The 72089-nt window shown below is 38.2% G+C and overlaps 1 protein-coding gene and 3 long non-coding RNA genes across 4 annotated transcripts; all 4 read right to left on the minus strand.

Annotated features, from left to right (window-relative positions):
* Positions 1-15132: 15132 nt before the first annotated feature.
* On the minus strand, positions 15133-17754 carry LOC130459807 (uncharacterized). The gene is made up of 5 exons (XR_008919441.1): positions 17280-17754; positions 17130-17195; positions 16930-17039; positions 16342-16405; positions 15133-15359 (listed from the first exon to the last, which is right to left on the minus strand). It is a non-coding gene; the product is annotated as an uncharacterized lncRNA (long non-coding RNA).
* Positions 17755-22398: 4644 nt separating this feature from the next.
* LOC110779395 (uncharacterized) lies at positions 22399-25002 on the minus strand. Its single transcript, XR_008919442.1, has 5 exons — positions 24546-25002; positions 24396-24461; positions 24196-24305; positions 23608-23671; positions 22399-22625 (listed from the first exon to the last, which is right to left on the minus strand). It is a non-coding gene; the product is annotated as an uncharacterized lncRNA (long non-coding RNA).
* Positions 25003-32925: 7923 nt separating this feature from the next.
* LOC130471440 (protein ENHANCED DISEASE RESISTANCE 2-like) lies at positions 32926-38913 on the minus strand. The gene is made up of 9 exons (XM_056841566.1): positions 38741-38913; positions 37305-37400; positions 37053-37117; positions 36897-36968; positions 36589-36744; positions 35210-35442; positions 35094-35133; positions 34747-35000; positions 32926-33129 (listed from the first exon to the last, which is right to left on the minus strand). Exons 1-9 carry the CDS (start codon positions 38911-38913, stop codon positions 33031-33033), a joined length of 1188 nt encoding a protein of 395 aa, XP_056697544.1. The 3' UTR covers positions 32926-33030.
* Positions 38914-38925: 12 nt separating this feature from the next.
* LOC130459159 (uncharacterized) lies at positions 38926-40571 on the minus strand. Its single transcript, XR_008932984.1, has 4 exons — positions 40266-40571; positions 39273-39337; positions 39058-39181; positions 38926-38966 (listed from the first exon to the last, which is right to left on the minus strand). It is a non-coding gene; the product is annotated as an uncharacterized lncRNA (long non-coding RNA).
* Between the last annotated feature and the right edge of the window lie 31518 nt (positions 40572-72089).

Genomic DNA, 72089 nt, shown 5'->3' on the forward strand with positions numbered 1-72089 from the left:
CATGAATAATAACTTGAAAATGAAAGCAATCATGCAATTTAAACAAGTCATTAGCATTTTATTCGAATTATGTGTTCCGGCAGGTGTGAATAAAATGATTCCAAGACCCTAAAACCATTGAAGAATTAAGCACAGTTTGTCGACTCAATTCTAAAACATTTTAGGTAAGCAAAAGCCTTTTGCTAATAGTCTAGAAACTACTCTTGGTTGATAGGTACGTCTAAGAACTTATTAGGTAAACCTATCGATTTTGCCACGACATAAAAGGACTCCTTACTTATATCGTTGAGTTTCACCAAAACTAACATGTACTCACAATTATTTGTGTACCTTGCCCCTTTAGGACCAATAAGTAACACCTCGCTGAGCGAAAACTATTACTAGATTGATGTAAAGGATATCCAAGCAAGTGTATATTTTGGCATGGCACCTTTTAACTCAATTTTAAGTTTGGAACTTAAGGCTCTTACTATGTTGGTTAGATTTTAAGTGAACTAAAATCCTTAATCATGCAACATAATCAAGCCGTAATCTCATGCATTTTAAGACATATTTAAAGCAATAAATAACTTAAAACATGCATAAGATAAATGTGATCTAGTATGGCCCGACTTCATCTTGAAGCTTCAACTTCAAAGTCCGTCTTGAAAATCTCCGTGGGAGGTGAAGGAAATAATGCCCTTGGTCCAAGTATGCATTCTATGTTAAGTCTAATAAATGCGGTTCAGTATTAATTAACAAGTTAATAATTCAGTGAGATCAAGTGAGCTGAATGCCTAGCTAGAGGCCGCTTCAGTTCAAGTGGAATTAATGATATTAATCCACAGCTTACTCTTGACTGAACCCGTAGGGTCACACAAATAGTACGTAAACGGATCAAGTATTTAATGGCATTAAATACTCCATCTATGAATATTCGGAACCGACGGATCTTGGTTTCAGTGGGAGCTAAGATCGTCACAGGCAAGAAATGAATACTCCGGAAACGATGATATTGCCGGAAACGGAAATATGGATCGTATCGGAAATATGAATATTATCCAAGTCGTAGATGTTGCCGGAAACGGAAACATGGTACGTATCGGAAAATATTATTGGAAATGGAAATATTACCAGAATCGGAAATATTGCCGGAAACGGAAATATTGTCAGAATCGGAAATATTACCGGAATCGGAAAATAATTCCGGAAACGGAAATATTAAATATTTGTTCGAAACGGAAATTAATTCCGGAATCGGAAATATTAAATATTGTTCGTATCGGAAATAGATTCCGGAAATGGAAATTTAATCGGAAGCGTATCGTACGAATTAGCATCGGACGAGGCCTGCCGGACGAAGGCCCAGCACGAAGCCAGGCCATCGCCCAGCAAGCACGCACGCCACAGCCCAGCGCGCACAAGGCCGCGCATGCGTGGGCCGCGCTGCGTGGGCTGCTGCTCGCATGCGTGGGCAGCCCTTGTGGCTGCCGTGTGTGTGTGAGTTTGAGCTCATGCGAGATTCCTGAATCTGCAAGAGTCAGTGTATGATTAAATGTCTATTCCTATTGGATAAATTGATTAAGTAGAATTCATGTAGAATTCTAATTCCAATTAATTCGCATCCTACTAGGATTACGATTCCTTTTCCATAACTCTATAAATAAAGGCCTAGGGGTCATAATTTATACACAAGTTTCAAAGTATTCAAAAGTGAGTTTTTGAGAGAAAATTCAAACACCCATCTTGCCCCAAAAGTGCCGAATTTTCTGAGTACCTTAAGGGCGATTCTAGTTGGTCAATCTTAAGGCGGATCCGGACGTGCTGTGGACTTTCTACGGAGGGACGACACTTGGAGTCCTAAAAGACTTGTTCTTGTTCGGTTCGGGCGCAGCTAGGGAAGGCACGCAACAAAGAGTATGCATCTAATTATGCTATATGATTATGTGTAAATAATATGTTTCCTGGGTTAATGGTTGTTTCCGCATGATCTATGTAAATGTCATATGTATCATAACCTAACAGTGGTATCACGAGCCCCTTATTATTTTCATAATCTAAATTGCATAAACATGGTTAAATATTACAAATTTGCAAGAATTAAAAGGGGTGATTAATTTTCGTAATTGTTAATTAATTGCAAATTGCGTTTATTTAATTATACGTACGCAGTTTTTCGGCAGTTTCTTCGTTACTCATCCGAATTGAGTGATTTTTGTGTCAATTCCGCATGTAAAAGGCATTCTAAAATTTTGACAAAAATAGTATTTTTCTGCCGAACCCAGAATTCTCAAATTCGAAGCCTAACTATGACTTTTCGAAGGTTTTAGTTTTTCGGATACAAAATTTCGTAAATTTAAGATGTTAAATTAAATATTTGCGATTCCTGTTGATAAATCTTGAATTTTTGATTGACCTACTGCATATGTTTAACAAGTTTGAATGCCTAGTCTTGTTAATTATGCAATCTAATTTGTAATTATGATTAATTTGTTGAAAATTAGAATAATTTAGAATTAATTTGATTTTCATAATTAATTGTAATTTAATTAGAAACCTATGATTAAAAACCACCATAAAAATTGTAAATTTACGATAAATTTTAAATTTTTATGACCTAGACTTGAATCCATATCAATCGGAAATCAATTGGATAATAAATTTTCGATTTTTTCGCCCTAAAATTATGAAATTAATAATATTTATTAATTTGTCATTAATTTTAAATATAAATTTTAAATTTTTTTTGCGATTCGTTCAAATAACTTGCACGCACGAAGCAATGGACGCTTCGTGTTACCCTTAAGGGGTGTTGTATAATGCGGGCATGCGACGACGAGCAAGGGAGCTCGTCGCCCGTGCGGCACGAATGCAATGAGCAAGGGCGTAGTGCACGAGCGCAAGGCAGCAGCCCTGCCTTGTGTCGTGTGCCACGAGCAATGAACGAATGGGCATGGGCGAAGGGCGAGCCAAGGCAGTCGCGTGTGGGCAGCAAGCGAGCTGCGCCACAACGCGCGCTGCCTCGCACAAGTGCGCGCAGCCTCGCGCGCAGCGAGCGCAAGCTCGCGTGCCACGAGCGCTGCGCACAGCATCACTCGCGCGCACAGAGCGCGACGTCGCCCGCCCAGCGAGCGATGTCGCGCACCAGCGAGCGAGGGCTCGCGCGCGCGCAGCGAGCGATCTCGCGCGCCAGCGAGCGATGGCTCGCGCGCACCAGCGAGCGATCTCGCGCGCCAGCGAGCGATGGCTCACGCGCACCAGCGAGCGATCTCGCGCACCAGCGAGCGCGGTAACGCGCGCGCGCTGCGAGCGATAGCTCGCGTGCGGTGGGCGCTGTGCGGAGGCTTGCGTATGGGACAGCAGCAGCTATGCAACGAGCGCATGGGCTGCGCGCACATGGCCAGCAATGGCTGTGTGCGTACAGCCCATGGGCGTGCAACGCGTAGGGTGTTTGCGTTTCGATTAGATCGTTTTGAATGTTTAATTTGAAAATTTCAGTTCACGTAATTTTAATTAATTTTTAAAATTAATAATTTAAATTAATTTCTTGGATTTTAATTTTGAATATTATAATTATAATAAATGGAATTTATTCTAATTATTTTACTAAAATTAAAATCATAGATTAATTTAAATGTGACTGAAATTAAAATTAAATTTTTGGATTCAATTATAAATTTATATGAGCTTTAAATTTTAATTAAATTTGTATGTTTCCGGTTAGACTAGAAATACAATTTTATGTTTAAAATTAGTAAAGCATATGAATTTATTGGTTTGAGTGGGAGCACTTTTTAGTCATAAACTCTTGATTAGGTCTACAAATCCTTAAGGTTAAAACAACTCGATTAGAATTAATAAGGACTGAATAATTGGTAGATTATTGGTGCCCTTGATTAATTGCTGCAAATGTTTACGTGATGCATAATGTGTTTAACTAACCAGCTATGTGGGCCATTCATGATAATGAATGGGTGAATGGTATTATTTGTATATGTACTGTTTTGCAGGTTATGAAGTGACTAGTATGGCCCAAATAGGATAGAAAATATGGTCTGCGTACCATTAATTTGAATGTAATTGGTCTAAAGTACCAAAGTTGTTTTTCAATTCAAATATGGTCTGCGTACCATCAAATAGTTGTAATTAGTTATAACTTATCCTATTTGAAGAAAATGGTGCCTCCCACGGAGATTTTCAAGACGGACTTTGAAGTCAAAGCTTCAAGATGAAGTCGGGCCATACTAGATCACAAATATCTTATGCATGTTTTAAGTTATTTATTGCTTTAAATATGTCTTAAAATGCATGAGATCAAAAGCTTGATTATGTTGCATGATTAAGGATTTTAGTTCACTTAAAATCTAACCAACATAGTAAGAGCCTTAAGTTCCAAACTTAAAAATTGAGTTAAAAGGTGCCATGCCAAAATATACACTTGCTTGGATATCCTTTACATCAATCTAGTAATAGTTTTCGCTCAGCGAGGTGTTACTTATTGGTCCTAAAGGGGCAAGGTACACAAATAATTGTGAGTACATGTTAGTTTTGGTGAAACTCAACGATATAAGTAAGGAGTCCTTTTATGTCGTGGCAAATTCGATAGGTTTACCTAATAAGTTCTTAGACGTACCTATCAACCAAGAATAGTTTCTAGACTATTAGCAAAAGGCTTTTGCTTACCTAAGATGTTCTAGGATTAAGTCGACAAACTGTGCTTAGTTCTTCAATGATTTTAGGATCTTGGAATCATTTTATTCACACCTGTCGGAACAATAAAATCGAATAAAATGCTAATAACTTGTTTGAATTGCATGGTTGCTTTAATTTCAAGTTATTATTCATGATAAATGTTTAGACTTTGCATGCTTCAATGTATGTTTTAATTATTGTTTATAATTAAATATCTTGCACTGCAATAAATCCTTTTAGAAAGGTAACAGTAAATTTCCTCGATTGGTAGTGAATCCAAGAACGATTCACGGAAATGAGAGAAAGTGAGCAATTTAAAATGTACGTTTCTTATAACGACTTTTATGGTTGTTTTCGAATATCAAATTCGAATGGCAAACCAATTGGTGCTTGTGAATTCAAAATACACTGTAGTTTTGAGATCATAAAGCATTGAGCTTAAACGCTCAGCTTTACCAATGGTTAACAACCTAATATCTTTGTCCATTTAATTCTCGAATGTGTCTAGTCCCTAGACATTCGAATAGATCGATGCTTAGAGAACTTTAGAAGCTTCTGGTAAGATCATCTAGTTGAAACTTAATATTCAACATAAATTAAATGTTAAGAACCTTGTTGGGTGACATTGGACATGTCTAACAAGTATAAAAGTCAACACTAAAGAATTCAATTCTTAAGACTATAAGAAAGGGTACAAGAAATAGGAAACAAGGAACAAATGAAAGGAATTTACGATTCCGTCTCTACCTATAAATTTATGTTTAAAGAGAAGTGACCTAGCAATCAAACTTCCTTGGTATCATATACCGCTTGAGGTTCTTACTTCGGTAATAACTCAAACAATGGAAGCTAGGATACACTAATGACCTACAAGTGGGAAATGAAGCATGGCAATGCTACATTAGTTGTAGGATCATCTAGTTTGTTTTAAGTCCTTTCAAAGGCTGGAACTTAATGGCTATTTTGTTCCATAATCAGCATACCTAAATTTCTGCTTCAAAACACAGAAAGACTCACATTCAGAAGAACAAAAACAATACTTGTTTGTTTGTTTATTTGAATGAAATGGTCAATTACTGGTTGAGTCAATATGCTTGATTAAAACAAACAACTCTTTAAAGAACTTTACTAGGTTCAAATCAAACCCTTGATTTGAGTTCCATTAAATCTTTGGCATTGTTGCTTAGACCATATCAACAAGTTAACATTCATAAGCTCTATTTTGATGGACTTTTGAAAGTTGGTTGATTTCTAGATCAACTTAAGACAAGCTAGTCTTACTTGTTGAAAGTAACAAAGAATATGAACTATTGTTAGAACGCCTAGACGATAGAGTTCAAAGCTAAAGAAAGGTTTTATGACTTTATTATTTCACATGGATTTGAGTGAATATAGGTTTATTTACTCAAATGTGATATAAGTTGAATCTGTTTGGCTAGTTCAAAGATTCAGAAGTATAAAATCCACTCGGCAAGAAATCATAAAGATCTAGGTTAGATCATGTTGATGATTACTTGAGACCAAATATGATCATCAATGATTGTGTGTTGTAATTTCACAATCTAGCTCCATAAGATATGGCATATCTACGTTGGAATGATCGAAGTCAATTAGTACTTGATTCGATCAATGATGAATCATAAAGACTTTTCCTATAATTTCTAAAACAAAATGCTCAACTACCACCAAACTAAACCAAATTCGTCAAAGCTATTTTCAGGATATCTTTTCAATTATATATATCTAAAGAGTTGCTAAACTCAGTGGGAGCTTAGTGTTTGTTATTCAACAAACTAAGGCCCAAGTCTAGATATATGTTTCATTGTGATTTATTCAAATGAGACACAAGGGTATTGTTTCTACCACGAATTTTTGAACATAATGTTTGTTTGCTCGAAATAATGTCCTTTTGGAGATTCGTTTCCAAAATGACAAGTGGGAGAAAATAGACCTCGAAAGTTTTCAAGGCGAACAACAAACATAAAACGGACATTCCGGAGGCTTTTCGAAGTGCTTCAGAAAATCCGAACTTATTCTCTAAGACTTTAGAAGTGGCTTTAAAGAATAGACATCTCTTAGAAGACTTTACAAGTGCTTCAAGGAGAACAGAATATTCAAAGGACTTTAAGTGGCTATTGATATTCTAATGTTTGATGTTCTATACCCAAGTAGGCATAGAGTTCAAGTCACTGGAACTATGAGATTCTTCTATTAGATAGTAAGGAAACATAGAGTTCTGGTCAATGAAACTATGAGATTCTTCTATTCGATAGTGAAGAAACCTACAACTTGCAGTCAAACTATTATCATGTAGATTAATGAGTTTATGACTTGTAAGAAAGCTATGACGAAACCTAGATTCCCTAAAATGGTTAGAGGCCATATATAGACTCAAATGTTTTAAATGGTTAGAGGCCATAAAACATACTCAATGTTTTGATGACAAAATTGAAATTTTGTTGATTTGCAAGAATAGTTTCACACCTATTGGTTGCAAGTTTGTTTTAAGGATAAAAACCATCAAACATGGAATTGTGTTCACACACAAAGCTAGATTAGTTGCTAAAGGTTACAAGCAAATTCATGGCATGGATTGTGTTGAAACCTCATCGTAATGCTTAAGTCTATAATTCAAGCAATGATTGCATATTGGTACATATGGCAATTGGATGACAAAACATATTCCTCAATCAAATGTTGGAATAAACTATGTACATGGTGTTGCAAATTAGCACAATATAATAATAATAATGTTGCTATAAGAATGTAGATAGAATATACTTATCTGGTAGATGCGAATAATCGGATAAACATATAACAAACAATTGCTGTGCCGTGGGATACCACTGTCCTAAAAGACGATTCCGCACTACCTCCTGGTGCAGTAGAACAAAAGCGGTCGCCCTCCAGGATTAACACAACTCCGAAATTTGTGTGCACGCACAAACCCGAATGGAGTCAGAACATATGCCCAAAACCAAGAGCAATTTGGGAGAGAAAGCATGTGTTTGGTTTTTCTGGAATTGTGTATTACGTATATCTTTTTTGGAAGGTACAAAGTTTGATTAAATAATCAAACTTTAGGAAAAGCAAGAGACCAAAAACGGCTAGAATAATAAAGATTGTAACGGCCGCCATTAAGGCTAATTAAACCAACGGTTACGTAATCAATATAGATTCCCGTAACAATGTTTTAACCGAAACAACCCGGTACGAAAAGAATATGTAAGGCCCACAAAACCCACCCCACGCCCGCGCATCACATTCCCAAGAGCCCAAGGCCCATGGCCTGACCCAACCCGGCCAGCCGACACGCGCGCACGTGAGTGTGCTATGTGTCCACCCATACCACTCTCACACTTTCTCAAACAAGAGTTACACCTTCAACCCAATATATAAACAAAGAGGAAATGAGTTATAGTTTCAATGTGGGACAAAAACAACATTCACATTTTTACACTCTTTTCTTTTGTATTTCCTAACAAGAACTTCCAACAATCCCCCACAGGTTCGAAGATGAGAAAAAGAAAGAAAAGAATGAATTGGTTTTGGACAAAACATACCAATTGAATAGGTGCCAATGTCTTTCGACTTGAATTAACACTTAGTGACATTTGAGCTATGATGTCTTTCCTACCAAGTGACTTTCGTATTGAACTTGATAGGGGGTTAGAAACCCGTCACTCAAAGCACACAACTGAATATGTATGATATTCTAACTCCGCGAATAAAGTGACGCCTTATACTGGCCATACGTCCGACCTGGATATGCTCATAGGTGCTCTAGAGAATAGCCCATATCACAATTCTCATAGGAAGCGGCCACACTTCCACACCTACGTAGGTGAATCCCATCAAGTGTGAGCTACATTCACACCACCAAACATATGGTATGGGTTCATTAAGAGCCGTATGCTCAACCTCTTTCCGATTGTAGCAAGCACATTATAACATTTAGGGGATGGACAAAAAATAAAATTTTGTGCTTCCGAATTATAACATAATGTCGTCCTTTGAACTCTGTGAGTAGGAGTTCATTATTTTACAATTCATTCCATGGGCCTCAAGTCCATCCCTTCCAATGTTTCCAGAACTAGTTTTCATTATAGGCCTTTTCGTTTACGGATCCGCTTTCATTCATTCAGACTTTTCCATAGTCTAGTGATATCACTCTATTTGACAAAATTCTTTGACGGCCATATGCCTCAAACAAATATGTCTTTTCTTTCCATTGAAGGCATGGTTGATTGCAATTGAAGGAGTTGTCTTCCCCCCACAGTGGAATATCTGCAAGCACATTCCTCAACCATTTTGCCTCGTAACCTGCCAACTCAATAGCAATAAATTCACATTCTATATTAGTGATAACAGTTACAATTGCTTGTAAGATTTCCAAGATACAGCTCCACCCCCTAGGGTGAATACATAACCATTGTTGGAGAGAACTTTATAATTTACAGATACCAAATAGGCATCACATAATCACTCCAACACTCCTGGAATTTTGGAATAGTGCAAACTCCAATCCATGGTACCCATATAGTACCGAAGCAATCACTTTATCACATCCCAATACTCATTAGTTGGGCTGTTATTGTACCTGCTCAATCCACTCACAGAAAAATCAATGTCAAGCGTAGTGAAGTTCATACGAAACATAACACTACCAAAAATCTTAGCATATTCAGGTTGAGAAACTAGACCACATTTATCTTTAATTCGATGTTTGGATCAAAGAAAGTCTTACTTGATCGATCTTAAATGAGAAAAACGTTTTAAGCAAATTTTCAGCTTGATGAGACAGACTAAGACAAATGCCATTTTGAGTCCTTATAAATTTTACTCCCAAAATCACATTTGTCTTATCCATGTCGATTATCATTTCAAAATGCTGAATAGAAATCCTTTTATCTCATTTATTCGATCCAAGTTAGTGTCAAAACTACCATATCATCCACATAAAGATAAACGATCACACGACCAAGAGAATCATGCCTATGACATAAAAATCATTACCAGACATAGTCTTGTCAAACTTGCCATGTCGATATTTAGAAGCTTGCTTAAGTCCTTTCAACGACTTAACCAATTTTGCAAAGCTTGTTCTCTTGACATTTGAGATCCATTCCTATGGAATCAACTTTATAGTGTAAAGTGCAATATACTTCTTTGCATCTTCTCATAACGCTACACTACCACCTAGTGAGACATAAATTCACTAGTAGTGTTATGATTGTATCAACAAACGTTGTTTACTGCAAAGCAACATTAAGTTAAGAGTAAGTGATCAGCGCATTATACTTATAAACACATTAGCATATTATATTTGATAGTACTTTCTCAAAAAATTATCAATAATAGTATGCTAGAACCATAACCAGTGTATATTTGGTAATTGATAATTTAAAAAACATTCTCCATGCAATGAGAATAAGATTAAAAGCGCTTCTACCAACTCAAATCCATTACCAAGCCATCAAGTGTCATATAATTGACCTCGAACCTTCATCTTGGCTTAAGACATTAAAACCATTAATCTCACCAACATCATTATAACGTGTGAGAACCAACAACATATGATTACCACAATCCATATTGGCACATTCAAAGCTAATTAATAGTTTAGGCTACACACATACAATAAATCCCAAACGTTATAAGCCAAGAAAAAGAGTAGTTTTAATAAAACTTCTCACACCACAATGTACGTAGGTGCTTGAAACGATTCTTTCATAGCTTTACAAACATATACTCACCATAACCAAGTTTGCAACTAACTTATTAGTTAATCTCAAACAATGGCTCACCCCCCACATTGCACAACTATTTACCAAAATTATTATTTTACATAAATGGGGCACAAGTAAAATATATATATGAATAATAATAAATATTCATATATTATAAAATGATTATAGACTTCCTTACTACCGTGCCTGATGGATATACTACCATCACTACACCTGTTTGCCAAGTAGTATACGAGAACTCCCACACTAATATTGCTAGCATCGCAGAAAAGAGTCATGTTAACTTTTGAGTACGTCTAACACACCTGCACAATCTTACTAGCGATCAAATTCGCATCACAACTTACTCATTAGTGTTCAAGTTTTAACCTCAACCCCAACGTTTCCTGCTAGAGTATTAAATAAAATACCTAACATGAGACTATGAGAAGGTACACAAACTAAGATATATAAATAAGTCAAACTTGACAACATTAAAAATAAGAAGGAGCTTTCCCTATATCGTCAAATTTCACAACGAGTAGTTGAGTAACGTTACCCATCTCAACTATATAACTCATCGAGGCACAGGCATATACAACCTATTAAAGCCTCGTGCTTCAAGTGCTACCGCGATTCTTACGATCATTTTCTGTGTAAATACAATATAAGGAGATAACACTTATAATCCAGAATAATATTTAAACACTTAAAACAAATTTTAAACTATCCAAACAAATTCTGAATAATAACCAAAATCGGCCACTGTGGTAACCGCATGTCCGATAGTTCTACGTACTACAAAGGAATCAAAAGGTTAAATGTACCAACCTGATTTCTAAATCAACAAGTAAAGGTTGACTGCGTAAAGATACTCCCAAAATATCGACTGTAACAGCAAGTGTATGCATATATATTAATAGCCCAAACTGCATAACAACACAACGCAAATCGTTGTTTAAATGACCCGATTTTAGGATACCCTTCCCTCGGCCTTCGAGGCAAATAACCTATACTTCGTGTGAAGTATAATACAAAAGAATAATAGTCTTGTCATCATCAAGACAAAAGACAGAAATATATAGTGAGAAATAAGAAATCCGATCAACCACGTGATTAGGTCAAGGCGCTTCATTGAGTCTCTCTTATTACCATTTAATTTTAAGAAATACTCACAACTTATCTAATTGATCCTAAATCTCAATTCCAATCACGATCCCGATCCCTTTGCCACAAAATTACTTTAAATCCATAACATTCAGAGAGATGACCTCCATAATATTTACTAGCCAACTAAAAGTTACTAGTCCCAATACAAATAGAAGAACTTAAGAATTAGGCAAAACAACGAATAATAATGTTCTGTACATAATTGAGACAATTTTAATCACCAAATAAACTCTTGACCACCGCCATAATGCTAGCCATAACGTAAAGTCATCAGGGGGGTCATAAAGACACGTATCTAATTAAGTCTTGATAATAAAAGATTTGAAGAATTCAAATACCAAAACATAAAGTCCAAAACGCCAGGTTATGAATTAGTATAGTGACTAAAAGCAATAAAGGATCACTGAACTATTACAATAGCATAATTTTACAACAACATTAAACTAATTCAAATGATAAAAAAAAACATACATGCATATATCACAAGCTAACATGTAAAGATTAATTTCCCAAAATCGCATAGCCATCATAGTGATTTGATCTTAGTCACCGGATTTCCTTTCAAAACAAACACCATAATAATAAATAGTGCAGTAAAGTTAATATTAAAAGAAATTCAGAAAACTCCCATTGATAATAGGAATCTGATTTTAAGACTAAACAACACCAACAACATTTATCTTCCATCCCGAATTCATATATTTCCAGATCGTTTTATAAGTTCGACCAATTGAAGAAATCACATTTATTTATCTGGAACAACACCATCAAATCACAAGCAACATTAATAATCGTCTTTTAGATTGTTGCAAATTAGCACAATATAATAATAATAATGTTGCTATAAGAATGTAGATAGAATATACTTATCTGGTAGATGCGAATAATCGGATAAACATATAACAAACAATTGCTGTGCCGTGGGATACCACTGTCCTAAAAGACGATTCCGCACTACCTCCTGGTGCAGTAGAACAAAAGCGGTCGCCCTCCAGGATTAACACAACTCCGAAATTTGTGTGCACGCACAAACCCGAATGGAGTCAGAACATATGCCCAAAACCAAGAGCAATTTGGGAGAGAAAGCATGTGTTTGGTTTTTCTGGAATTGTGTATTACGTATATCTTTTTTGGAAGGTACAAAGTTTGATTAAATAATCAAACTTTAGGAAAAGCAAGAGACCAAAAACGGCTAGAATAATAAAGATTGTAACGGCCGCCATTAAGGCTAATTAAACCAACGGTTACGTAATCAATATAGATTCCCGTAACAATGTTTTAACCGAAACAACCCGGTACGAAAAGAATATGTAAGGCCCACAAAACCCACCCCACGCCCGCGCATCACATTCCCAAGAGCCCAAGGCCCATGGCCTGACCCAACCCGGCCAGCCGACACGCGCGCACGTGAGTGTGCTATGTGTCCACCCATACCACTCTCACACTTTCTCAAACAAGAGTTACACCTTCAACCCAATATATAAACAAAGAGGAAATGAGTTATAGTTTCAATGTGGGACAAAAACAACATTCACATTTTTACACTCTTTTCTTTTGTATTTCCTAACAAGAACTTCCAACACATGGTATGTCATAGGATTTGTGGATCCAAATAAATGCTTAAAAAGGAAAGCTAGCTTATGAAATCTAAGTACAGATTTAAGCAAGCAATTGGGAATTAGAAATGTATTTTAGTGAAGCTAATAAGTATTTTAGTTTCATAAAATGTACATGATTCTTATAGATATATAAGAAGTTTAGTGGGAGTACTTAAAACTTAATTGGTCCTATGTGTATCACACACATATCTCTCTATTGTGAAATAGCATTCAAATGGACCATGGCGAAACTTAGTACATACTGGGTATTAAGATCTATTTACAGAAATCTTATGATATTGTTTTGGATTAAGTAATGGCATTTACTAAATCAAACACGAAAGTCTCCATTGGAGATATTCGACCCATGTGAATAAATCTAAGTAAAGGATGTTTGAACTATGTATAAGCATTTACTAAGTTAAACATCAAAGAGTCTAAATGAGATTCTTAACCTATATTATATGTCAAAGAATTTAGCTGGATTCAGTATCTGCTGAAATTGAATAAGCTAAAGTTACATGAATAGAATTCAATTGGGAATTATTCTGCAAAAGAATTTATCATGTATGATATAATATGAGGATCGCCAAAAACGTATCGTATGACTTTAGCCATGACGAACATATACCAATCTCTATTGATCTAAGTGAAGATCAACTAGATTGAGATCAAGAATACTTATGGTACTTGAAAAGGTACATAGGAATAGTTCTTGATTCAAGGAAATAAAGATATGCTAAATATTGATGCTACACGCAGAAACACTGGCAAAGGATCAAGCAAGACCCCTTTGGAGTTAACCATTGATAAGGACGAGCTATAGAGCATCGTGTTTTGAAATGGCAACATGGATTGGAGACCATGAGTTGTTGCGTGGGAAATTAAAATAATAATTTCTATGTTCTAAGATATAGTTGGAGAGTCTTCCACATATCTATGAACTGCTTGGATAGGTAAATCCAAACAAAGCATCACTAGCAACCTATACAGTTGAAGTAAAAGTGATTATTGCCTAAGAAGCAATAAAACAGGGTTGTTTAAAGTTCTTCACTGAACTTGGGTAGATCACCTATCTGCTGGCTTGATGGTTCTTCATTGAAAAATGCGTAGAACCACTCTTGAAGCAAGAAAAACGTCTGCTAACTTGATGGTTCTTCATTGCAAAGTGAGTAAAACCACCATCGAAGTAAGAAAGACTAGATCACATAATAAACAAACTCGAAAAGATCTTATCATCATATCTCGAAGAACATTCGATGAAAAGGATATTAAGATTGGCAAAGCATGATAACTAAACCTATGCAACAAGTGAGAAGCAACACTCACATTGTAGCACTGGAAATCAAGCATAGCTTTGAATTCCATGAATTGTTTTAGAAGATGGGTTTGAGGCCCATGGTTATAAAACATTGGGGTTGAACATTTATCATATATGAAATGTATTTTCATATTCCATTTAATCTTGGTTTAGTATTAAATGATGAGTCCCTTCAAACTTGACGATATATTCAAGATAGACTGTCAGGACCAGTCCTGTGACTAAGAAATGTCTATCAAGTGAACTTGAATGTCAAAGGTTGAAAATGGTCCCTAGTCGGAGTTTTCTATAAAATTGGACGCATAGAAAACGTTAGACGATTAGAATGCAAGATGACTAGTAGTTCTGTTTCTTGAACTATGTGGACATGGCAATGTCATAATCATTTGCATAGATACTTACTTTGGGAAGACTAGTATCGGACAAGACCTATGAAACTTTACTGTAAGAGATGAAAGTCTGTCATAAGTAAATTTCATTAAATTATTAGACACTAAATCCTCAATACCTGAGTGATTTGAGATTATGTAACACCCCGACAATTCTCTCTTTTCTAAAAGAACATTTTAATATAAAACGTAGAGAATTATCAAGGCATTATCGCCCGTGTGAAAACGTTACGGCTTATTCAGAATTTTGCAGCGGAAAACATAAAACTAACTTTTAGGTTCATAAATAATTGATTACATATTAAGTCCAAAACCAATTAACGGAAATAAAGAAATACGAATAGTACGACAACTTTCAAATATAAGTTAACAAATTAAATCACTTAATTAAACAAATAGAACTATAAGCTCTCTAATCCCGATCCCAATGATGCATCATCTTCAAACCTGTAGATGGGCAACTCTTATTGATCCTTAGAGACTGCTCACCAAAGATGGGTCATCACAGGATCAATAGGCATAGCCATGATCAACACACACAAACAAAGCACGTAATCAGCAAAGCTGAGTACTACATACTAAAGCAATAATAATCCTAACATGATACTATTAAACATAATTAAGGGCAGACAAAGCATGATAACCTGACGACCATACTTAACTAGACTAAGCTAGACTGGACTAGACTTTTATAACAATAATATTAATTTAATTGAAATAGGCAATGGACCGAGTTTTCTAGCTAGACGAGGTACGGGCGCGACTCCGTAACCTCAGTGACCTGCGATATCGAGGAACGTTTGACTGAAAATAGGACGCGGTGATCAATCCGGTCCGAATGAAAGGCCATGGGCTACCACCATGAACCCCAACTCCTGTTTGTCCGTCACTTTAGACGTGCACAGTCTAAAGCTATTGCTACTCAGTTTCACTTTACATGATTTACAAATTGACACCCTGTTATGACTCGGCAATCACATAAGGCATGCAACTCACATTTATTTATAACTGTTTTTATCTTGGAATTGAGTAAGTGATCAAAGAGGCATCAAACAAGACTCATTCCAATTAACTCCAATCTTTTCTCTAATACTGATCAACCCCTGTATATGGGTATAAGGTTTCAACTTACTAAATGAGGTCCTCCGCCCTCATAAAGTAGTGAAAAGCTAAAAGGGAACAACAATTAACTGATCTGAATTATATACTAAATAATCTAGTGTTCCCAATCAAACATGTTTGCATCAATCTTCCATACTAACATGTTACAATTCTCATAATGCAATATAAGTTCAATATGTCCGTCCAACAATATTAAACATGCAATTTCAACCTAACCGAGTTCGTCAATAATATCAACATAACTAAGTTCAACAACAATCTCAACACAACCAAGTTCACCAACAAGTTCAACATGGTTTCAACAATTAGCACACATTCCAAGCACACAGGTATGTACGTACCTTGCATAAACAACTAATAGGCCACTTTAACACTTTCAAAAGTCGCCTAAAGAGAATTCTCCACCTAAAACAACCAACAAGGATTCCCAATCAATTTCTAATCATTCACAACTATAATAAAGCATTCTAAATACATCCTAAACATATTTAGAACCTTCCCCAATATCCAAACTTGAATATTTGATTTCCTAACATCATAATTATTAAATTAGTGATTGAAATTCGTTGAAAACTCTTCGCAAACATCATACTTTAAATTTTCAGCAATATGAAATCGTTTAAAGCTTTCCCAAAACCAAATTATCATGCTTAGAACATAAAACTAATAATTTTAATAATTCAAACCATTCTATCATGATTTTAAAACTATTAAAACCTTAAAAATTCATGTTTTAATAATTAAAATCCTTATTTTAATTCAATTATATAAATCTGAAAATTAAATTATTAATTATGCAAAGTATATAATCTGAAATTCCTAACTTAATAATAAAACTATAATTTAATTCAAGAAACATGAATAAACTAATAAAACATATTTAATAAAACATAACTAAAACATAATTTAGTTTAGGGTTGAGAATTAACCAAAAACAAGAAGGGAGTGGCTGGCCGGCGGAGCACAGGCGGCGCGGCAGTGACGGTCGGTTGGACTGACGAAGGTGGTGTTGTGCGGGTGGCGAGGAGACTCGCGGAGGCTGGGCGAAACAGAAAACCGAGTGAGGGGAGCAAGCACGACACATAAGAGAGGAAGGGACGAAAGAGAGAAGGGGGAGGAAGAAGCATACCGGCGGCGAAGGCGGTGGCTCAGCGGTCCGGCTAGGTGCAAAGTGTAGGTGGTGTGAGCGGTGGTGCTGTGAAACCAATAGCACCGTTAAGGAGGGGAAAACGACGAGGGAAGAAAAGAAACTAAAGAGAAAGAAGGAGGGAAGAATTACCGGCGGCGACGGAGAGGGGCGACGAGGGAAGAAGCAGCCGATGGTGGTGGCTCGACGGCGGCAGCACAAGCAATCAAGGGGAAGCAATTAAGCAGTTACGTGAAAAGACTTCAAAGAGGGTTTTGGGTTTTTTTTTTTTTTTTTTTTAGTTTTCACGTGAAGTGAGGAGAAGGGAGGAGTAGGTTTGTTTCACGTGAATTGAACACATGTGTAGGAAATTTTGGGCTTTTACAATTTGGGCTAGAACTAGGATTGAACTTTTACGTTTGAATCCAAAATCGATTAGGCTTGTTTTCCAAATTTCAATGTGTTTTGGTAATTCAAATTCTTTTCAACATAAAATTCTAAAATTATTTTTAATTTCATAAATCGTTAAAATATTTAAAATGTAATTAACTAAAATAAATATGCGTTAATTATATATTTATTATTAAAACTCGTAAATTCTATTAAAATATGAATAACTATACGTTAAAATATATTAATAAAATTATAAATTTAAGGGGGATTACAATCTACCCCTCTTAAAAGAAGTTTCGTCCCGAAACTTGACACGGAAATTCACCCATTTCTCAAAAGTTTTCAACTTATTCCTATTGGAGAAGTACTTGTGCCACTCATGTGCACTCTTTTGCCAACTTAAAGTTACTTGTAATATTCACGAACACATTTTCTTATGCGGAGAATCTATGTACTTTGCATCAGCATGAATAAGTTGCTAAAATAAGCATAAAAATGCATAAAAATACCATAAAAATAGGTAAAAAGCGCGAATTTCTATCGCATTCTACCCCTCTTAAAGAAAACGAGTTACGCCCTCGTAACTCATCTTAGGGAATTACTTGGATATTTCTCCTTCAACGAATTATGTCCTCAATACAATATTCTCACTAAACTCATTCCAACAAGTAAGACTTCTACAATTCTTTCCATACAGTGCCTCAACATGTGACATCGTAATGCTTGCATGGTAACTATTGATGCACGAAAATTCAATCGAACCTAGGTGGCCTTCCCAATTACCCTTAAAGTCAATAACACCGGTTTTCAACATAAATTCCGTTAGTAATCTCAATCTGTCTATCGGTTGCAGGGTGGAAAGAAATATTCATTTTCAATGTTGTCCCAAAGATTCAACTGGACCTTATTGCCAAAATTTCAGACTTTTGTTCTCGGTAAGGATCTTACATGTTGCTCTATAAAGGTAATGTCTCCAAATATTCGTAGATAACACCATAACAGCTAACTCTAGGTCATGGGTTTGGTAATTAGCCTTATAAGGTTTCAATTGACGCGACAAAAGCTAAATCTAAAAAGCTTCCTCACATTTCTCACTTCACTTGAATTTCGATTCCTTTTTCAACAAGTTGGTCAATGGTTTTTCTCTCTTCGAAAAGTCTTTCACAACATCCTATAATGGTCATCTAGGCCTAGAAAACTTTAGATACATACACGTTCTTGGAATAGGTCACTCACTCACCTCTCTAATCTTAGCAGGATCTACAGAGACTCCTTCTGGTCAACTTTTCCTTTTTACCAAACCTCATTATGCCTTTCATGGATATGTATAACTTTTGGGCACAACCCCTAGCTCTTTCACCAATTCATATATTTCTTTTCATCTTTTTAAGATGCCAAATGATTTCTAACGATCCTGGACCACTCGAATCTTCTCTTAAATTTATTCCCTTAAGTAACGTAGTTTTCAATCAATTTAGTCCTTCACTATTCCGCCAGTGTCACTTATACCCACATGACTTCAAGATTTGTATACTTCATCCATATAAACTAGATTCTTTCTAAGCGTCTCCAAAATAACTCTCAAGTGTTTACCATGCTCTTTCTCATTCCTTGCTATACGGTGTTTCAGATATAGGTGTCGTTTCAGGATTTAACTCTATAGTGAACTCAAATGCTCTAGTTGGTGACATACTCGCAATTCCACTCGGAAACACATCAATGAATTCATTCACACTGGGAACATCCTCGATCTTCACTCCAACTTATTTACTCCCAACTAGCACACTACAGAAAAAATAGCTCACGCTCTCTATTCGTCCATTTCCTCACTCGCATTACAGAAATAACTAAAGGTTCTTGGACTTCTCAAAACATCTACATGAGGTCAATTTCCCAACAAGGTTCCTTAAAATTACTCTCTAAATTTCACAGTCTATCTTAGCCTTGGAAAAACTTAGTCAATCCGTCCCTGGAATTACATCTAGGTCCCTAAAATTAAACTTTTGTCCAATCAGAAGGGAAAACGCAATCTTTTGTCTTCAAAGGCAAGTTCTTAAATAATCTTATACACCTTATGGTTACCCCGGTGGGCATAATAACAGGTAAATGAAACATTCAAAATCTACTAATTTCAGACTTTTAATAACAAATGACAAAATGAAAGAATAAGTTGCTACCGAATCAAATAATGTTTAACTAGCACAAAATTAATTAAAAAAGTACCATGAACTACGTCTGCAGAACGTTCAGCTTCATTTCTACTCGTCATGAATAGTTTGCCCGGAGCCTTATCCTGGTTGTTGTTATCATTTGCAGGCTTATTATAGTTCTCTTGATTGTTTTGTGCCCCTCCAGGCTTTGAATTTTGATCTCCAGACTGGTTAAACCTCTCTTGGTTCCCACCTCCATTACTATTTTGTTCCTTTCTGTGCTTAATGAAGCACTCAAACCCTCTATGCCCCCTTTTCTGACAATAGTGGCAATTCACCAATTTTCCTTTACAGTCCTTCCCAGGGTGGTTATTGTTGCATCTCTTGCAGTGATACACTCTCTCGGATTTACTCCTATTGTTGTGCCCCTGACTGTTTCCTCCTCGAAAATTTCCATTTCCATTTTCATTCCTATTCTCATTCATATTCCTCTTGAAATTCCCTTGGTTTTCCTGGACATTAAACTCTTTTCTTTTCTCCCCAACAACATTTTTCGCGTCCCTTATGGACTGCAAACCGTAAATATGAACGGTTCTCTCATACACATTATCTAAAGAGGTAAAGATTTCTCCACCTAATCCCAACTGGAACTCATCGGTCAACCCTTGCTCAAACCTCTGAGCCTTTATCTCTTCTGTGGCTACAACTTCAGGTGCGATCCTCGACATCGCTATAAATTTGCTATAATATTCAGCGATGGTCATACTCCCCATCCCAAGGTTTATGAATTCCTGCGCTTTTCGTTTTGTTATAAAAGGAGGATAAAACTTTTCCCTCAATGCAACAACAAATGAGTCCCAATTAAATCCTTCAACAACACTTAGCTTAGTTCTATTTTCTTTCCACCATAGATCGGCCTCATCTTTTAGGTAAAGGACAGCTTGGCCTACTTTCATATTTTCAGGACAATTTACCGCCCAAAATAGTTTTTCAAACTCCCTAATCCAGCGTTCTAGGAAGGTCGGGTCTGCTTGCCCCTTGAAGTATGGTGGCTTAACTTTCGCAAACCTTTCAAACATGTCCCCTGCAGAATCGGGGCGCTCAGTTCTTTCCTGGGCTAGTTTTTCCGCCAAGAGGCGAATAGCAGCAGCTAGGTCATTATTGTTGGCCATCCTAAAGCGCGACCTGTAAGTAATATATTCTATTTTACGTTCGAAACTTCACTTAACATTATCTTAGCAATGTAATATCACACCAGCATCCAGAATTCACATACATAAACAATCATTTATGAATGATATTCGCATACCGGACATTCAACTAAGAAACAAGGATCAAATTCAATCATCACAAATAATAAGGTAGAAAAAGAAGAAAACATTTCCTTTGCGTGCCCAAAATAAACTCTTGGTCCTTTGGATAATCAATGATCTAACTTTTATTCCTCAAAAGAATGAGTATAACAATCCCTAAATATTAACAACACACTTGTCCTCAAAATAAAATAAAAGTTCTATGATATAAACATAAACTATTGTTGGCAAATTATGGAATTCTCACATTGGAAACGAATACTTTAACTTTTATTGCTAATTCTATAAAGGTTTAATACATCCTTGAAAAGAATAAAGAATAACTCAAACTCTTATTGCTTTAACTTTAAACTGTTGTAGCTTTGCTACTTATTCTCCAAAACATTTAAGAACAAACTAACTATTACAACTTCAAATGTTTAAGGCATCTTGTCTATCTGTTCTTTCCTTGGAAATTTGTGAAGTGAAATCTAGATCCTCAGTATTCGTCGATCTTCTCAAAGGATCCTATGTTGGTGTACTTGGAAAGAAGCGTTTTATTCATGAAACAAACAACTTAAGATCTTACTAACGATTTCCCAACCAAAGCATAATCAGAATTCAATAAAACAATAAGTTTGGTGGAATCAAACAATTTCTATGCACATTTACATGCAACACTTAAACATTTAACACATGCACATAGCAATTAACTTCTTATGTTAGCAATTAACTACTAATGCACATATAATTCTATCCTATATGCCCTTTCCTATATTACCCATCTCTCATAATAAATCATAATAGGTCAAACATTGAAGAATTTAAAGAATAAAACAAGAACGATTAGTAAGAAAAAGTTTATTAAACGAATTAATAATAACGAATAAATAAAATAAAGAATATTTTTTTTTTTAAAACGAATAATTAATAAGAAATTTTTATTAAACGAATAAATAATAAACGAATACATATTTATTAAGCGAATAAATATTAAACGAATAAATATACTTAAGGAATAAGATTTTTATTTTTTATTTTTTTTGAATATATTTAATTTAATTTCGAAAATAAAGAAAAACGTACTTAATTCACATAAACAAAAAGTTTCGAATAAATAAGTTAATTCCGAACTTAAATAAGAAATATTATATACTTTCAAACAAGATAAAAGGAAATCGGCCCCCCAAAAAAAAAGTACCAATTTTTGAACACTATAATACGTAGAAGCTCGATTTTTAAGAAATTTATTTTAAATAACTAGATAGTTAGGCGCCTAAAAAAATTGTTAAGTAAAACCTTAGCTTCTAGATACCACTTTGTAACACCCCGACAATTCTCTCTTTTCTAAAAGAACATTTTAATATAAAACGTAGAGAATTATCAAGGCATTATCGCCCGTGTGAAAACGTTACGGCTTATTCAGAATTTTGCAGCGGAAAACATAAAACTAACTTTTAGGTTCATAAATAATTGATTACATATTAAGTCCAAAACCAATTAACGGAAATAAAGAAATACGAATAGTACGACAACTTTCAAATATAAGTTAACAAATTAAATCACTTAATTAAACAAATAGAACTATAAGCTCTCTAATCCCGATCCCAATGATGCATCATCTTCAAACCTGTAGATGGGCAACTCTTATTGATCCTTAGAGACTGCTCACCAAAGATGGGTCATCACAGGATCAATAGGCATAGCCATGATCAACACACACAAACAAAGCACGTAATCAGCAAAGCTGAGTACTACATACTAAAGCAATAATAATCCTAACATGATACTATTAAACATAATTAAGGGCAGACAAAGCATGATAACCTGACGACCATACTTAACTAGACTAAGCTAGACTGGACTAGACTTTTATAACAATAATATTAATTTAATTGAAATAGGCAATGGACCGAGTTTTCTAGCTAGACGAGGTACGGGCGCGACTCCGTAACCTCAGTGACCTGCGATATCGAGGAACGTTTGACTGAAAATAGGACGCGGTGATCAATCCGGTCCGAATGAAAGGCCATGGGCTACCACCATGAACCCCAACTCCTGTTTGTCCGTCACTTTAGACGTGCACAGTCTAAAGCTATTGCTACTCAGTTTCACTTTACATGATTTACAAATTGACACCCTGTTATGACTCGGCAATCACATAAGGCATGCAACTCACATTTATTTATAACTGTTTTTATCTTGGAATTGAGTAAGTGATCAAAGAGGCATCAAACAAGACTCATTCCAATTAACTCCAATCTTTTCTCTAATACTGATCAACCCCTGTATATGGGTATAAGGTTTCAACTTACTAAATGAGGTCCTCCGCCCTCATAAAGTAGTGAAAAGCTAAAAGGGAACAACAATTAACTGATCTGAATTATATACTAAATAATCTAGTGTTCCCAATCAAACATGTTTGCATCAATCTTCCATACTAACATGTTACAATTCTCATAATGCAATATAAGTTCAATATGTCCGTCCAACAATATTAAACATGCAATTTCAACCTAACCGAGTTCGTCAATAATATCAACATAACTAAGTTCAACAACAATCTCAACACAACCAAGTTCACCAACAAGTTCAACATGGTTTCAACAATTAGCACACATTCCAAGCACACAGGTATGTACGTACCTTGCATAAACAACTAATAGGCCACTTTAACACTTTCAAAAGTCGCCTAAAGAGAATTCTCCACCTAAAACAACCAACAAGGATTCCCAATCAATTTCTAATCATTCACAACTATAATAAAGCATTCTAAATACATCCTAAACATATTTAGAACCTTCCCCAATATCCAAACTTGAATATTTGATTTCCTAACATCATAATTATTAAATTAGTGATTGAAATTCGTTGAAAACTCTTCGCAAACATCATACTTTAAATTTTCAGCAATATGAAATCGTTTAAAGCTTTCCCAAAACCAAATTATCATGCTTAGAACATAAAACTAATAATTTTAATAATTCAAACCATTCTATCATGATTTTAAAACTATTAAAACCTTAAAAATTCATGTTTTAATAATTAAAATCCTTATTTTAATTCAATTATATAAATCTGAAAATTAAATTATTAATTATGCAAAGTATATAATCTGAAATTCCTAACTTAATAATAAAACTATAATTTAATTCAAGAAACATGAATAAACTAATAAAACATATTTAATAAAACATAACTAAAACATAATTTAGTTTAGGGTTGAGAATTAACCAAAAACAAGAAGGGAGTGGCTGGCCGGCGGAGCACAGGCGGCGCGGCAGTGACGGTCGGTTGGACTGACGAAGGTGGTGTTGTGCGGGTGGCGAGGAGACTCGCGGAGGCTGGGCGAAACAGAAAACCGAGTGAGGGGAGCAAGCACGACACATAAGAGAGGAAGGGACGAAAGAGAGAAGGGGGAGGAAGAAGCATACCGGCGGCGAAGGCGGTGGCTCAGCGGTCCGGCTAGGTGCAAAGTGTAGGTGGTGTGAGCGGTGGTGCTGTGAAACCAATAGCACCGTTAAGGAGGGGAAAACGACGAGGGAAGAAAAGAAACTAAAGAGAAAGAAGGAGGGAAGAATTACCGGCGGCGACGGAGAGGGGCGACGAGGGAAGAAGCAGCCGATGGTGGTGGCTCGACGGCGGCAGCACAAGCAATCAAGGGGAAGCAATTAAGCAGTTACGTGAAAAGACTTCAAAGAGGGTTTTGGGTTTTTTTTTTTTTTTTTTTTAGTTTTCACGTGAAGTGAGGAGAAGGGAGGAGTAGGTTTGTTTCACGTGAATTGAACACATGTGTAGGAAATTTTGGGCTTTTACAATTTGGGCTAGAACTAGGATTGAACTTTTACGTTTGAATCCAAAATCGATTAGGCTTGTTTTCCAAATTTCAATGTGTTTTGGTAATTCAAATTCTTTTCAACATAAAATTCTAAAATTATTTTTAATTTCATAAATCGTTAAAATATTTAAAATGTAATTAACTAAAATAAATATGCGTTAATTATATATTTATTATTAAAACTCGTAAATTCTATTAAAATATGAATAACTATACGTTAAAATATATTAATAAAATTATAAATTTAAGGGGGATTACAGATTACTTGTTTGAGAACTGGTTGCTTTGACGTTGACCAACCGTCGCACCGTAAAAGGAGGCTATAAAGGCAACGCTCAGGTAATCACCTATCAAACGAAGTCTAATCTCAAGATCGCAAGATTGGGATTGTCCTCCCATAAATCGGGATGAGATGCTTAAAAGTTGTACAAGGCCACTCGGAGAGCTAGAAACTGTGAAATGCATGGCCGTGCTCGGATGAATCATAGGCTATGATTATCTGTTTATTTGATCAGTTGAACTCTGAAACCGAGGAACACCTCTGGACATAATAAGGATGACAACTCTTACCTTATGTTCAAGAGCAAGCATCGAGCGACAAAGGAATTAGGAAATGCACACTTGTCCCTAAGGACAAGTGGGAGACTGAAGGAAATAATGCCCTTGGTCCAAGTATGCATTCTATGTTAAGTCTAATAAATGCGGTTCAGTATTAATTAACAAGTTAATAATTCAGTGAGATCAAGTGAGCTGAATGCCTAGCTAGAGGCCGCTTCAGTTCAAGTGGAATTAATGATATTAATCCACAGCTTACTCTTGACTGAACCCGTAGGGTCACACAAATAGTACGTAAACGGATCAAGTATTTAATGGCATTAAATACTCCATCTATGAATATTCGGAACCGACGGATCTTGGTTTCAGTGGGAGCTAAGATCGTCACAGGCAAGAAATGAATACTCCGGAAACGATGATATTGCCGGAAACGGAAATATGGATCGTATCGGAAATATGAATATTATCCAAGTCGTAGATGTTGCCGGAAACGGAAACATGGTACGTATCGGAAAATATTATTGGAAATGGAAATATTACCAGAATCGGAAATATTGCCGGAAACGGAAATATTGTCAGAATCGGAAATATTACCGGAATCGGAAAATAATTCCGGAAACGGAAATATTAAATATTTGTTCGAAACGGAAATTAATTCCGGAATCGGAAATATTAAATATTGTTCGTATCGGAAATAGATTCCGGAAATGGAAATTTAATCGGAAGCGTATCGTACGAATTAGCATCGGACGAGGCCTGCCGGACGAAGGCCCAGCACGAAGCCAGGCCATCGCCCAGCAAGCACGCACGCCACAGCCCAGCGCGCACAAGGCCGCGCATGCGTGGGCCGCGCTGCGTGGGCTGCTGCTCGCATGCGTGGGCAGCCCTTGTGGCTGCCGTGTGTGTGTGAGTTTGAGCTCATGCGAGATTCCTGAATCTGCAAGAGTCAGTGTATGATTAAATGTCTATTCCTATTGGATAAATTGATTAAGTAGAATTCATGTAGAATTCTAATTCCAATTAATTCGCATCCTACTAGGATTACGATTCCTTTTCCATAACTCTATAAATAAAGGCCTAGGGGTCATAATTTATACACAAGTTTCAAAGTATTCAAAAGTGAGTTTTTGAGAGAAAATTCAAACACCCATCTTGCCCCAAAAGTGCCGAATTTTCTGAGTACCTTAAGGGCGATTCTAGTTGGTCAATCTTAAGGCGGATCCGGACGTGCTGTGGACTTTCTACGGAGGGACGACACTTGGAGTCCTAAAAGACTTGTTCTTGTTCGGTTCGGGCGCAGCTAGGGAAGGCACGCAACAAAGAGTATGCATCTAATTATGCTATATGATTATGTGTAAATAATATGTTTCCTGGGTTAATGGTTGTTTCCGCATGATCTATGTAAATGTCATATGTATCATAACCTAACAGGAGGCACCATTTTCTTCAAATAGAATAAGCTATAATTAAAACTAATTACAACTATTTGATGGTACGCAGACCATATTTGAATTGAAAAACAACTTTGGTACTTTAGACCAATTACATTCAAATTAATGGTACGCAGACCATATTTTCTATCCTATTTGGGCCATACTAGTCACTTCATAACTCGCAAAACAGTACATATACCATATATACCATTCACCCATTCATTATCATGAATGGCCCACATAGCTGGTTAGTAAAACACATTATGCATCACATAAACATTTGCAGCAATTAATCAAGGGCACCAATAATCTACAAATTATTCAGTCCTTATTAATTCTAATCAAGTTGTTTTAACCTTAAGGATTTGTAGACCTAATCAAGAGTTTATGACTAAAAAGGGCTCCCACTTAAACCAATAAATTCATATGCTTTACTAATTTTAAACTTAAAAATGTATTTCTAGTCTAACCGGAAACATACAAATTTAATTAAAATTTAAAGCTCATATAAATTTATAATTGAATCCAAAAAGTTTAATTTAATTTCAGTCGTATTTAAATTAATTCATGATTTTAATTTTAGTAAAATAATTTAGAATAAATAAAATTTATTATAATTACAATATTCAAAATTAAAATCCAAGAAAATAATTTAAATTATTAATTTTAAAATTAATTAAAATTACGTAAACTGAAAATTTCAAATTAAAATTTCAAAACGATCTAATCGCAACGCAACAATCCGACGCAACGCACGCCCATGGGCCACACGCACACAGCCATAGCTGGCCATGTGCGCGCAGCCCATGGGCTGTGTCGCATCGCTGCTGCTCACCATCGCAAGGCATCACGCCAGCTGGTGCTCGCTGCGCGCGCCAGCGCTCGACGCAACAAGCATGCTGCCGCAGCCCATCGCTGGGCGCAGCGCTCGTCGCACGTCGCAACAAGCACGCTGCACGCCATCGCTGGGCGCAGCGCTCGTCGCAAGTCGCAACAAGCACGCTGCACGCCATCGCTGGGCGCAGCGCTCGTCGCACGCACACTAGCGCTCGCTGCGCGCGAGGCTCCGCATGCTTGCGCGAGGCAGTGCGCGCTGTGGCGCAGCTCGCTTGTTGCCCACACGCGACTGCTCGTGCCTTGCTCTCGCCCTCGCCCATTCGTCCATCGCACACAGCCCACGACACAAGGCAGGCTGCTGCCTTGTGCTCGTGCACCATGGCCTTGCTCATTGCATTCGTACCGCATGGGCGACGAGCTCCCTTGCTCGTCGTCACATGCCCGCACTATACAACACCCCTTAAGGGTAACACGTAGCGTCCATTGCTTTGTGCGTGCAAGTTATATGAACGAATCGCATAAAAATTTAAAATTTATATTTAAAATTAATGACAACTTAATAAATTAATATTAATTTCATAATTTTAGGGCGAAAAATCGAAAATTTATTATTCAATTGATTTCCGATTATCATGGATTCAAATCTAGGTCATAAAAATTAAAAATTTAACATAAATTAACAATTTTTATGGTGGATTTTAATCATGGATACCTAATTAAATTATTAATTAATTATGAAAAACAAATCAATTCTAAATTATTCGAATTTCAACAAATTAATCATAATTACAAATTAGGTTGTATAATTAACAAGTCTAGGCATTCAAAGTTGTTAAACATATACTGTAGGTCAATCAAAAACTCAAGATTAATAAAAAAGAATCGCATGTTATATGAGCGAATCGCATAAAATTTTAAAATTTATATTCAAAATTAATGACAAATTAATAAATAATATTAATTTCATAATTTTAGGGCGAAAAATCAAAAATTTATTATTTAATGGATTCAAGTCTAGGTCATAAAAATTTAAAATTTAACATAAATTTACAATTTTTATGGTGGTTTTTAATCATAGGTGTCTAATTAAATTATAACTAATTATGAAAATCAAATTAATTCTAAATTATTCCAATTTTCAACAAATTAATCATAATTACAAATTAGATTGCATAATTAACAAGGCTAGGCATTCAAACTTGTTAAACATATACAATAGGTCAATCAAAAATTCAAGATTTATCAACAAGAATCGCAAATATTTAATTTAACATCTTAAATTTACGAAATTTTGCATTCGAAAAACTAAAACCTCCGAAAAGTCATAGTTAGGCTTCGAATTTGAGAATTCTGAGTTCGGCCGAAAAATAATCTTTTTGTCAAAATTTTAGAATGCCTTTTACATGCGGAATTGACACAAAAATCACTCGATTTGGATGAGTAACGAAGAAACTGCCGAAAAATTGCGTACGTATAATTAAATAAACGCAATTTGCAATTAATTAACAATTACGAAAATTAATCACCCCTTTTAATTCTTGAAAATTTGTAATATTTAACCATGTTCATGCAATTTAGATTATGAAAATAATAAGAGGCTCTGATACCACTGTTAGGTTATGATACATATGACAATTCATAAATCATGCGGAAAAAACATAAAGCCAGGAAAGCATATTATTTACACATAATCATTTAGCATAGTTTAGATGCATACACTTTGTTGCGTGCCTTCCCTAGCTGCGCCCGAACCGAACAAGAACAAGTCTTTAGGACTCCAAGTGTCGTCCCTCCGTAGATAGTCCACAGCACGTCCGGATCCGCCTTAAGCTTGACCAACTAGGATCGCCCTTAAGGTACTTAGAATTTTCGGCTAATATAGGCAATTGTATGACTGAAGTTTTGCTCTCAAAAATCACTTTGAATACTTGAATACTCTATACAAAATAATGACCCTAGGCCTTTATTTATAGAGGTATGGAAAGGGAATTGTAATCCTATTAGGATACGAATTAATTAAACTAGAATCCTAATAGAATTCTTATTTAATTAATTCATCCTTTTAGGTTTAGGAATTTAATCATATGTCGAAACCTGATAGCTTTAGGATTCGTATAGCACACAAACACACACACGCACGCACAGCAGCCCACGAGGGGCGCCATGCGCGCGCGCGCAGCCCGCTAGCTCGCAGCCCATTGCCACGAGGCCCACACGCTGCCGCAGCCTTGGCGCGCGCTGGGCCTGCCTTGCGGTGGGCCTGGCGCAGCCTTGGCTGGTGCGTTGTGGCGCGCTGGCTTGCTGGGCGATGGCCCGGCTTCGTGCTGGGCCTTTGTCTGGCAGGCCTCGTCCGATGCTAATTCGTACGATACGCTTCCGATTAATTTCCCGATTCCGGAATTCATTTCCGATACAAACAATATTTAATATTTCCGATTCCGGAATTAATTTCCGTTTCGAACAAATATTTAATATTTCCGTTTCCGGAATTATTTTCCGATTCCGATAATATTTCCGATTCTGACAATATTTCCGTTTCCGGCAATATTTCCGATTCCGGCAATATTTCCATTTCCGATAATATTTTCCGATACGTACCATGTTTCCGTTTCCGGCAACATCTACGACTTGGATAATATTTATATTTCCGATACGATCCATATTTCCGTTTCCGGCAATATCATCGTTTCCGGAGCATTCATTTCTTGCCTGTGACGATCTCAGCTCCCACTGAAACCAAGATCCGCCGATTCCGAATATTCATAGATGGAGTATTTAATGCCATTAAATACTTGATCCGTTTACGTACTATTTGTGTGACCCTACGGGTTCAGTCAAGAGTAAGCTGTGGATTAATATCATTAATTCCACTTGAACTGAAGCGGCCTCTAGCTAGGCATTCAGCTCACTTGATCTCACTGAATTATTAACTTGTTAATTAATACTGAACCGCATTTATTAGACTTAACATAGAATGCATACTTGGACCAAGGGCATTATTTCCTTCATCGCGTGCTTGTGCCCTCGTTGCTCGCCCACACTCTCGCCCACTCTCTTGCTTGCAGCCCGCCCAACCAGCACGCCTTGCTGCTGGTGCTGTGCTGTTGTTGTGTTGCTGGTGCGCTGTTTCCCGCCCAGCCACACACGCCCCTCTTGCTCTCGTCTCTCTTGCGCGCCCAGCTCTCACCCCCTCGTCCCTCTTGCTGCGCGCTAGCCTCGCCCTCATCCCGCGCGCAGTGCCCCTGCTCGTCGCCCCTCTGCCGCGCGCGCACACACTATTGAGTGTGTGTGTGTTCTTGTTCGTTATTCGATTCTTTCGCCCAATCCCAATTAATTCATGGTTGTTCCGTGCTATAGGCCGGATTGGTATAATCCTATTTTCCTTAATCTATTTTATTTCAATTTCGTATTTCAAATTACATTATTATTATTGTTTTGAATAAATAAAATGTTGGGAATCGGTTATGAACACCGTATTGTGAGGATTTATATGTTTTGATTCATGAGGCGTATTTTAATTATTAAAGTATGAATTTTCAGATTTGTTTATATAATAAAGAATTGATTTTTATAATGATAAATTGGTTTTATTGAGAAATTCAAGTTAGGGTTTTAACCTAGACCTAATGGGTCAATTGATTAGCATAATTAGGTGATTAATTTAATCATGATAATCAATTATATTTTCAGATTTATAAAAAGGTCTAAAGTGTTGATTTTTATTGATTTTAAGGGTGGAAAAAGTATGTTTTCATACTAGGGATTAGTTTTGCAAATTGAGACGATTATTTTATTAAAGAACGATTGAATTCTAATTATTAACAAGGTTTTATATTTTATAAAGTTACTGGAAATTTAATGAACATGGAAATAATTAAAGTTTCATTATTTTGATGATAGGAGGTGATTTCTAAGTGAGTGATCGTTTTGCAAAGTGGCCCCTACGCTTAGGTATTCAAGGTACGTACAAGTCTAGGGCGACCACATTATTTGTCAAGGGACATTACATGATTGTTATTGATGTGAATTATATCATGTGAACTTGGTGGATTCATATTTGTTTCGGTGAACGATCATGTGAATTATTATTATTGGAATTATAGATTTATTAGTTGAACAAGCATGTTGGAACTATTATGAGTATGGATTTCATTGTCAATCATGTTGTTCAATATTTATGCATGTATGGTTTGTTTCACATGCAAGGGATGAATTATTTATTGTTATGCTATGGTACGGGATGTCTAGCATACTTTTGAGCCAATTATTCGTACCTCGTTGTACTATTTATTTTACCACATGTGAAGGGTTAGCTCACATAAGCCACCGCACATGTATGGTTCAGTTGGGAATATTTTATATGAAATGAATTAGGATTTGTCGTGCAAGGGCACAACCCTCATGTTAATAGGCATGATGTGGAATCTCACCTTTGGTGAGAAGGAACTTGGTAGTAATTTCAATACATCTTGATTTATTGATCACAAGTCCTAAAGGATAAAATGAGATTGTTTTGGTTGTCGTTTATTAATTGTATGTATGTAAGTATGTGAGTTCGAGTCTCGAGTTCACCATTAATAAAATATTAATAAACGTAAAGTGCAACCAGAACAAGCTTCAAAACTCTTGGAACGTATATACCTTGAGTATGAACAATGGGGGGAGATTTGCCGGAAAACTCGTTCTCCTACTAATGATACAAGACGTTGTTTCATTTAATTTATGCGCTGGAATTCCGTCGGTATGGCCCGACCACTAGTAGAAAAAACCCTTATTGCAGCGGGCTTTTAGACCCCTGTTGCAGCGTACATCGTATGCTGCAACTGGGGGGCCTGCAACAAGTCTGAACTTGTTGCAGCGTACAATGTTCGCTGCAAAAAGTGATTTGTTGCAGCGGGCTTTTAGATGTACGCTGCAACAAGTGCCAAAAAATTGGCAAAATTTTGGACTTGTTGCAGCGTACATATATATGTACGCTGCAAAAGACTCAACTTTTTGCAGCGTACATTTATTTGTACGCTGCAACAAGTCTGAATTACTCAATTTTTTGCAGCGTACATTTATTTGTACGCTGCAACAAGTCTGAATTTTTGCGAAATTTTTTTCCCTTGTTGCAGCGTACAACATATATGTATGCTGCAAAAAAGCACTTTTGGCGGGAAAATTCTAATTTTGTTTAGGGATACCTAGAGTGCCTTGCACCAAATATAGAAACATGTCAAAACAATAATAGAATAACGCAACCTGTATAACAAATATAAAAACAACAACTGGAGTTTTGTATACTATATATCCCAAAACCAAAGTGCACATATTACATTTAAATATATGTTCCAATTTCAACATAAACATACATTTTAATATAAAATTTATTCTATAACAACTAAACCAACTCGATCAAGCGCGCTAAAGCCAATAATAAATACTTGTTGGTAAAAAACTTAGCCCATTGCTCACGAACCACATCAAATTCCTCGCATAAGGCGCAATCCTCGGAGTGTAGACCTTTACAAAAACAGAAATTTAAATTAAACATTAGATTAAATACAAATTAAATATCACATTTTAACATTCAAGAAACTAATGACAATGTCCTAATAGTCTAAAATGAGTCCTTAGGTTCTTTAGTTCAAAGTTGGGAGCGAAAATGTCATTTTAGCCTAAATATGACCTATAACGACCCAATGAGCCTATAGGTGCATAAATAGATTGGAACGAGTCTTAGATCGTTAAAATTATGCATATTAAACATGTAATAAGTTTTAAATGAGTCCTTAGGTTCTTTATTTTAAAGTTGGGAGCGAAAATGCCTTATTTTAGCCTAGATATGACCTATAACGATCAAACAAGCATTAAATGGGTATAAGTAGATTAGAATAAGTACTAGAAACTCAAAACTAAGCTTATTAATCATATAATAATTTAAAAATGAGTCCTTAGGTTCTTAAGTTCAAAGTTGGGAGCGAAAATGTCATTTTAGCCTAAATATGACCTAAAACGACACAATGAGCCTTAAATATGCATAAATGGATTGGAACGAGTCTTATAAAGTTAAAATTATGCATATTAAACATGTATTAAGTTTAAAATGCGTGCTTAGGTTCTTTATTTTAAAGTTAGGAGCGAAAATGCCTCATTTTAGCCTAAATATGACCTATAACTATCAAACAAGCATTAAATGTGCATAAACAGACTAGAATAAGTCTTAGAAACTTAAACTAAGCATATTTATCATATAATAAGTTTAAAATGAGTCATTAGGTTCTTAAGTTCAAAGTTGGGAGCGAAAATGTCATTTTAGCCTAAATATGACCTATAACGACACAATGAGCCTTAAATGTGCATAAATGGATTGGAATAAGTCCTAGAAAGTTAAAACTAGAATATAAAACATTTAGTAGGTTTAAAATGAGTCCTTAGGTTCTTTAGTTCATAGTTGGGAGCGAAAATGTCATTTTAGCCTAAATATGACCTACAACGACCTAATGAGCCTTAAAGGTGCATAAATAGATTGGAACGAGTCTTATAAAGTTAAAATTATGCATATTAAACATGTATTAAGTTTAAAATGAGTGCTTAGGTTCTTTATTTTAAAGTTAGGAGCGAAAATGCCTCATTTTAGCCTAAATATGACCTATAACTATCAAACAAGCATTAAATGGGTATAAGTAGATTAGAATAAGTCTTAGAAACTTAAAACTAAGCATATTTATCATATAATAAGTTTAAAATGAGTCATTAGGTTCTTAAGTTCAAAGTTGGGAGCGAAAATGTCATTTTAGCCTAAATATGACCTATAACGACACAATGAGCCTTAAATGTGCATAAATGGATTGGAATGAGTCCTAGAAAGTTAAAAATAAGCATATAAAACATTTAGTAAGTTTAAAATGAGTCCTTAGGTTCTGATCATGGCATATACTTGAAAAGGCAAACATTTAATCACTAATCTAAAGATGAAGATTGAATAGTACATCTAATAAGGAATCAATAGATCACAGACCCCTAAACCTCTAATTCACCTCAATAAGCTCTTTTTTCTCCATACCTCTTTTAACAAAACACCCCTTACTTCTGTATCAAGAAAGGGAAATGAGAAAAGGCAGATTTTAAAAGTCTCACCTGTGCTGCACAGCCTGGACGTCTAGCAACATGGTCCATCCGACTTGAATTCTTGAACCAATCAACAGCAACAAGATCCATTAAAGGTTTCCCTGCTGGAACCTTTGACTTGTCACGACAGAATTTTTTGCTGCGAACCTTGAAGTTATTTCCATCAGATATTCTCCAGCAATTGCGAGCATTTTCATTGTCGTCTCGTCGCAAAGTTCCCGAGAACATAGTTGAATCAATCTGATCGGTTGGTTCTTCAACAGCTTCAAACACAAAGGGAGCTGTTAAATTTATGCTTGAATAAAAATATTGCAGTTACAAAATAAATGAGGGAAAGTGGATAAAGCAATGCCTACCGGTTATCTTGACTTCATTCTCAGGCGGAGAGCGGTAACCCTACAAGATTTCCAACCACAGTTAAAGAGCATTCAGACACCCAAGAAAAACGTTTACCTAGCAATCTAGTACAAACCTCTTGCTCTGCCTCGGGTATTTGATAATCCTCATCTTCATCAGAGTCTTCATCCATCATGACAGAGTTTCTATTCGGAACAATATTCCGATCAGGAGAACAAGGATGAATGGATGGATCCTGAAACTTTTGGTTCTTTCGTGAAGGCATAGATGCTGAGGTCATGTTGACCATAACTGGAATTCTGGGGGTAGCAATCCTTTCATCAGTTTGAGAAAAGTATTCACGCAACCCTGTCAGAGTAGTAGGGAGATTAAACAACTAATAACATAAACACATTTTAGGGAAAAGAGGCAGAAGTCCCTTGGCGCGCAACAAAAGAACTAATACTCTTCAATGAACAGATGGTTGGTCATCATTCTTACATTTCCAAGTAAATGATTTTGCACAACGTTTTATTTTAAATTGACAAAGCCACCTCGATGCAAACTTCCTACCAATTCCAATATGCAACCTGGCTAGCAACATAATGTATTTATCTTTCTTAATTATACCCAACTATCTGGTTCTATATCTTTCAGCAACAATTTTTCAGAGAAGCGTAAAAAACATAAGAGTAGAAATGTCAGCATCTAGTACATAACAACTAGATTACTGTTCGGCCCAATTCTGCATGCAATCCTAGCTTCTACTGCCAAATACCAACCCATTTTATTTTATACAAGTTATGCTACACAAAACTAATGAATTATCCGTAGAAAAAATCAGTAAGGCCAGCACAAGATATAGGTGGAAAGAATGTCCAGAGCCGGTTCAAGAACTTATAGATAATAAAGCAACTACAAACATAAAAGGCAGGACAGCAGGAGCAGTATCAGAGTGCAAGAAGTCAACTGCAGAGGGCTACCAAATATTGGGGTCGTAATTTATAATAAAATAAATTAATTATTGTGAATTAGTGTAGCAATTTAGAGTTTCTGCAAAATAGGCGTATGTGGGGTGGCTTTTGAAAGTTCAATATGGGCCTCTTTTATCCATACAAACTAACCTTCATTCAATTCCCCTTGCCCCCTTTTTTCAACTTCGTCATTCTCAAATATTTGAAGCGTTTCTTTCATTTCCAAGATATGTCTCCTGCCTTCATAACTCTATGCTTTATTGAACTCCAATTTTCTAAATAATTCCCAAAATCCCTTAAATTGCAACCCACTGGCAATTACGGAATACATATCCAATTCAATTCACGTCACGACCATTACTGATAAATCGAAGAAAGAAATTCTAAGAGATTTTATATTTTTTTGGGATTGGAAATGTTTTCCTATATTTAAGTTAAGTTGCAAAAGAGCTTAATAATAGTTGAGCCAGACCTGATAAAAGGATTAGCAACAAAAGAAAAAGAAAAATTAAGAAATTGAAATTTCCAAACAGGAGCTCACCAGCAACACTGTTCAACACTTGAAGGAGGCAGTGCTGCTGAAATGATGAGACATAGCCCACACCCCATCCTTTCAGATCAACTTGCATAAGGTGCTGCACTTGTGATCTGGGCCTCCCATTTCGTGATTTTAGAGGAGAAATGTTGAACCCACCGCCTGAAATATTGTAAAACAATGTTAACCTATCAATAAATTGGAAAACAAACTGAACAATAGTTGTATTTAAAATCAGAGGGAACTCAATTACGAAATGTATCAAAACCAAGAGTAAGCAGAAAACCAATTAATAAAAGAAATCTATAAATTACTTTCAAGATGGGCTCGCACAAATCCTGGCTGAGGACCACAGTTCTCATGCACCCTCGAGCGGAACAACACAACTGCATCATAACAAAATACAATGAGGGGACAAAAGAGGAGTGTGAAGGTGAAGCTGAAGGAGAATCTGAAGGTAATAAACTAACCATAACTTCCATCATCATTACGTCGCCAATAACGTACATAGCAGAGGTCACGAGGCCATACAAACCTGAAAAATCACAGATTGCTAAATTAATCTAAAGATCCTTTTACTTCATAAATGTCATACGAATGCGGAAAAACTACAAAATATATCCCATCTCCTTTCTCCATTAAAAACAATAAGTTAATCTTTAGCAGAATATTAATCATTATGCTACATCGAAATGCAGAAAAATTACAGGAGAAAAACTTACATAGAAAACCAGTCAAGCTGAAGTCTGTGATATATAATAGCAGTATGTCCATCCACCTCCTCAACTAAACTACCATACTGGAAAGAGCAATCCCATCTGGATAACCACGTAAAGGTAAAACCACGTCAGACTATAAGAAACCAGTGCAAAAATCATCAACAGTGGATGTGTCAACTCAAGCACAAATATCCAGAAACTTCCAATTAGAGTAGCCGAAAGCACATGGAGCTCCAACCCACGAGAAAACAAATAATTGATAAGATCTAAGTATCTAACCATGCCCTGACTCTTAACTGTTATTGGCCAGACACCCATCCTCAGCAAAGCAGCAATAGCATGAAAATGAAATCGAAGCTGAGGTATGGGTGAATAAAGGAAATAGGAGGGACAATTATCTGATCAAAATCAGAAACTTAAAAATATTACGAAAAGGAACAAATTCTGCTACAATGAAAGGCAGTAAATTACAGACTTTTCACAGTATTGAGTATATTGGACAACACATATTCTGAAGAAGAATAAACAATAAACTATCACGAACTAAGTCCTTACTGTAAGCACTTAACATGTAAGAGGAGTTGAGGTTTAAGCTACGCCAGGGCGGAGTATGCAGAAAAAGAACTGCAGGTATAAGATTCAGGGATCTTTCCTTACATGTCCCCAACTAGATGCTATTTTGTGTTATGAACAATTATGTTAAGACAGACCTGCAAGTTTACAGAGGCCATATAACGACATGTGATCATATGGTGACAGACAAGCTGCTATTAAACAAGCACGAGACAACGAGAAAAAACAATTAGCAGACACAAGATGAAAAACTGTTTAATGATACCAGGATTTGAGTACAAATGCAAAAACTTCAAACAACAGCCAATATTACCAATGAAGAGGCTTTTAGTGCAAAAAAATTTAAAACGTGACATGTTTGTGTGGTATCTCATAGGGAAGATGCTGTGTGCCTGTGTTGCTATTTATTTCCTCCCAGTGATTCTATGAGATTTTACAAAAATCTTCATTTGAAATTCAAATGTTAAGCATCCAAGAACATGTCGCAATAGATGTATATATCTGATGGTGTAAGATTGAATTAATACTTCATCATAAGTGAAAATGCCACATTACGCCAATGCAACTAAAGAAGTCCCCACCCTAAGTAGAGTGGAAGGAGCTCAGATGACACAACCGCTACAGTGAAAGATGCAAATTATAGTCATGAAATTGAAAAGCAGGAAATCCGAATCAAGCCATACATGCACAATGTTATTTTAATTTTTCCTATCTTTTCTCCAGGGTGGGCTATTGGGGCCAATAGGAATTGCATCACATGAGCGAGAGCTTGGGAGAATGAATTCCGTGGCAGATTTTCCCATGGCGTGAATATCAAAGCACTTTATCGTTATAATGAAAATTCATGGCTGAGATTCGTTACTTACTCAAATCTTGTCCCATCCATACTCATTATAAGTTCAAATATATCTTCACAAGTAGCATCAACAACTCCTACAGCCCTCATTGCTCTGCTGCAACTCCTCGGCTGTATAAAAGAAATTTTGCATGATATACAAATAACAGAGAAAGTTGAACCATCATACTTCGAAAACAACATGAAATTACATACAAGGTAATAAACTTCAGAAAGCTCTTCAAAAATACGAAGCCCTGCAATTGCAGAAATAAGATATTATCAATATCAGGTACCAGCCACGTTATAAGAGGAAGTAGTTGATTTCTTCAATATTACAACAATTACCATTTTGACATTGAAGAAGACGCCAATGCTTCCGAGAAAAGACTTGAGTATTAGCACTTTGGGATAGATCCGAGTCAATTTCACGGGTCCAGTCCAATATAGTCCAATATAGCCTTTGGAGGTCCTGGAAGATAATAGAGTAAAATAGTAAATGGTACAGACCAAGATAAGCACAAGTTCCTTTATAGTTACTATGAGGTGAAAAGAGCACTAACCATTCCCAATTGTCGTTCTCCTCAATAAATTAGAACCATTCTCCTCATCTTCCTGGGCACTATGCCTGCAAGGGTTCAAGGAACATAGTGTTCAGAAATACACAGTTGCACTGACCAGAGTGTTCAGAAATGTGGATATACCATCTCAAAAACGCAGAGTTTTACATTCTTCTGCCCAGATTAAAAAAAGAAAAACCAATTGACCCCCCCTCCCCCCAACTCTTCCTCGACAAAGAAAAGAAGGGATGGTATGAGTAAATGAGTTAGTCAGAAACTGTCATTAAAATAACCACATTTGTAACTTCTGGCAGTTGTTAAAAGGGTAATTGAGGCGTCACATTATAAAGTATTTAAATTTTCTGCGCAATTGTGTCTCATAAAGAATACAGCTTTAAGGCAGAAGGAAACATCTCCTACTCAGGTGAATTTTCTTATATATCTTTCCATAGTCAAATTTTTACAGGCAACAGCCATAGAAACAGACATGTTGCTAACTTATATGTGTATTATGGGCCACAAATAAGGGGATATAACAAGATAACACTGTCAAAGACAAGGATAGCAAGATACCACTTATACGTGTATTATGGGCCATAAATAAGGGATATAACAGGATGGATATCTTGATACTTCATTATAAAATGGATAATGTAAAATTTAAAGAAAGGCCAAATCTAACACCTGGACACGTACCCATGTCCAGCACCAGAAATCCGAGACTGAACAGCATAGGGCTACACTAGAAATCAGATATTCTTGAACACAGTGTTGCAATCAAGATTTTGTATGAAGTAATGAATGATTAAAAACCCATAAACATCATTTGAACAAACCCTAAGAAACCCATAAATCATCGAACTCAAAACTATGTGATTTTGTCAATCATAAACCTAAAATTGAACCCTAATCTGAAAACGAAAATCAAAAACTAAAATTGAACCCTAATCTGAAAACGAAAATAAAAAACGAAAATAGAAATTGAACACACCATACCGAAACCACCGGAACCACGACGCCGAGCAACCACCGGAACCACGACGCGACGGGGAGATGCTGAACCCCCGGCCGACCAAGAATATATCTTTCAGTGACAGGCCGCGCGAGAATTGAACGGGATGGGGGAGATGAGGCGAGAACACCACACACCGGCGAAGACAGCGACGCAGGGCTGAGCAACGCTTGGGTTCGACGGCGACGCAGGGCTGAGTTCGACGGCGACGCAGGGCTGAGTTCGACGGCTTCTTGGATATTTGTTTAAGGGAAAAAGCTTGGAGCTAGAAGAGAAGGAACAACGTACGTTTGAGCGCGGTTTGTTGCAACCTAGGAAAGTAAAAAAATTTGAAACGCGGACTTGTTGCAGCGGGCAATAACATGTACGCTGCAATAAAGTCGGGTTGTTGCTGCGGGCTTTTATTTTGTACGCTGCAACAAACACATTTGCTGCGAACAACTAAAATGTACGCTGCGATAACCCTTTAAAGGGTTTGACCCGCGTTGACCGACTGGTTGTTGAAGCGTATTTATACATGTACGCTGCAACAAGGGGGCTGCAACAGGGGTTTTTTCTACTAGTGGACACTCGGTAGGGTCCGATATTTATTATTTATTATGGTGTTTGGTGGGCTCCCAACACCCTTCCTTTATGGAATATTCTTTTGGCCCGTTCGCAGCTTATTCTAATTAAATTGTGAGTCAAGAGTCGAGTCAAGAGTCGAGTCTTGTATTCATGGTTTACTTTTTGATTATTAAATGGTTTTTGCATGTTGATTTGTACTTAGCGAGTGATGTATGTTTATAGTTTTATTTTACTCTAGCCTTGTAAGTACTCAACTTTTGCTGACTACGTGCTTTGTGTCTTTTGGTCATGGCCTTTGCCTTAATGACCCTATGATGATCCATCATTTGCACTTGCATTGTTGGGGAGTAGATAAATTTAGCAGGTTGGTAGATCAAAGTACGATCGAAATCATGTAGCTTGGGATGATTGAGAGAGTTGCGTTCTTTCGTGCTTTAAAACTATTTGAAATTATACTTTATGCATGTTTTGGGTTTGTTGAATTTTTAATACTTTGGTTTTTGGGCCGTTATGGTTCCAACTTGTAGGAGACCTCAATAATTATTATTTTTGTTGGTTTGAAAGTTAGTTGACATTAATTTCTGCTGCATAATTCTGGTACTAGCCTTAACCGTTATCACAGTGGCGGTAATACTTTAGTAATTCCTTTATTTTAAGTTGGAAAATGGTTTTATAAAAGCAAGGAATTATTAGGGTGTTACACTGGTTCTTAAAAATTAGGAAATTAGTAAAGTAACATTTTTGGTCTCAAAAATAGAGAAATACGAAGAAGAAGGAGGAGGAGCTGGGCATGTTTGCGTGAGGAGCAAGAGACACAAGGGTGGCTACTTTTGGTGGTTCTCAAGTGGTTTATGTTTCTGGGCGGCGGCACTTGGTGGTGACATGGTGGCTCGCACGGTCGCACTGCAAAGGAGAGAGAAAGAGGGAGTGCGAGTGAGTACGAGTTTCGATTTGGACAATGAAATGCTACATTTAAAGCTTGATGTTGAAGGTTAGTGGTCGTACATGGTGGTAGTGAGTGAGAGGAGGTTAGTAGGGTGGTGATAGTAGGCGACAGAGGAGGTAGCGCCGTGGTGGTGGTGGTGGTGGTGCGTACAAGCAGAGAGGAATATGGGGTTTAAAGGGATAATTTTACTTGGTTTAAATTGCTGGAAAATGATGCTTGGTTGAATGAGGAGTATGATCAGCTTCAATGGGTATTTATAGGGAGTTGAAGGTGCCAAAATAACGTAAGCAATGTGTTAATGGTATTACAAAACCCTCTAATTTTAATACCGTGGGATTTTTGTCCGAGAAAGAATGAAACCAGAGATTTTACAATTGATGAGTAAGATAGAATGAGAAGAATGAGTGAAATTTGGAAAGTAATATTTCTTGGTTTAACACGTATGGAAGAGTATAGAGGAAGAAGAACGTAGTTTGTCTTGTTGGAGTCATAAGGGAAAAACTGTAATTTATGTCAATAAGGAAAATTTCTGATTTTTGGGTTATAAAGGAAGCTTATATTTCGGACTTAGTTAATCGTATATTAGCCAAATGATTTCGAAAATAGTTTCTAGAATCATAAATCAAACATTAAATTCATAAAGGATAAATAGTAAAATATCAGTATACTAATAATACGTTTCAAAAATTAAAAGCTGACGTTTTTACGCTAATAATAATAATAATTAGTATTAATAAATAATGTTTTGAAAGCGTGGGGTGTTACACAGAAGAAGAACGGCAAGTGCTTACGAGTTGGAATAGAACTTACCCCCCCAACTCCTAGTTCTTTCAGTAGTCAGAGGATGAATGTTATCGTGGACGGCCTCAGGAATGCCTCCAAAAGGGTCTTGAGGAATAGAACCCTGTGCAGCGTCCACAAAAGAGACGCCCCAGAAGGAAGCTCGCCTTATTCTTCCGTCTTAGGCCGCTTAGAAGACACCTATGCATCAGAGGGCGCCTCTACTTTCAGACCTCGTCGGGTGCGAAATCGCGGCTTACCAGTCATCCCCGCCTTGCGTTTATCAGACTGCAAGATAGTGGTTGGAGCCTTCTCCACCACCTTGTGACAAAATCAACATCGTTAGTACAACTCCGCAAAAGATAGTATAGAAGTGGCAAAGATGCCTACCTTTTGGGTACCCGTCTGTAGGGTCGTCGTGCTCCCCCCTTGCTCCGCCTCCTTCTGGTTCTCAATGGCCTTGAGAGTGCTTTCACTAAGCACCTCGGCCAACCACTCGGGCATATTCACTATGCCCTTGGAGGAATCGTCCAATTTCTCCATGGCTACATCTGAAACAGAAACAACACTGGTTAGAAACTAGACACTATGAAACTTTATTAACGAGCCAACTTAGATCATCACCTCTCTACATATACGGACACAGGCCCACAACCAAGAGGAAGGTAGTATCTTCAAATTGATCAGGGTGGGGCAACCAGCTCTTCGGCACCCATGCACTCTTTGTGCCTACGGCTCACTGCTTGGCTTTAAAGAAGGAGGAGATCTCCTCCCACTCATGTGCAGATACCGGAGGGAAGGATTCGTTATTCCCAGAGAAGCGAGGTTACTGAGGAAATAATGCCCTTGGTCCAAGTTTGCATTTAATTCATTTAATGCTAAGTCTAATAAATGCGGTTCAGTATTAATTAAGCAAGTTAATCATTCAGTGAGATCAAGTGATCTGAATGCCTAGCTAGAGGCCGCTTCAGTTCAAGTGGAATTAATGTTATTAATGCCACAACTTACTCTTGACTGGACCCGTAGGGTCACACAAATAGTATATTAACATATCAAGTTTTTAGGTGAATATTATATTAAGTAAATACTGTAATTATGGATATTCGAAACTTGCGGATGTTGGTTTCAGTGGGAGCAAAACAAACTGTCAAAAGGCAAATAAAGAATATTTGCCGGAAATGAAGTTATTACCGGAAACGGAAATATGGTTCATACCGGAAATATAAATATTACGAATTCGAAGATATTACCGGAAACGAAATATGGTCCGTATCGAAAATATTATCGTAAGTAGAAATATTGCCGGAATCAGAAATATTACCGGAATCAGAAATATTGTCGAAATTGTAAATATTATCTGAATCGGAAATATTATCGGAAACATAAATATTCTTCGAACCGGAAATATTTTCCGGAATCAGAAAAACGAATCGGAAGAACAAAACGAGCGATAGACCATCGCACGAAGCAATGGCTCATCGCTCGATCGGCCGTAGCACAACACCTAGTACCATGGGCCAGTGAGCCAGCGCACAAGGTTGGCGTGCATAGGCCAACGTTGCTGCGCCTAGCACACGGGTCAACGCTGTTGCGCCTATTGTTTGGCCAGCAATGTTGTGCCTATGCGAGCAAGGCCATAGCAGGCCGGTTTTGCTTGCTATGCAAGAAGCCGGCCAACCCTAATGTTTTAGGGTTTGGGTATTTGCTATATTCCCAAAACTTGCCTAATTCGTTCTAGGGTTTTGGCTCCTAGGGGTTTTCCTATTTGCTATAAATACATGGCCTATGGTCATGAGTTAAAACACACAATTCAATACACTTTGCCTATCACCTAAAAGTGAGATCCCGAAATCATAATCCTTAATTTATATCCTAGTTGGTACGATCTAAGGCGGATCCGAACATACTGTGGACTTTCTACAGAGGGACGACGTTTGGCGTTCTAACTTGTTCTTGTTCGGTTCGGGAGCAGCAAGGGAAGACACGCATCACAAAATGTGTTCACTAAATTATGCTAAATGATTATGTGCATTTAATTTGGATTCTAGCATTTATGGTTTATTCCGCATGACATTAGATTGTTCATAACCTAACAGTGGTATCACGAGCCTCTAATTAATTTCATAATCATTTACAATCAATATGGATTAATTTTATACATTTGCAAAGAATTAAAGGAGTGAATTAAATTGGAATATTTAATTGAAAATTTATGCGATTGTTAATTAATATGTTCGTAGAATTTTTGGCAGTTTTGTCAATAATGATCGGAATCTTATGTTTTTATAGTGAATCCCGCACGTAAACGGTGTTTTAAAACTTTGACAAAAATATTCCAAAATCCAATGGGTTGAAATTCCCCTAAAATATTGACGGGTTGAAATTCCCTTGAAATAATACAAAATCCATTCCCTTTCGATCGGGTTGAAACTCCCTTAAAATAATACAATATCCAATCTCCTAAAAATATTTCCAATGGGTTGAAAATCCCTTGAAATAATACAAATCCAATTTCCAAATTCTCAATGGGTTGAAATTCCCCTAAAATAGTCCTAGTTCAATTAGGTCGAAATCTTCTTTGTTCGATATTCCAAGTTCTAGTACAAGGAGGAAACCTCCACAAAAGAATGAAGCTCCTCTCAAATATTTCCAACGGGTTGCAAGTCCCGAGTAAAAATACAAAATCCAAAATTCCGAATCTTCGGAGTGGCACTTAGAGTCAAGTCTAGGTCTCATTCATTGCATGCATATCATATCATGTGTTGGGAAGTCCATATTTTAAAGTCATGTCGTGTGTCCTAACTAGGAGTCCAAAGATCCCGTGGGTTCGCCGAAGAGGAGAAAGGTTGAAGAGAAATCTGTCAGCCCTAGCCTCTCTCATAGCCGGCATCGAACGAGCAGCCAGTTCACCTTCTACAAATCAAACTCCTAGTCCCTTTCAAGAATCAGTTCTAATGGCCACTGTCGATCAAATCACTCAGCTTATGGCTGCCGTAGCCAACCTCAATACCAACCTGGAGAATGTGAGCAACCGCTTGGGTGTTGTGGAGCAGGCCGCACCCACGGATGACCTGTCCAAGAAGATCGAAAGCCTGGTTAACAAGGTTACCAATCAAGAGAACTATTTCGATACCTCAATGGAGGAAAACCTCAAGGGAAATGCAAACCTTCCAGACAAATTCTCTGCCAATGACATTCCAAAATTCAAGTCGACCTACAATCCCAAGTATCATCTCAAGAACTTCAGAGCTACAATGGCCATTAAGGGGGTCGAACTCGAGCTGTACCCCATGGTATTCCCTATGTCCCTAGAACCAGTCTTCCAGAAGTGGTATTACTCACTCAAAGAGCATCAAACCAGTACATGGGAAGCGGTTGCTCGAGCATTCATGGAGCAGTATCAGCCCAATATTCAACCTCAAACTACTCTGCGAGAATTGAAGGTTCTCAGGCAAGGACCCCAAGAAGGTTTCACTAACTACCTCAACCGGTGGAGAGAAATGGCGTCCCAAGTGGTGACTCGACCCTCCGAGAGAGAATTGGCCAAGATCTTTATTGCCGTACTTCTTCCAAAATACAACACTCACATGAAGTACCTAGGCTTGGAAAGCTTCAAGAGAACATATGACATTGGGGTCGATATAGAGTATGACCTGATGAAAGCACCAATAGCCTCGGTTCCACAAGCTGAAAAGTGGAAGGGTAAGAAATCTGAAGCAACACACAAGGTCCACGAGGTCAACGCCCTAGAAGCTCCTCAAGGTCCAAAGCCAAACAATTTCAAGAATAGCACCAATCAACGCAACTTTCAAGGCAGGCCACAAAGGGTCTTTACTAACCTCGAAATGTCTTACATTGAAGCATTTGATCGACTGGTCGAAAAGCAAGTCATCACCCGAATCGGTCCTACACCCGATCCTCCAACCGACAAGAGATCCAAGAGCTGGGATCCTGCAGCAGATTACAAATACCATCAGGGGAAAGGCCATGACATTGAAGACTGCTTCAAGCTTAAACATTTGATCCAGAACATGGTCGATAACAAGACCTTGCCCCTACCTTCAGGAGCCAAGCAAACTCCCTCGGTGCAAGCCATCTCCTATGATTGTGAAAACGAAGGAGAGGATTTTCCATGCAACCTAATCTCTACAAAATACAAGCTAGGTTACGAGCTAATGGTTCCAAGTTTCTACCATCTCATTCCAAATGTTCAAAACTGGGTGATCCCCGAACCTAGGGTAACCACCGACATTCAAGAAAACATTTGTCCCTTGCCACCCTGAAGGCTTTGGGATTCTCCGATTATGATCTCATGCTAACTACCCAGCAGAACGTCAAGCTTCAGGGAGTTACATACAAAATCCTAGGGGTCCTCGATTTGGTCTTTTCCTTTGAGACCTACTATAACTGTGTTGAATTTCTAGTCATCGACGCGGCTGCCGACTTCGATCTACTATTTGGAGAGCCTTGGTTCGAGGAGCTATTGGACGACCGTGCCTGTCTCACCCTCAAAGGTTCAAGCTTCCATGACACTTCTATCAAGCAAAAGCCGGCTCTGCGCCAGGAGAGAAATGAATGCATCCAAGGATACTACCACAGGTGGAAAATCTCTGCTCGTACAATCAAGCCTGAGATGCCAGAGGGCAAGATGGTGAGAATGTTCCTCTTAGGGCTCAATACCTCATGCAAAGGCTGCTTTGCTGCATTTCCCTACATCACGTGGAACCAAGTCTGGGATCAAGTCTTGTAGATCTGTGGATGTAGCCCCACCTATGATGATGATGCCGATGTCGTGGACGTTTGGGAATACCCCGAGAACTATCTTTACGATTAGTGTCTTTGTTCAAGTCCAGAGTTTGTCTTTCAATATTCGAGTCTAGTAACGAGTCTAAGGCTAGAGTCTTGCATCAATCAAGAGCCTCTAAAGGCCGAACTTCAAGTCAAAACTGTCGATGTAATGATTGCCGATTTCAATAACACTTCAATTTCCTCTTACTCTTCAAGTCCAAATTCAAAACACACTTCTAATCCAAACAACTTTGCTTCACAAGAAACTGACCTTGAATACTAAAAGCTATTGAAATCATGAAAACATGACGCCCATAATTGAGGAAACAGAAAAAGTTAACCTTTCTAACAACAATGATTCAAAACTAGTTCAGATTGGCTTGACTCTATCTCAAGCAGAGCGAGATGATCTTATCAAGCTACTTTCTGAGTACATAGACGTCTTCGCATGGTCCTATCATTATATGCCAGGGGTTGATCCAAGCATCGGTCAACATACAATTCCCCTCATCCCAGGTTCAAAACCCATCAAGCAGAAACTCCGTCGCATGAAACCGAACGTTTCCCTCAAAATTCAAGAAGAAGTCTCTAAGAAGCTAGAGGTCGGGTTTATTCGAGAAGCCAAGTATCCAGAATGGATTGCATATGTCGTCCCAGTTCCAAAGAAAGACGACAAAGTACGAATGTGTGTGGACTACAGAGATCTTAAAAGGGCCAGCCCTAAAGACGGTTTTCCATTGATGCACATCGACATCTTGGTCGACAACACCGCAAATCATGCCTTACTCTCTTTTATGGACGGGTATGCAGGCTACAATCAGATTCCCATGGCAGAGGAGGATATGGAAAAAATAACCTTCATCACTCAGTGGGGTACATATTGCTATACAGTTATGTCGTTCTGACTGAAGAACGCAGGGGCTACGTATCAAAGAATAGCCACAGCCATCATGAGCGATATGATTCACAGGGAAATTGAGGTATATGTTGACGACATGATTGTCAAGTCCAAAGAGCGACATGAGCATACCTCAGTACATCGAAAGTTCTTCAATAGGCTCAGGCAATACAATATGAGGCTCTATCCTCAAAAATGTCCGTTCGGGGTAACGTCAGGCAAGTTGCTCGGATATGTCATCAGCTCTCGGGGAATCGAGGCTGATCCTTCGAAAATCAAGGCCATCCTAGACATGAAGCCGGCGGCAATGAGAAAGAAATTCGAGGTTTCCTGGGCAGACTATAATACATCAGTAGGTTCATTTCAAAGCTCACTATGATCTGTGAACGGGTATTTCGAAAGCTCCGAAAGAGCGAGCCCAAGGTGTGGGATGAAGACTGTCAGCATGTGTTTGACACTATCACCTTTCCAACCCGCCAGTGCTAAAGCCAGCCATGCCAAAGTAACTACGACACTACGTGCTCTCCCATACAGTGTATGTAATCAGCAAAGCGGATCCTCTCAAGTATCTATTTGAAAAAACAGATCTCAACGGACGGTTGTCCAGATGGTTGGTCATGCTAGCAGAATTCGACCTCAAATACATTCCTCAAAAATCCATCAAGGGTTCAACAGTCTCAGACTTCCTAGCCGACTGTCCCATCGAGGCAGAAGAGGAGGATTACGACTTGCCCGACGAGCAAATCCTAATGACAAGTGATGACAGTTGGTCGATGCATTTTGACGGTGCTTCAAATCAGAACGGATGTGGTGTTGGAGTAATTCTAGTAGCCCCGGACGGCACACACATTCCTATATCAGAATAATTGCAATTCAACGTCAGAAATAATGCGGCAGAATATGAAGCATGCATTATGGGCCTGGAAGCCGCCTTAGCATTGGGTGTCCAGAAGCTTCAAGTGTACGGGGATTCCTCCCTAATCATCAATCAAATTTCCGACAAATGGAAAGTAAGGAACGAAAGCTTGGCCCCATACCAGTCCTATCTTGAGAAGCTGTCTGAGCAAGTAGAAGAGCTTCGCTATACATACCTCCCGAGAGAGGAGAATCAATTTGTCGACGCACTAGTAAAGCTGGCCTCAATGATCAACATTCCAAATGGCATGGCTGAAATGCCACTTACAATTGAAACGCGTCAAGAAGCAGCATATATCCATGCTATTGACGACATCGAGCCAGACAGAGACGAGCCCTGGTTTAAAGACATTCAAAGGTATCTACAACATTCTGAGTATCCCCCACACTTTTCAAGTAAGAGCCAAAGGGCTTTACGACTACAATCAGCCAATTTCGTCATAAAAGGCGGTGTTCTATATAAGAGGTCCCCTAACGGCCCCAATCTTCGATGTGTTGATAAGCACGAAGCTCAAAGAGTCGTGGACACCGTACATGCCGGAGTCTGTGGCACCCACATGAATGGGAAGATGTTGGCCCTCAAGATCATCAGGGCTCGATATTACTGGACTACCCTCGAACGGGATTGCTACTTCTTTGTCAAGAAATGTCCTACCTGCCAGAAGTGTGCAAATCTAAAGCACATACCCCCATCATTGCTATATTCTCAGTCATCACCATGGCCATTCTCAGCTTGGGGTATCCACGTCATTGGCAAAATCACTCCAACAGGCACCGGGGGTCATGAGTTCATGCTGGTCGCCATCGACTATTTCACTAAGTGGGTCGAGGCCAGATCGTTCAAAGTGTTGGGTTCCAAGCAAGTGGCCCAATTCATACAAGAAAACATCATATGCAGATACGCAGTTCCTCACGAGTTCATTAGTGACCAGGTAACCCATTTTCAAGGAGAGTGTGATGATCTATTCACCGATTACAAAATCCAACATCGTCGTTCTTCGCCTTATCGCCCGCAAACTAATGGGGCAGTCGAAGCAGCCAACAAGAATGTCAAAACCATCATCATGAAAATGACAACCAATTACAAAGATTGGCCCCAGAAGCTGCACTTCGCATTGTGGGGGTATCGAATTTCAATCCGTACTTCAACTGGTGCAACTCCATTTTCATTGGTCTATGGGATGGAAGCAGTAAAACCTATCGAGCTGGAGATACCTTCTCTAAGAATAGTCCTCGAAAGCAAAATCCCAAAAGATGCATTGGTACAAGCAAGGTATGATGAGCTAATCATGCTTGATGAGCGTCGGCTTCAAGCCGCTCACCTCGTACAAGTCTATCAGCGCTGAGTGGCCAGACATTTCAACAAGAGGGTCAGAACCCGAAACATCAAGGAAGGCGAGCTTGTCCTGAAAGCCCTTCGCAAGAGCGTCATTGACCCAAGGGGAAAATTCAAACCCAACTGGGCAAGACCATACATTGTCAAGAAAATCCTCTCCGGGGGAGAAGTCGAATTAACAGATGTCGATGGAACAGAATTCCGATCTCTGACAAACCTCGATCAACTCAAGAAGTTCTATGTCTAAGTTCTATGTTCAAATTTTAAAATCCAATTCAAAAAGTTCTGTAAGTTAGAACTACGTTCGGCCTGATTCCTTAACGGGACACGTAGGCAACCTCATTCCGAGGCTCGGCCACTTTAATACAAAAAAATTCAAAATTTCCTCAATTAAGGGCATCCTAAAAATCAAATCAAAATTCAATTGTTGTTGTCCTTATTCTAAATGTGCCAATTCAAAGCAAAGCATGTTCAAGCGGAATTTAACACAATAACTATTTATTTGGCTCTAAGGCCTTCAAAGCTAATTAAAAAACAAGGTTAGAATCAAGTGAAGAAAAGTTCAAAGCCTTTTCACTTCCACTAAACACACTTCCTAAACACATTTCCTAAACACATTCTTAAACACAATTCCTTCTAGTACAACTTCAAACACATTTAGCCTACAAAGATCTAGGGTCGGGCGACTATGCTCTTGAGTCTTAGCACCTTGAGTACTATCCCCTGGCTCCTCCCGCAATCATTCATCAATCTTCCTCTTGCCCAAGCGGCGAGAGAAGGAACTTGCCAATCTTCCAAGACGAGAGGATGACGAACCTCATTTGGACTCAGAACGGTCAAGAACCGGACGGGCCACACTCCCGTCACCTTCTTCGTAATCAGTTGATGCAAGGCGTCTAGCTCTAGAACCTCGGACTCTAGCTGGTCCGGAGAGAGAAATGTCCCTCTGGCTTGGGCCTTTCATCCATACAATGTACCCCACAGACAGAGTATCAGGCTCAGGCGGGTATTGAACACTAAAGAATGATTTGGCGACCCAATACCACCTCTAAACTTCAAATCGATTTGTGAAGGAAATATGTCCTTCACCCAAGGTGCATTAAGTCTAATACCAAGGTTCAGATTAATTGCGAACAATTAATTCAGTGAGATCAAGTGATCGGAACAGCTAGCTGGAGCAATGCTTCCGATCAGTGAGTTCTAATGGATATTGAACTCACAACTTACTCTTGACTGAACCTACAAGGTCACACCAATGACACGTAACAGATCACCGGATTAAATGAATCGGAAATTCATTTAATAGCTTTTCGGGATTTAAGTTGGAAACGTATTATATGATACGACCTTGCATCGGAATCGTATATCGTATCGCGAATATTCGTAAGCTAGGCGAAACGAATAAATCGTATCGTACGACGGTGATTCTTCGTATACGAAACGATAAATAATATATCGGAAATATATTAAACGCGGATACGAGGAGCGACCCACGAGCCGAGTGCACGAAGCACTCAAGGCCCATGGGCGCGCGCGCTAAGCAAGCAAGCAAGGCGACACAACAGCGGTGGCCCATGGCCGAGCAGCTGTGTGCGCGCGCTGGCCAAGACCACGACACAGCAGCAGCAGCGCGGCCCACGGCCCAGCTCGCTGTGCGTGTCCGTGTGATGCTGCGCGGGCTTGCTAGCCGGCCTTGCCTTATGGCTTGGTCGGTTAGTAAGGTTATGTAATTATGTAAATAACCTTATGACCTAATTTCCAACTACTGCAATCACAATTCAGATTACACACAACCCTAGGAGAAAACAGAGAACCCTAATTCTCTTTGTGCCTCCATAGTGTGTTCATCCCAAAAAGCAAATCTCTTGATCAATTGTCTAAGCTACGATAATCAAAACGGATCTGATCGTGTCGGTGAACCAAGTAGAGGAACGACAAGTGGAGTTCTTTGTTCGTGTTCGTTGACGGATTATTGTGGAAAAACACGCTTTGAATGTAAGTTTACTTAATCTGTGCTTTATATATGTTTCCTGGCTTTGGGGATTGTTCCGCACATGTTATTATGTTTAACTGTATTCCCCTACAGTGGTATCATGATCCTTATGTATCCAAAGCATGAATTAGCATAATTATTATTGTTTTTGCATTGTCGAAATTTTTGGAATTTTTGTTGATTTTTCGGAATTTTTTCGAATTATGGGATTAATTGCGAAATTGGCAGTTCCGAAATAAAAAATATTCGCTTTTTCGATTTTTAAAACCATAATATGATGGAAAACGATTTTCTAAGATCAACTCATGAGAATAGAATTGCGAAAACAAGCCCCGAAGCATCATTTTTTGGGCGTTTTTGTTAATTTTTAATTAAAAATTAAATGTGTCGGACAGTAATTCAATTAAAAGGTCGACCTAAACTACTCGGAATTGCTTGAAATTTTGCCATAATTTTGCTGCGTACATGCTTGATCTATGGTAAAAATTTCAGGTTTTTCCAATAAGTATAAACCCTAATTTTGCCTTTCCCCAATTCGTAAAATTTACAACCCTAATTGAATTTTAATTAATTTTGGATTAATAATTCGATTAATTGGGGAAGGGGGTATAATTTCATGGGTCAGTGGCTAATTTTAAAAATTATTGGATTAAAATTTTGAATGGTTTCGTTAATTTTAATCGCACTTAAACCAAATTATTAATAATCTAAAATTTGATTGTTTATGAACGATATAAAGTTTCGGATTTTATTAATTAAAAGTTCAAACTTTAAATGTTGATTCGTTCTTTCTTAAAAGTTTGAATATTGTTAGCTCTTGATTTAATAATTGTACGAAATGGGATTGTCGTTAAAGTTTATTGAATCGTTAAAAATCGTTGTTTTTCGAAAATAAAAATCGTAACTTTTTTGAAAAATAAAATTAATGCAAGTTCGTGAAATTAAATTTAATTTTAATTAAGTTGGTCCGTATCACGAACCAAAGGCATGAACACATGTGTGTGGTGGGCGTGTGGCTCGACGAGCCATGCGAGCTACCGTACGCAATCGAGTCGCAGCAACGCGGGCAGCAGCATGCACGCTGCGTGCCGCGCGCTGGGCGAGAGGTCAAGGGCGTGTGTTGCGCGCATTGCAGGGCGCAAGCCCTTGTGATGGTGCAACGATGCGCTACGACGAGTCGAGCAAGGCACGTAGGGCAGCAGCGATGCTGCGGGTATGCGTGCGCTGGCATGCGATGGGTGCGGGCTATGCTCGCATGCCTCGTAGGCCATGCGACGGCTGCGATGGCTGCGGGCTATGCTCGCATGCCTCGTAGGCCATGCGACGGCTGCGATGGCTGCGGGCTATGCTCGTGTGCATCGTAGGCCACACAATGCTAATGGGCTGGGCGCAAGCCTAGCCCAAGTAAGCACATGACAATTTTTTTTTGTTGGGCTTGAATTATTTGCATTAATTTTGGCTAACGGGATATTTAATTTAATATTTTATTTGCTTGGGCCGGGCCGCGAGTTTTAATTTAATATTTCATAATTAAATTATCCGGAATAATTATTGGTTTGAGTGGGAGCCACTAAATGAAATTAAAATGAAATAATTATTTTAATTATTTCGTAGGTCGCATTATTTTAATTAATTTCAATTTTAATTAGAATAAAGTATAAGGATTAATAATTGGGAAATTGATTAATCTTTTAGGACGCGTTTATGTGAACGTGAATTTTAATTAATTAACGTAAATACTTGCATATTAACATGGGTCATTCGTTTTAGCATACGAATGGGTGAATGCGTAGAATATATATTTTATGCAATGCAGGTACTCCAAGTGACTAGTATGGCCAAATTTAGGATAGTTAAATACGGTCTGCGCACCGTTCTATCTTTGAATGTAAAGTTGTAAATATGGTCTGCGTACCATGGAAATTTTGATGTAATTTATTATTTTCAAGTATTTCTAAGTTTAGAACTTTAAGTTAGCATTTGAACGAAGATTCAAGACGATGCCAAGCTAACAAGGAGGTGATGAAGATTGGATGCTTCAAGACAAGAAGTTTTGGGCCATACTAGATCACCAACTTTTTATGCAATTTAATATATATATATATTATGCGTGAATGTATGAATGTATGTATGCTTTGCATGTACAGGTTGTTTCCTATGAATCGATTAGTTTTAAGTTCACTAAATAACCGAACCAACATAGAAACAACTAGGTCCAAGTAATATTGAGTTTTAAAAATTGCCTTCCAAATCAACACTTACAAAAATCTAGGGGATCTAAGATAGTAGGTTTACGCTAAAGTGAGGTGCTATTTTAGTTGTCTTAGATGGTAAGGCGTCCTAAAGGAGCACGTTGATTGTGGTTATAACTCAAACAACAATGGCATTAAGTTGCGGCAATGGGATAAATTATGGCATTAATTTATTAACCAAGAGTAATTTGGAGATTACTAGCAATAGATTTTGCTTACCTAAAATCTTAAAATACTTAAGACATGCTAAAGCTGCTTAAGGATTTAGGACTTTTGGGGTCTTGGAATCGTTTCATTCATTTCGGACCATGTTTTTGCTTTTTTTTGCATGAATGAAATGTTTTCATAGCTTTAATGATTGCATGTTTGCTTTTATTTCAAAGTTATTGAATTGTATGAATGGTTATTTATTGCAAATTCCTTTCGATTGTAGTAATCAAAAATGGCCGCAAACAATAACACTTTCAACCTGCGTTCAATTCTCGACAAAGAGAAGTTGAATGGCAACAATTTCCTCGACTGGCAAAGGAACTTACAAATAGTTCTTATGCATGAGGAAAAAGAATATGTCCTTGAGGAAGAGTTACCGGAAGAGGCTGGGCCGGAGGTAACTCAAGCTGCCCTTAATCGTTGAATTCAGGCCAACAGGGATGTCAAATGTGTGATGCTTGCATCCATGAGTCCTGAACTTCAGAAAACGTTCATTAACTCGGATTCTTACCAAATCATCTCGGAGTTGAAGAACATGTTTCAGGACCAAGCCAGAATCGAAAGATTCGAGACTCAGAGGTTGATCCTTGAGACTAAGCTCAAGAAAGGAGAACCAGTGAGCCCACATGTTCTTAAAATGATTGGACTCTTTGAGAACATGAGAGCTCTAGATTCTGACGTCTCAAATGAAATGGCTATTGACATCATTCTCCATTCGCTTCATAATGGCTATGATCAGTTCAAGTTGAATTGCAACATGAACAGCATGGAGAAATCTCTTACTGAGCTTCACGGTATGCTGAAAACAGCTGAAAAGACGCTCAAGCAAGAGAATAAGCATGATATGCTTATGGTGCGTAAGGGCAAGAACTTCAAGAAATCAGGCAAGAACAAGGGCAAGAAGGGTAAGGGAAAGGCTTCTCCCTCATCCAAGTCCAATGGCGCCGGTTCTGGTAAATAGAAAAGGGCGACTCGTTCTCCTGCCGACTCTGAATGCTTCTACTGCAAGAAGAAGGGGCATTGGAAGAGGGATTGCTTGAAGAAGAAGGAAGATGAGAAGAACGGGAACGTTGCTTCTACTTCAGGTATGTATGTTATACATTGTAATCTAGCTAATTCTACTTCTTGGGTATTAGATACTAGTTGTGGCTCACACTTATGTTCCAATCCACAGGGACTAAGGAGAAGTAGAAAGCTTGATAAAGGCGAGATGGATCTACACGTGGGAAATGGAGCACGGATTGCTGCATTAGCCGTAGGATCTTATTTTATTTCTTTGCCTAGTGGGTTTGTTTTGGAACTAGAAAAATGTTACTATGTTCCTAGTATCACCAGAAACATCATTTCCGTTTCAAGTTTGGATTCTAAAGGTTTTAGTTTTCAATTTAAAGACAATAGTTGTTCTTTTGCTTTGAATGGAATGTTTTATGGTTCAGCACAACAAGAAAACGGTCTTTACGTGCTAGATACGAGCAAACACATTTATAACATAAATACCAAAAAGGCTAAAACTGGTGATTCGAATCTCACATTTCTTTGGCATTGTCGATTAGGCCATATAAACATAAAGCGCATGGAATTGCTTCAACGGAAAGGAATTCTAGAATCATTCGACTTAGAGAAGATTGATCAATGCGAATCTTGTTTACTTGGCAAAATGACAAAGCAACCTTTCTCAAAGGTGGGAGAAAGAGCAAGCGAACTACTAGGGCTAATACATATGGACGTATGTGGGCCTATGAGTACGAAAGCTAGAGGTGAGTTCAGCTATTTCATAACGTTTACGGACGACTTCAGTAGATATGGCTATATTTACTTAATGAAGCACAAGTCTGAATCGTTTGAGAAATTCCGAGAATTTCAAAATGAAGTAGAGAATCAACATGGCAAGAAAATCAAAGCTCTAAGATCGGATCGAGGAGGTGAATATCTTAGCCACGAGTTTGATGACCATCTAAAAGAATGCGGTATTCTTTCTGAATTGACTGCTCCGGGGACACCTCAATTGAATGGAGTGTCGGAACGGAGAAACAGGACCTTACTCGATATGGTCAGGTCAATGATGGGTCAGGCCGAACTTCCTTTACAGTTCTGGGGACATGCGTTGTAAACTGCAGCACTCACACTGAATCGTGCTCCGTCAAAAGCTGTTGAAAAGACTCCATACGAATTATGGACTGGGAAACTTCCAAAGTTGTCTTTTCTGAAGATTTGGGGTTGCGAAGCATATGTCAAGCGATTAATTTCGGAAAAGCTACAACCTAAATCTGACAAATGTTTCTTCGCTGGGTATCCAAAAGAAACTATGGGGTATTTGACAGGCTAAAGTCGTATCACCTAATCAAAAATAACCTAAGGTCCACTAGCTAGGTAGCAAGGGAAGTCAGGATCGAATCCACAGGGAAACAGGCGTTCTTTCTACTATTAATTAATTAATCTAGACTATTGTGAACAAAAGTTGGTTGATGGTTTGTATGCTAAGACTACGAACGATAATTAAACAAGAATGAATCAATATATTAAGGAATCTAGGGTATAGGTTCGCCAACAAATAATAATCCAGGACATTGAACAATCACGATAATCAACAAAGTAATTAATTAGACTAGCATGCTCTCTCAAGTCGATACTAATCATAGACTTAGAATTAACGGGCTCTCGCTACGTATTAACTCTAATTCCACCTATTGACATAAGCCTAAACATCAAATTGCATCTCTCGAATCTTAATTTGATATTGCATAACTACCACAATTAAACTTGCGCAAATCTAATTGTATAGTGAAATAAACCAATCAATAGGAATCAATTACAATGCCAACAATCATAATCATTCAATCATCCTTTCATATTATTCGTGGATCCCCAACCCTAGAAATTAAACTACTCAAGCATGTTGACAATAAACAAAGCAATAATCATAATTGAAAGCATTATTAAAGCAAGACAATGAATTGAAATAAGAAATAATACCTATTTGAAGAACAAAGGGAAGTGAAAGCTTGAATTTTTATTGAGAATTAAACTAAGTGTTTTTGCATAAACTAGAGAGAAAACTAGGCTAAGGAAAATAATACTAAGGTTCAATACTAGAAAATAAAGTGTCCTCTAAAAATAATTAAAGCTTGTTTATATAGTTTACCAAAATAAAGCCTAAAAAACGGAAAGTAAATGCACGAAAAACTGCTGGAGGTTGGCGTCGCCCGATCGGGCGATCCATTCGATAGTCGGCCCGATCGGGCCAAAATCCGCCCGATCGGGCGGTTTGTGAACTCTCCACATAGGCTCCAGGATGACCGCTCGATCCGGATTGGGCGAGCTACGCCCGATCGGGCGCGCGTTGATGAATCCAAATTGCCTAAATTTCGCCCGATGGTTGCATTTCGCCCTCAGCTTCCAGGGCGATTTGCAATCTTCAATGTAGCTTGCCCATATCACTGAGTCTAACTCTCGGGGCTCAACCATAAGCATCCAAGGCTCCCGAAAGTCGACGATGGAGGTCCCGAACTTCCTCGGGCTCATATAGTGGCCTAGATCAACATGAAACGGGTCTAAAAAGACCAATTTCTCATAATCAAACCTGAAACTCAAGGCACACTCAATAACACACATTAGTACTAGAAACGGCTCCTAAGAGCACGTTTGACACATAAAAGTACTAAGGGACAGGGGTAAAAATACTATATAAAACATGCATATCAAACTTCCCCAAGCTAGATCCTTGCTTGTCCCTAAGCAAGGAAATCATTGATGAACACAAAACCAACTTCACCCCCAACATAATTCAAAATGAAAGACATAATTCGAGGCAAAATCCAACAAGCATGCATCAATGTCAACCAATCAAATTATTCAATCGCCAATCCACCTTAACAATCGTCACGCAAAGCGAACCACAAGTGTACAATGGAATTCAAGACTAGTGCTCACACACTCATCACTCATTTATGTGGCGGATAAAAAATGTACCCGTTCGCTCCCCTCCCAACATATATGTGTACAATGCCCTCCCAAACTCACAACACTCGTGTGTCTAGAAAAACATGCACTCAACCTAGTAGTCGACTCGGAATGTGTCATGTCATAACTTGCATTGATAAACAACTACTTTCACATCAATACAACTCTATGCACAAAGGTCGGAAGGTCTTTCAAGCTTGTAATGATAGGCTTAGGTAAGGGTGTGGTAAATTTGGGTAAAATGTGAGCTTAAAGCCTTGGCTTTGGGGAGCATAAATCCTAGCAAATCCATGATCAATCACAAATAATGACCACTACTCTCCCACTCAACACATGAATAAAACAACAAACAAACCACACTATACTTTCTTGCCTTGATTTCACAATTATAACCAATCACTCATGAAGATAAGAAATCGTAATACCGGAGTGACAAAAGCTTGAACTATTTTGAGAATAATGATAATTTTCCTCTTTTTTTTTCTTGCTCAATCTCTTTTTTTCTTTTTTTTTCTTTTGGAACCTTCACATTTTTTTTATTCTCCTCATCTCATTAATTTTTCAGCTCATTTTTTTTTCCAACAACAATCATGATAAGAAGAACTTCCCTTTTCAATACTCAATGTGCTCAAAATGTACCACACTACAACTCCCTCACCTCACTAATATTAGCTCCCCCAAGCTAGGCTTGGGACTAGTAACCAATGGGGAATTTAGGGGCTTGTAATGTGGTTAGTCACCGAATAAAGGGCACAAGCACAACATGGGTACACTAGAGGAAAAACCCTTATAAGTTGCTCATCAAAAGTTGCCCTTATACAACAAGAGCAACTTATAATGGTTACATTAAAAAACATAAAATTAAAAGCTGCCCTTATTTAACAAGAGCATCTTTTAATTGATAAAAAGTAAAACAAAAAAAATAAAAAGTAAATGTTTTGTACTCCCCTTCTCTTCTCGCTGCTCCCCTTTTCTTCTCGTTGCTTTGCTGCTTGCCCACACTCAAAATTCTCCCCCCGAACTCTATATCTGCAGAGCCGTTTATGGCGACGACTGTATCATCCTCAACAGATTTTCTCCAGACCTTCATCTCCACATCAAACCTCGTACCGCCGACGTCGATTCTCAATAGGTCTATTTTCATCTATTTTTGTATTTTAATTCTTTAATATCGTGGATTTAATTTCTCAATTCGCCAATTTATTAGCTAATTCTACACCTTTTGGACGGCTTTTGCTGATGGGGCTGGCGGTGGTGGTGGTTTGTTCAAGGATTTTGGACGGATTTTGCTGATGGGGCTGGCGGTGGTGGTGGTTTTCATTGCGGCTTTCTGCCCAGTGTATCACGATCAGGTTAATTTCTCTTTGCCCTTCCATGTTCAATTAATTTGCTCTGGTTTTTTTAATTTGAATTTAGGGTTTAGTTATGTTTGTTAGTTTGTGAATTCAAGTATTTTTTTTCAATTTTTATGAGTTTCGCTGTGAATTTGATGATAAATTAAGTGATTGATTTGAATTTGATGATAAATTAAGTGTTGAATTGAATTTGATGTAATGTGACCTTTTTTTTATTGATGTTGAATTGCTAGATTTGTTACTACTTAATAGTTAGTAACTAGAATTTGAAATCATGGACTACCTGAAATGTAAAATTAGTTGGACAGCTATTGTGGCAATTAAGGACAACCAAAATGCATACACATTTGTATACACAACAGAAGGAACATAGGCTAATCTGACATTTTATATCAACCTTGTTTAGGGAATTCTAGTTTCGTATGAAACTATTCTTTTAATGCTCGTTGGAAATTGGACTTATAAGGTTATCAAGTTCCTTTCACCTGTATAAATACCTTAAGAAAGCATAAGCCAGCCAGTTAATTTGATGTTAATTCAATTAAAAAGTATGCGTTCCATATTGTATTCTTTGTGGTTTTTTCTCTTTCAAGGTGGCATTCAGTCGCAGGGATTGTCTTATCAGGCATTGAGTCTGTTTCTCAAATGTCCCGAGACTGTACTATTGTTGTTGTTTGGTGCGCAGGAACCCTTGTGGCCACTCTTTGTTCTTTTCCTTCTTCTATTACTTTCACATTATAGTGTATAGATTTGATAAGTACATTCTCCATGTCTTTTGCAAATTTGAATTTGTTGGGTTGTTTCTTGGCCCTATGGTTGGCTCCATCTTTGCTCTTCTGTTGTACACTAATTGTACAATTGGTCTGTCTTCTTTAGTGTCGTCGTCCTAATCCGGTTTCGGTTCTCTAGCTACTGGTGGATTTTTATTCTTTTTATTTAGTTACTGTGCGCAAGGTATCTAAGGCGTATGTTCGGGATGCTTATGTTTTGGAGTTCGGCAATCAAAGATAATTTATTTTCTGATTGATTTTCTTTTCTTCCAATTGATCTATGTGTTTTTCGGATATGTGGTTTAGTGGTTATATTTCTGTGAGCATGACAAATTGATATTTGTTTTTATAGGATATGTTGTTTTATCTTTCTGAACATGACAAATTCAGAGATTTCGGGAACGAACAAGCACTCGTGTGGCATGAGACTAACACCCCTTATGCAATATGGAAACCCGAGAGTACCAGGGCCATATCCTTAAAATATCAGCCTTCTGAGGTGATTTTTTAAAATAGTATATGGTTATTCTGTGCTATCATTAGCACCATTTTAATAATTTAGAACTTTTGTGAATGCTTTTCATGCTTTGAGCTGTAAATAGCTTCTGTTACTGAATACTGGTATTTGACCGTTGCTCGGTATTGATTTTTACCTCCAGGATTTAAAGCATAATGGGACTCTTTATGCACATTCTTTGCTTGATCTGGATATTCAGAAAATCCAGAGTACCAACCTTTGGCTGCCTTTGGTAGAACCAAGCGTAAGCGCTTCCACTTCAATCTTATTGTGGATTTATTCCTTTGGTTTTTAAACATGGATGTCTTTTTTTCCCCGGTTTGATTTCATGTTTACGGAGTAGTCCGTAGTTATTTGGATAATGTATTTTCTGATAAATGTTTATGAACGTTTAATTTGTACAGGGAAAGTCATCTGTTTCCCTCAAGGACTCTAGCTTGTTTGGACTATCTCTGTCGGACTGTGTCAAGGCTGACTTCAGCTCATCTGCTTTGAGGTGCAAGGTATGTTATTGTATGTTTAGTTTTCTTTTGTCATGTTTTTGTTGATTTTAATTTCTATTTCTAGGTTTGTTTTTTATGGGTTTTAATTTTGCTGGGGTTTCTTCAAATGTTGTGTGTTTGTTTTTCTTTTCTTCCTTTAAACTCTAATTGAGAAAAGATCTGTTGGAATTGATGTCCAACAAATTATTGAGTAATGATAATCTGGTGTAAAAACGTCAGTTGGGTTCATCAAGATGTGATGAACTACTCCTTGAGGTGTCGTAGATCTGTTTCTGGTTTCTCAATCGCTTAGTTTTAATCATTAATACTATTTTAGGACTGGTGAATTGGGGTTTGTTAGCCATTTTTGTGGTTTAAATAAGGGGTGGTATGTTTGGAGCTTTAAATAAGGGGTGGTATGCTTGGAGCTTTAAATAAGGGGTGGTATGGTTGTTGAAGTCAGCCTGGCAGCAGATCAGCTGCTGAACAGATCAGTTTCTGATCTGTTCAGCTGCAGATCAGCAGCAGCAGATCAGCAAATGAACAGATCAGAAACTGATGTGTTCAGTAGCTGATCTGCTGCTGCTGATCTGCAGCTGAACAGACCAGTTTCTGATCTGTTCAACAGCAGATCAGCAGCAGCAGATCAGCAGCAGCAGATCAGCTGCTGAACACATCAAAAACTGATATGTTCAGCTGCTGATCAGCAGCAGCAGATCAGCAGTTGAACAGATCAGAAACTGATGTGTTCAGCAGCTGATCTGCTGCTGCTGATCTGCAGCTGAACAGATCAGTTTCTGATCTATTCAACAGAAGATCAGCAGCAGCAGATCAGCTGCTGAACACATCAAAAACTGATATGTTCAGCTGCTGATAATTACAGTTATTACACTTCAACCGTTCATCATTTAGGACTATTTCTATGCTTGTGTAATTTTGAACCAACCATGTTACTACTAGATACAGACAAAGGGAATACATTATTACCTATGGAGATCAAAATATGAATGTGTGAAACCCTTTTCTTGTATTTTGCTTTCATGTCTGTTTGCTTTAAATCAGTATTTAGCTTGGTAGATGTATATGATTTCCAGTTTCCCTGATGAAGCTTTTGAGGCATTAGGAAAAGGCTATGTTGCCTCAATAGGATGCAAACTTTCTAGGATGTTACCTCTTGAATAATACATTTGTCAGTTCAAGTAGAGATTATTAATCTTAGTAACCTCTAACTAATCATATGAATTATGAAAAAGATTTAGAAAGTGTCCTTAGGTTCATTTGTTAGTTGTTGGGATCGAAAATGCCATTTTTAACCAAAAATGACCTATATCAACCCAAATGACCCATAGACGTTCATAAATATCATTAAATGAGTCTTATAATAATATAACTAATCATATGAATAATGAAAAACGTTTAGAATATCGAAATAGGTTCGTTTGTTGGTAGTTGAGATCGAAAATGTCATTTTTGGCCAAAAATTACATATATCGACCTAAATGAACCATAGACGTGCATAAAGAACTTGAAATGAGTCTTATAATCATATAACTAATCATATGAATCATGAAAAACGTTTAGAATATGGAAATAGGTTCGTTTGTTGGTATTTGGGATCGAAAATGCCATTTTTGGCCATAAATGACCTATATCGTCCCAAATGAGCCTTATGTGTGCATAAAGAACTTGAAATGAGTCTTATAAACATATAACTAATCATATGAATCTTGAAAAAGATTTAGAAAGTGTCCTTAGGTTCATTTGTTAGTTGTTAGGATCGAAAATGCCATTTTTAACCAAAAATGACCTATATCGACCCAAATGACCCATAGACGTTCATAAATATCATGAAATGAGTCTTATCATAATATAAATAATCATATGAATAATGAAAAACGTTTAGAATATCGAAATAGGTTCGTTTGTTGGTAGTTGGGATCGAAAATGTCATTTTTGGCCAAAAATTACATATATCGACCCAAATGAACCATAGACGTGCATAACGAAGTTGAAATGAGTCTTATAATCATATAACTAATCATATGAATCATGAAAAACGTTTAGAATATGGAAATAGGTTCGTTTGTTGGTATTTGGGATCGAAAATGCCATTTTTGGCCATAAATGACCTATATCGTCCCAAATGAGCCTTATGTGTGCATAAAGAACTTGAAATGAGTCTTATAATAATATAATTAATCATAAGAATCATGAAAAACATTTAGAATATGGATATAGGTTTGTTTGTTGGTAATTAGGATCGAAAATGCCATTTTTTACCATAAATGACCTATATCGACCCAAATGAACCATAGACGTGCATAACGAACTTGAAATGAGTCTTATAATCATATAACTAATCATATGTATCATGAAAAACTTTTAGAATATGGAAATAGGTTCGTTTGTTGGTAGTTGGGTTCAAAATGTCATTTTTGTCCAATATAATTGTTTTCGCAACCAATCTAATTTTTGTTTTCGCATATGAAACTTAATTTAATTTATTGGTTTGCATGTACGGTGTTCTTTTAAAGGTTTTCAAAATTCCAAGGGAGGAGCCCTTTACCAAAAAGGAGTTGGATGAGGTTCGAGACAAGTGGGCTATTTACTTCAACGATTGTGAACTACCCTCAGTGTAATAAATAGAGCAGATTTGTAGTTATTCGTGACTCTTACATTATTTTGTTATTTATCGATTTAATTAATTACATTTGAATTAATTCGGTAATAATATTGGAAATTTGAAATTTATATCATTTTTGAGAATGTCAAGCTGGTGTTTGATGAAACAGAAATTATATTGCAGAATATTAGGAATTATATTGCAGATTTTTTTATTTATTTTTTTTTTTAAAAAAAAACTCAAAAGTTGCCCTTGTTTGCAACAAGAGCAACTTATGTGCAGCTTATAAGGTGCCCTTGTTTGCAACAAGGGCACCATATGTGCAGCTTATAAGGTGCCCTTGTTGCAGCAAGGGCACCTTATAAGTTTCACATAAGGTGCCCTTGTTGCGACAAGGGCACCTTATAAGTTTCACATAAGGTGCCCTTGTTGCAAACAAGGGCACCTTATAAGATTATAAGTTGCCCTTATTAAGGGCAACTTTTGATAATTTTACATAAGTGACCCCCCCATTGGTGGCACTTACGAAGGGCACCTTATAAGCCACTTTTAAGAGCAACTTATAAGGTTTTTTCCTCTAGTGGTAGAAAAAGAGGGAACAAATGTATCTAATTTCTTCTGAAGGCTACCTAAATAGAAAAATTCCTTCGTCCTCCACAATGTGCATGTATATGAGTCATAAAACACTACTAATAGTTGCAAACCAATACTCAAAATCAATGACACACCAGGAAGCTATCACACATCCTAACCAAGTCACCTAGTCAAGCACCAAGTCCACAAGTAGTTAGTCGGAGTTAACTCATGTTTTGGCATCAAAGCAATCAAATATCAAATCATGGCTAACACATCTACATTGCCCATCATCAAATACCAAGAATCAAAACAATTTCCGCTCAAGGGGCACAGGGAAGCATGATATTGTATTCATCGGAACGTATTTTTGTATTTTTTTTTTCAAAGCAATAAACTAATCTAGAAAGCATTAAACACACCAAAGGAACACACCAAAATAAAGAAATGCGAAAAGAAAAGAAAAACATACCTACAATGTACAAGTAATGTGAAACCCCCCCAAACCAAATCAGACAATGTCCTCATTGGCTCAAGGGTATCGAACCAACTCGATCTCATCTCCATCATTGACAGCCATGGCCGCCATCATCATCATCATCACCATCATCTCTGCCACCTAGCCCGCTAGGACCTTCTCCCCACCCTCCGTACTGGGCAGGTGTGAAGGTGCCCATAGAGCCCGGAGCTCCATATCCCTCCGCAGGATAGGTATACCAGGTAGGGTGCTCATAATCTGGGGCAATATAGCCCTGCCTGGCATACTGATCATAGAATGGGAACATGGTCCTCTGGTGATCAGCTGCGAACTCCTGGAAACCGAGCTCAAGTCTGCTCAACCGCTCATGAATGGACCCCTGCTCTTCATCTACTACCGGGCCACCCTGGGGCCTCCCCGCGTCTCGACGCCCCCTCCTAAAGTAGGTGCGAGGCTCTGGCTGGTACTGGTGGGGCTCTGGCTGTGGGTCAGGCTGAGGCTGGGGGTCAGGCTGAGGCTCTTGCCCAAATCCAACAAATAAGTAATGAGCCTGACCGGGTCTGAAACTAGTGCGGCCCTGAGGGTCAGGCAAGGTGAAAAGCCTGTTTCCCTCGAACATCCAATACATGGCTCCCGGCCTAAACAACCCATGCTTCCCCTGTAGCCGACGGAGTCCAGCAAAGTAAGCCAAATCAAGCAAGTTGCTACCCAGAACTGGACTCTGGTTAGCCTCAGTAAAGTTGGCCGTGGCCATGGCTATGTGGGTGATCAACCCACCAATGGTAATTTTGGTAGTATGTGTGGAAGTGGCTATGGAATAGAATTGAGAGGCCATATGATGTGCAAGGTTCATTTTATAGCCATCCTCCCCTTCTAAAACGTAGCCACCTAGAATCTCTAGCTCCGTACTCCTAATATTTTGGGTCTCATCCCTACCAAAGATCGTAAATCCTAGAAACCTGTAAAAGACAATGGGTACCGGGTGTTGTATCTTGGAAGCATGCAAATGTTGCATACTCCCGGGATTAGCATTACCCGTAAGCTTTCCCCACATGGTGCAGTTATTATGGGTTTCCTTAGGTTTCCTACTATAGGTGGTAGACAATCCAAAAATCCTACCAAAATCAGCTAAACTCATGGTGTAAGTTCGGTTCATCACACAAAATTGAATCGACGACACGGTTCGATAACCATCTCTACACACATTGAAACTACTCAAAAATTCCAGAGTCAACCGTCTAAATGTGAGATGGAGCATACTATACATGTTAATCATACAAAAATAATGAGGTTGTAGTTTGGTAGAACTTTTTTCTTCCTTTTCTATTTCTTTAATCATACCAACACCAACAAAGACACGCTTGACATCACGCTCAATACCCATTTCATGTAAGGATTTTTGGCATATAAAGCGAGTAGGGATTACCTCCCTCAATTTGAGGTGGATGAATCGTGCTCGTTGCTCCTCCGTAACAAAGATGACATCCGGAAAATCCGTGTCGGGCTCGAACTGCGGCGGCGGATGTGGTGGTGTCGGTTCCCGAGCTCGGCTCGTTGAAGCTTCATGCTGATTTCTTGGTACCCTTATGAATTTCCTTTGTGGTCGGTTTGCCATTGATGAAAATCTGATTTTGTGGTTTTTGAGCTTTTTCGGTGAAATTGGGGATTTTGTGGGGATTGGAGAAAACTCAAATCGGTTAGGTGTAGGTTGTAGAGGATGGTGTGAGGATGATTTTGGTGAAAAGATTGGTGAATTTGGTGGAGATTTGAGGGAGATATGGTGGTTGGAAGTTTTTGGAGGTTGGGGTTTAATGGAGGAAGTGAGAGAAAGTTAGGTTGAAGATGAAGAGGAAGTGAAGAAAGAAAAGAGAATCCGTGTATTTGTCGCTGAAATCGGGTTTCGCCCGATCGGGCAACATTTCGCCCGATCGGGCGGATTTTGAACAATTCCTTCTCATCCGTGCGCGCCCGATCGGGCGCACCTCGCCTGATCCGGATCGGGCGATTTGCGAATGCTTGTTTTCTTGACTTTTTTCCTGCCCAGAATCTTCCTTGACTTTTCCACGAAATTTTCATCAACCGCCCGATCGGGCAAAATAATTTTGCCCGATCGGGCATACCACTCGCCTTCTGCGCCCGATCGGGCAGACAATCGCCCGACTCGGGCATTCCACTCGCCAGACCGCCCGATCGGGCATGCTGCGCCCGATCGGGCAAAGATAAGCTGCATTAATTTCCTCCGTGCGCGCCCGATCGGGCGCACCTCGCCCGATTCGGATCGGGCGGCTTGCAGCATGCTCGGCCTTGTGTGTAATTTCACTTTCTCGAACTTGGGGCTTTAGGCCTGCACATTATTAAACACCCAAACAACGTAATGCCCTCTTCTCGCCTCACTAACACCAAAAACAATACTTAAACACACTTAGGAATGGGAAATACTAACTAAACACACAAAAATAGAATCAAAAGTCAAACTTATACTACTAAAGCGATAAAATACGGGTTGCCTCCCGCAAAGCGCTAGTTTATTTCTAGGTCCCGCTCGACCTTGTTACCTCAGATATGCTGTCTATGAGGCGGAGGGGTTGAGGTGATGGACCTCAACCACTCCTACAGTAGCCCCATCATGGTACAACTTCAGACGTTGCCCGTTGACCTTGAATCGTTCACCATTCTCATTCTCTACTTCAACAGACCCAAACTTGCTTACCATAGTCACGGTGAACGGCCCAGACCACCTAGACTTAAGTTTTCCAGGATATAACTTAAGCCTAGAGTTAAAAAGTAGAACCTTGTCGCCCACCGCGAACTCTCTATGCAAAATGTGATTGTCGTGCCACTTCTTGGTCTTTTCCTTGTAAATCCGGGCACTATCATAGGCTTGTAGTCGGAATTCATCGAGCTCACCCAATTGAAGTAACCGCTTCTCACCGGCTAGCTTTGCATCCATGTTGAGCTGTTTGATTGCCCAATAAGCCTTGTACTCCATTTCTATTGGTAAGTGACATGCCTTGCCATACACCAACCGATACGGGGAGGTACCTATAGGTGTCTTAAAGGCGGTTCTGTATGCCCATAGAGTATCATCTAGCTTATCGCTCCAATCCTTCCTAGACTTCGCCACCACTTTCTCAAGGATAGATTTGATCTCTCGGTTGGAGACCTCAACTTGACCACTCGTCTGAGGGTGGTAGGCTAGCCCAGTGCGGTGATAAACCCCATACTTGCGCAGGAGCGCATCCAGATGCCTCTCATGGAAGTGTGACCCTCTATCACTGATCAAAGCGCGCGGAACCCCAAATCTAGGAAAAATGATCTTCTTGAACAGGGAGATGACTGTCTTAGCATCGTTAGTAGGTGAGGCAACGGCTTCCACCCACTTTGACACATAATCTACAGCAACAAGGATATACAAGTTACCCTTGGACGATGGGAATGGTCCCATGTAATCAATTCCCCACACATCGAAAATCTCAACCTCAAGGATCCCGTTCTGTGGCATCTCATACCTCCTCGAAATAGTGCCGGCCCTTGAACATAGTAGGCCAGTAAAAACCACATTGTGACAACTTAGAGTTTGTTTTAGACGGTCCATGGTGACCATCATAAGGTGAAGAATGAAATCTACTAATAACACCTTGAACTTCCCATTCTGGAATACAACGCTTGTACAACCCTTCAGCAGTCTCACGAAACAAATAAGGGTCGTCCCAAAAGTAAAACCGGACATCATGTAGGAATTTCTTCTTCTGTTGATGTGTAAGATCGGCCGGAAGAATTCTCCCCACAATGTAGTTAGCAAAATCTGCGAACCATGGTGACTGACTGGCAAGTGCAAGTAAATGATCATCCGGAAATGAATCATCAATCGGTGTAGATCCCTTACCATCGTCATACCTCAATCTAGACAAGTGATCTGCAACAACATTCTCAGCCCCTTTCTTGTCGCGGATCTCTAGATCAAACTCCTGTAGCAGTAGTATCCATCGAATAAGCCTAGGCTTGGCTTCCTTCTTAGAGAGAAGATACTTAAGGGCCGCATGGTCAGTATAGACTATCACCTTGGATCCAATCAGATAGGTGCGGAATTTATCCAAGGCATAGACTATAGCTAGAAGCTCCTTCTCAATAGTAGCATAATTAACTTGAGCTTCATCTAAGGTCTTACTTTCATAATAGATGGCATGTAAAACCTTCTCCTTTCTCTGACCCAAAACTGCCCCAACTGCATAATCACTTGCATCACACATTATCTCAAACGGAAGATCCCATTCGGGAGAACGAATGATGGGAGCCGAAATCAGTGCCTGTTTAATCCTGTCAAAGGCCTCAAGACAAGCATCAGTAAACACAAACGGGGCATCCTTGAGGAGGAGCTGGGTAAGTGGTTTAACAATTTTAGAAAAATCCTTGATAAAGCGGCGATAAAACCCCGCATGACCAAGAAAACTTCTAACACCCTTCACATTAACTGGAGGAGGTAATTGTTCAATCACTTGGAACTTAGCTCGATCCACCTGAATGCCCTTATCAGATATCAAATGTCCCAAAACCACCCCTTCAGTAACCATGAAATGACACTTTTCCCAGTTCAAGACTAAATTACACTCTTCACATCTTTTCAAGACTTTAGTCAGATTTAGCAAGCAAGAATCAAAAGAAGTACCATAGACGCTAAAATCATCCATAAACACTTCCATGATAGACTCAATAAAATCAGAAAAGATACTCATCATGCAACGTTGGAAAGTAGCAGGTGCATTACACAGACCAAAAGGCATCCTACGATATGCAAAGGTACCATAGGGACAGGTGAAGGTGGTCTTTTCCTGGTCGTCTGGATGTATGGGAATTTGAAAGAAACCAGAATAACCATCCAGATAACAGAAAAACTTGTGACAGGCTAGCCTTTCTAACATTTGATCAATGAAGGGAAGGGGAAAATGGTCCTTTTTAGTAGCAATATTAAGACGCCTATAATCAATGCACATGCGCCAACCTGTGACTACTCTAGTTGGTATCAACTCATTTTTTTCATTTCTCACCACAATTGTCCCCCCTTTCTTAGGCACTACGTGAACAGGACTCACCCACTTAGAATCAGACACAGCATACACAATACCCGCATCAAGCAATTTCATAACTTCAGCTTTTACAACATCTTGCATGATAGGGTTCAAACGACGCTGGGGTTGGATGCATGGTTTATAATTTTCATCTAGATGTATCCTATGCATACAAAAGTCAGGGCTAATACCCTTTAAATCATCAATACTGTACCCAATGGCCTTTTTGTGCCTTTTTAACACAATAAAAAGTTGGGATAGCTGGTCTGCATCAAGTGCAGTACTTACGATCACAGGGCAAAGTTGTTCATCATCTAAAAATGCATATTTAAGGTTAGCAGGAAGAGGCTTAAGTTCGGATTTCTTTACCTCTTTAACAGAACAAACTGGCCGAACTAACCTCTTCAATTTGGTGCTCTCCGGCTCAGATTCTCCACCATTAAGAGCCAACTCCAGAGCATCCACTTCAGCACTGCAAGAACTGCTATCACTTGCAGAAGACTCACAACAAAGCACTGCCTCCAAAGGGTCTCTTTCGAGAACTTGGGAGACGTTATCACGAGTAATAAAATCAACTACATCTATGCGATAGCATTGTTCCTCCTCTAGCATGGGACTTTTTAAGGCATTATTCAGATTAAAAGTCACCTTATCATCCCCAACAGACAATGTCAATTTCCCACTTTTAACATCAATTACCGCCCCCGCCGTGTGAAGGAAGGGTCTACCTAAGATTATGGGAATTTGAGAATCCTCCTGCATGTCTAATACTACAAAGTCTACAGGTATATAGAATTTACCTACTCTAACAGGGACGTCCTCTAAAACACCTAAGGGGTATTTGACAGAACGGTCGGCCATTTGTAGAGTGATATTGGTAACCTTAAGCTCACCCATATTCAGTTTAGTACAGACAGACAAAGGCATGACAGACACACTAGCACCTAGATCACATAAAGCTTTATCAATAAATATGGTGCCAATGTTACATGGGATGGAAAAACTCCCGGGGTCTTTAAGTTTAGGTGGAGACTTGTTTTGCAAATAAGCACTACATTCCTCAGTGAAAGCTACAGTCTCTACCTCACAAAAAGCATGTTTCCTGGTAAAAATATCTTTCATGAATTTAGCATAAGCAGGAACCTGTAAAATTAATTCGGTAAAAGGAACCGTTACCTGCAAATTTTTGACCACTTCCAAGAATCTGCCAAACTGCTTGTCTAGCTTATTCTTGAGTTGTCGGTTTGGGAAGGGGAGTGCAATAGGTGGTACTTGAATATCTACCCCCTTCTTGACCTC

The sequence above is a fragment of the Spinacia oleracea genome, chromosome 4, assembly GCF_020520425.1.
Source record: "Spinacia oleracea cultivar Varoflay chromosome 4, BTI_SOV_V1, whole genome shotgun sequence".
Taxonomy (NCBI): Eukaryota; Viridiplantae; Streptophyta; class Magnoliopsida; order Caryophyllales; family Amaranthaceae; genus Spinacia; species Spinacia oleracea.

What these genes read in the sequence shown, in the direction of transcription:
- LOC130471440 (XM_056841566.1), bottom strand. Translation starts at nt 38,913, where the DNA reads ATGTTGTTTTCGAAGTATGATGGTTCAACTTTCTCTGTTATTTGTATA. An exon ending in TACCCGAGGCAGAGCAAGAG is followed by an intron (nt 35,134 to 35,209) that starts GTTTGTACTAGA and finishes GAAATCTTGTAG; the next exon opens with GGTTACCGCTCTCCGCCTGA. An exon ending in GAATGAAGTCAAGATAACCG is followed by an intron (nt 35,001 to 35,093) that starts GTAGGCATTGCT and finishes TTGTGTTTGAAG; the next exon opens with CTGTTGAAGAACCAACCGAT.